Raw genomic sequence first — 72,089 nt, forward strand, 5'->3', positions numbered from 1 at the left:
TGGAAGGGGGGATAGGAAAGTCACCTGGTTGGGGATACGTCATTGATTGATTTCTTATACTTCATACTATGCAGCATTGCTATGTATCAGACACTCTGCTAAGTCTTAAGGATACAGAAATAAATTATTTCATTGTGTCACAAATCAGAAAGATGTGGAAGAAAAATCCTTACAATATAGTGAAAAGATACTGTGAGAGCTCTGAAAATCATACACCTAATTTGATAAGTAATGGAGCATTGCTAGGAAAGGACTCATGGGAAGTGGGAATGGCAAAGGCTTTAGGACCAAATAGTCTTTTGTTCTATTCCAACTGTGTCACTTTTTTGCTAGCTGTGTGACTTTTGTGCTATTAAATTTACCTCCCTGAGCCTAAGATAATACTTGCTAATCACGTGGTCATAAAACTTAGAAAGAGGTATCGTAAGCACGTTGCATAGAGGCTAGCACATAGTAGACACTCAAATAGTAGTTTTTATTTTTAACAAGTTGACATAGATGCAGCATTTGCGAACACTGTTGAGTGTTTAGATTGCCAGATGCACACAAAAGAGGAAGCAAGATTCTATGTATTTAATCGAAGACACATGAAAAAAAGCATAACTTCTATTACTTTTAACTTGCACTAATACAAAAATCATATGCAAATTGATATGATACTATTGATCATAAAATACATCCCAATATTAGAGATGTTAAAATATGAAAACCGTGCATCATTGAATCAATAAAAATTTACTTACATGTTTTGGTTTTATAGCTGGAATGCAAGATATAGGTGAAAGTGAAAATGAGAGAGGTTGGATAAGCAAGAAATAGTCATGAAGTATATTTTATATCAAATTAAGAAGCCAGGACATGATCCTATGGGCAAAATCAGAGTGCCCTGGAAGATTTTAAGTTCTGAAGAGGTAGAAAAAGGTTGGAGGTATGGTGGTATGGATTAGAGAAATGGCAGGCCACAAGTTAAGTAGGAAATATGTGGCATCCTTTAGACCAGAGATTATCACTTTGCGTACTACAATAACCTGTGAAGACTTTCGAGGAATGTGATAACTTTTGTTTTCAATCTTTTTTTTTCTTTTTTTACCATGATGAATCTAGTTAGAAATATAGTGGCTTTATAAATCTTTTTCTTTGACGTAAGCATTATTTAAAAATATGTCCCTTAATTTTCAAATATTCTATAGGTATTATTTATGATTTCTAGTTTAATTCTAGTGGAAAAAGAGAGTATATACTGCATGAACTCAATGCTTTGAAATGTGTTAAGACTCTGTTTATGGTCCACGTAGTGTATCTTGGTATACGTGTCATATACATTTCAAAAGAATGTTTTATTCTGCAGTTGTTTAACATGATGTTTTATATATGCCTATAGGATCAAGTTATTTAAAAGTGTTACTCAAATCTTCCATGTCCTTAATGATTTTTTATTTATTTCTGCTATTACTGAGAGATTTCCTTTTATCATTTTGAAATATCCCTCTACCTCTGCTTATACTCCTTGTCTAGAAGTCTACTTTGCCCGACATTATACAGCTACACTATCTTTCTTTTGCTTAGTATTTGCATCCTACTACTTCCAACCTATGTGTAACACTGCATAACTATGCCTTTTTAAAATCTATTCTGAAAATATTGTGTTCTAATTGGAGGGGTTAGTCCAATTATATTTAATGTAATTATTGGTATGCTTGTGTTTTAAGTCTAATATCTTGCCATTTTTCTATTTATTCCTTCTGTTATTTCTTTCCTGTCTTTTTTGAGTTAATGAAATATCTTTAGAATTCTACCTATTTTATTTATTGAATTTTTAGCTTTGTATAATTTTCTATAGTTTGATCTAGGAATTCTGGCATTGAATTAAGATTAGATTACTTGGCTGGGCACAGTGGCTCAAGCCTGTAATCCCAGCACTTTGGGAGGCTGAGATGGGTGGATCACAAGGTCAGGAGATCGAGACCATCCTGGCCTAACACGGGTGGAACCCCGTCTCTAATAAAAGATACAAAAAACAGCCGGTGCGAGGTGGCGGCGCCTGTGTCCCAGCTACTCCAGAGGCTGAGGCAGGAGAATGGCGGTAAACCTTCAGGAGGTCGGACTTGCAGGAGCTGAGATCCGGGCCACGCACCCAGCCTGGTGATCAGAGTGAGAGCTCTGTCTCAAAAAAAAAAAAAAAAAGTTTGGATTATTTGGGTGATAATTAAGAAACATACACCACCTTCCATTCTTTGTATTATTGTTGTCATAGTTGACTTCTAAATTTTCTATAAAACCTGTAGTACATTGTTGTTTTTGTCTTTAAATAATTCCTTTGGAGAATTTAAGAAAAAAATGAAAATAACTTTCATATTAATCACATCTTTACCACAGTACTCCTCTTTATTCCTTCTCATGGATCCTGATTTTTATTTGTTATCATTTTCCTTTAGTATGAAGAACTTAGTGGTTCCTGTAGTGCAAGACTGCTAATAACACATTTTACTGACTTTCACTTATGTGAGATGTCGCCATTTCACCTTCCTTTTTAAAACATATGTTTGCTGGATATAGACTGTATTTTTAATTTTTAGCAATGTGATATCACTCCATTCTCTTCTTGTCACCATTATTTTGAATTCATAGTCAGCTGTCATTCTTATTATTTTTAGCCTATGTGTAATGTATCATTTACCACACAGTTCTTTGTAGTTTTTTAATTAGTTGCTTTTCAGACATTTTTTTAAATTAGTGATTTACTACAGTTTGACTATGATGTACTTAGGTGGAATATTCTTTGCATTTATCCTTTGTGGGATTTGCAGACCTTATCTGTGGTTTACCAATTTTGATAATTAAACATTTTGAGTCAATCTTCCTCAAATATTAATTCCTCATTCTTTCTTTTTAGTAAGTTACATGCATATTAGCCCACTTGATTTTGTTTCACAGATCATATCTCCGTTCATATTTTGCAATCTGTTTTCCGTATTTCAGCTAGTATTATTTTTGCTACTCTGTCTTCAATATCAGTTTTATTAAAATTTGCTCTTAATCATACTTATTTAATTTTTGAATTTTTATTGTCATATATTTTAATTCTTGAATTACAGTTTGCTGTTATTTGCAATTTTCATACCTCTTCTTACATTCTTCATCTTTTCTCCTACTATACCACATTTCCCTATATATTATTTAGCATATTTATCATAGTTGTTATAAATCCTGCCTTGATAGTACCTAATTTCAAGCTCTCTCTACCCTGTACTTAGAAGCTGCTAAAATCTGTGTTCAGCTCTTTCAATATTTTATTGGTTGTTTTTCTCTGGGCCTTTTGAAGTATTGACCACATGATTCATTTTAGGATTCAGCCAAGAATTTAAGGGAAATTTGTATACAGATTTTGAGGCTCCCCCATGTTTCCTTCCTTTTTAAGGTTTCCTCTTCAATTCTCAGACAATATGATATCCTCTAATTCTAATGTCTGACTTCCCAGCCTAGTAATATGGTTACTTTATGCTTGAACTCTATACCCACATGCTGTGCAGACTGGGCCAATCATCAGGGAAAAAGTTTTAAAAACACAGATTTTGCTCGCTGTGATTTCCTTCTTTCACAGATTGAATTATCTCCCAGTGTCTGCCTGTTTTGGGGTCCGTATCAGTATTTTCAAGCACTGGGTTCTCCCTCACCCCACAATTTATAATTATTATCAGCTGAAAGGTTAGTCGAGTTCAAGCCACTTCATTACATGGTACAGGAAGTCACCTTTAGTGAAGGTTCTAAAATGTATAGTCGCCAGAGTCATCTCCCAAACCAGCTGAATCTCTGAGGGTGAGGCTGAGTTTTCTATGCTTTCGAAGGAGCTGCTGAAGTGATTTTGATGTCGTTCATCTGATGGTCCCAGAATTCCAGTTCAAACTTTGGAGATTTCAACACAGGATATCAGGCAACTCCTGAGCCAATCTTAACTAAATCCAGTTTAATGAAATAGACAAGGTCAAGATTACTCTGATCAAGTTCTCAGATGAGAATAGGGAGCCTCAAAGAGAGGCCAGTTAGTGCTGGAGCATGAACTATAATCAAATTACAGCCAACAGCTCTTTTTCTTATCTGAGTAACCAGGGTGAGGGACTTCAACTAGTAGCTTATGGCAACTCTGCACATTTATCTTGAAAGACGCTTGGCCAGGTTAGCAGGACATAGCACTCTATATCAGCCAGAAGTAATTATGGCTCTTAGAATATATTTTGATTGAAAGTGCAAATTTGAATTTCTCAAATCTACCTTTTCTACAAGTCATCTTGTACTTCATCATGGACTAAAAGGACTATTATGTTAAATTGGAAATTTAGACTCAAGGTACAAGTCCCAGTGCAGAAGTTTAGAATTCACTAGGTTGGAGTTTTATTTTTGTGGACATTAACAATTATTTTAAAAATATATTATTAAATCATCTTGAAACCTTATAAATGAAAAAAAAGAACTTATTTTGACTCCCTGCTGTGGCAATTTTTATGATCCCTTTCTATTTTTAATCCCTCTGCTTTTAAGTTTTATACAACTATAACCATAACTGACACATCATTTTAGAATAATGTGGGGCAATGTTTCTTTCTAATTTTCTAATGAAACTGCAGGGTTTTTTTATTTTATAATAATTGAATTAATTTAAAGTGTTCCGGATAGTTGGACTTGGAGATTGTTTCTCGTATTTTAATATTAAAAATACCCTGCTATAGGCGGGGCGCGGTGGCTCAAGCCTGTAATCCCAGCACTTTGGGAGGCCGAGATGGGCGGATCACGAGGTCAGGAGATCGAGACCATCCTGGCTAACACGGTGAAACCCGGTCTCTACTAAAAATACAAAAAATTAATCGAGCATGGTGGCAGGTGCCTGTAGTCCCAGCTACTCAGGAGGCTGAGGCAGAAGAATGGCATGAACCCGGGAGGCGGAGCTTACAGTAAGCCGAATCANAAAAAAAAAAAAAAAAAAAAGCCTGCTATAAATAGCTTTGTACTTTTTCTCTTCCCATATTTAGCATTATTTCTTTGAAATAGGCTTCCAAAAATGATATGAGTGAATAAAACTGTTTGGGCACGTTTGGCTGTGCATCTAGTTTGCCCTTCAAGAGGTTGCACTTATTACTATCAATTATTCCAATACATCTCATTCCTCTTTGCCTTTCACCCGTATCTCCTGCCAGTTCTACTCTCCAGCTTCTCACCCTCATTAGTAAACTCCTTCTTCTGCTATCTAGATGGATTTCTCCTGTTATTCATTCAACCCCAAACATCAGCTCTACAGCCCTGCAGAATTCCCAGGAATGTTTGACATCACTGCCTTCCATTTTGATAAGGTTCTATAACATTCTATGCATATCACCATGGTAACACTTACTACATTTTAAAATTTCACGTGCTCTTCCCCACCCCTGTGTTCATCAATAGTGTTGTTAAGACCCTGAATGCCTCCAGTGAGTGTCACATGGAAGGTATTTGACAAATATGTTTTAATGAAACTTTATGCCTCTAGAAATAATGAACAAACCCTGTTTCTGCACTCGGGCTGCAAATTATTTCTAACATTTATTCATCTTGCTTGTGGATTATATTTAAGCATAATAAAAACTAAGACAAGCACAAATCTGGGCTAGCTATAGTGAAAAATGAGAAATGTCATAAAATAAAATAATAATCTTAACCAGGGAGGGTGTGTGTGTGTATGTGTATGTGTGTGTTTTAAGCATTTAAGAAGGTAAGGTAAGTCACGCCTAAGGGACTGTTATCCTATTTAAACTAGTAAAGGTTTAGTGGATGATCTTCAGATAAATACCTAACGGCTGCCTCTCCCCCAGGACAGTCGATACTTCTGAAAGGCTATTAAGTTGCTGAAATGAGAAAGTAAAGATCCCTGTTTGGCTGACTCTACTTGCCATGTAATCTAACCCATTCACTGTCTTTTCAAAATTCACTTTGATTTCTACAGAGAATTAACTGTCACAAAATGGCACATATTAAGTGGAGATACAGCAAGAAATAGAGAAGGAATACAAAAGTGGCTTTTCCCTTTTTTTCTCCATTTAAAGACAATTCATATTTTGCTCAAAACTTGGAGAAAAAGAAGATAGGAAGTTTCAAAATTGCTAAAGCCATGACTCACACAATCTATTGATTCTTAAATGAGAAGAGAGGAATTTTACTTCCCCGGAGCAGGAAGAATCCAAAAATATTTGAGGAGAATGAGAATCACTAAAAGCTTAGAGCAAAGCTACAGAAAATATAGTCAAAGAAATTATATTGTTGAAAGTTGCCAACAAGAGATAGCATATAATTGGTTCAGTCACATACAACAATATCAAATAAAGGAAAAACACTATGTAGCATGTAAGGAGCCTTTTCAATTATACTTATTCTAAAAGGTATATATTAACTTTGGCATTTGACAAAAATTAATCAGCTGTGGATCTAGTTGGGGACTGTTTAAATATTCACTGAAGAAGGATGAGGAGAGATGTAGGTGAAGGAGCCAGCGTGGGCAGGGCCAGCCAGTGGAGCCTGTGGCTGGGCTTGGTAGGGAGAACTGGAGTGATCTCATTCTGAGACTGAAGGAGACACTGGGAAACTAGAGTGGGATCTCAGATTGGGTGAGGTGTAAAATCCAATCTGGAGACCGGAGAAGTCTGAACAGTTTGGCATTAAAGGAGGGTTCAAAAGCTCTCAAATCCAAAGTGGTCTTTGAAGCTGGAACTGGGTGGCAAGAGAGAGTTGCAGAGAGCAGCAGTCAGGAATAGATGGGAGTGGCCGTGGGCAATTCCCTGAAATAGATTTTGTTTTCAAGCTGTTTTCTATGTACCAGCCACAGCTTGAAGCACGGCTTTTAGAGCCAGGAGTAGGATGCATAAAGCCTCAGTAAATGTTACCAAATTGTCCTCCAGAATGATTTCACCAATCTATGTTCCCACCAACAGAGAATGCATGTACTTCCTCACTACCTTCTTTGCCAGGATAAAATTAAATCCTTTAATTCTTTTCTTAGTTTACCAAATTGGTAAAGGAAAGAAAAGATATTTTACATTTAATTTGCATTTTAAAATTACCAATAAACACATGTGTTTATATATCGTTTATTGATATGTTTTTATTATTTAAATATAAGTGATTGTAAAGTATAATTAAATATACTATATAAGTACTCACATATATACCATATATATGTATACATTTTTTTTTTTTGAGACGGAGTCACCCTCCCCCCCCCCCCCCCCCCCCGCCCCCCCTAACTCCCTTGTCAGCGCCAGGCTGGAGCAGGCAAAGGGGGGTGGGGGGGGGTGGCATGATCTTGGGCTCACTGCAGCCTCCACCTCATGGATCAGCATTCTGCCCGGCCTCTCCCACAAGTGGGGCTGGGATTGCAGGTGTTGAGCCACCTCACCTGGCCCTATAATATACAATGTGTTTATATAAATTATTTGATGATGTCTTATGGACTTTATTTATATGGCTGGGCTTTAGTATTTTTATAATGATATATACAAAAACTAATATGTTAAGAGTAGACGGTACTCTCATGTGAAATTTTCTTCCTGATCTCTATATGGATTTTAATTCTGATTTTGTAATATATAAAGCATATATATAAATTATATATATAAGATCATAATAAAAAATTATAATATATAAATGAATGTGATCAATCTCTCAGATGTTTTCCCATATCTTAAATTTACAATAATTTTGCCCAAGCGCTGAAGTCATTTAAGAGCTCACATTTATTCTCTGATTGTTAAATGCTTTAATTTTACAATCAAGTATTTGAATTTCTGTGTTTTATTTTGGCATAAGGCAGGGATCTTTAGTGGTCGAATTATGGATCTATTTTAGCTGGTTTAAGGTGAGAGGGATTTATTAAATAGTTTAAGTTAATTTACTGAATTACCAGGAGGGTAAGGGCACAAAACTTGGATGCCACACAGCCAAGAGCAAGAAATCTTCAAACACCCCATGTGAGTATTTTAGGGGAAACCCACTACTGCTGCATGCTAGGGACTGGAGAGAAGAACTCCCACTTTAGCAGCCCCAGAACAGTTAAATATCTCTACCAAGAGACCCAGTTTCCTGGGGCACTCTTATCACTTCATGGTGCCCATTTCTGCCTTCCAATGAGCAGAGAATGTGTAGTGAACTGGGATCTCTTAGATACGCATCTAGATGTGTATCTCCTAAGCAAAATCCGTGTCTGAAAAATGTAATAAAGCTAACACTATGCAATGCTTATTGCATGCCATGCATTGCTCTAAGGACTTTTACAGATATTATCTAATTTAAGTTTTACAATATCCTTTGAAATGGTATTGTTATTATCCCATTTTGCATACAAGGAAGCCGAGACACAGAGTTAAGTGATTACCCAATATCACAAAGCTATTGGATGGCAGACCTAGAATTTTTACCCAGGCCGTCCGACTCCTCAATCTGTGCTCTCATGCATTGTGTTGTACAGCTTGTGGTTTTAAGCTTCCCAGCTTCTAGGTACAAGAAGCCAAGTTGGAAAGAGGTGGGAGTGGGTGTTGAATCAGTCTATTTGTACAGTCCTGCACAGGCACTAATCTAATTTTCCCAAAGAGCTGCTCAATTTTCTAGCGCCATTTATTGAATAATCCTATTTTCTTTATTGATTTATAATACACTAATGTTCTTATGCATTGAATATTTGTTGACTGAATAATATTTTAGAGTATATATTTGGACTATCTAATCTAGTCTATTGTCAATTCTGGCATTTTGTGGGCTATTTTCTGTTGTTATTTGAGATGCATTCTCTGGATCTAACCACTATGTCCACTCTTATCTGTCCCCTGTCTGCTAATGCCTAGGGACTACATCCACAGACTGCTTTGCTCTCTGGCTTCCGGCTGGATTTGACCAGTGAGATACATCACAGGAGACAGGGGAAGGAGGTAAGTTATGTTGGAGCATTTCTTGCCTTGGTTTCCTTCTGGCTGTGGGGCAGTTTGTCCCTCTAGAAGGGCTCAGCACCTGCCAGGTGTCTGTCTTCCACTGCTCTTCCATCTGGATTTATGACTGCCCCTGTCTCCTCACCACCTTTCAGGTCTAAGGTTGGCCTGGAGTATTGCATAATTCCTTAGTCGTTTCTCTAAAATCTGCCTACACTTTTGTCAACAGTTCCTTTATCCAGCTCTCCTCAAGTCACCCGGTTTGTGTGTGCCATCTGTTCAAGTAAGTCAGTAATAGTACATTGTTTTAATCATTGTCATTTTAAAATGTGTTTTAACATCTGGTAGGAAAAATACTCAAGATTTCCACAACCTCCAAACTTGCTTTGCTATTTATTTGTTCTTAGGTTAGAACTACACTGAAGTCTAAAATATAATGCATCACATTTAAAAAATTATAATATAATTAAACCTGAAATTAGTTAAAATGTTTTATTTTCCCAGCTGAGGACCTGAAATGCCTTTCCATTTACTCATATTTTCTTCACATTCTGCTACGAAAGTTGACAATCCTCTTAAACAGATCTTCATGTTCCCTGTTATTCCTGGGTCTTGTAGAGGTTCACCAGTGTTTTGTCTATTGCTATTTTATTTTTCTCTGCTATAATTTCTATCTAGTCATATCTGGTACCTACATAAGCAGTTCATTTTTATATTTTAAAAGTCCAGCCATGTTACTAACTTGTGTATTCGTTCAAACAGGTTGCTGATTCTCTTTTATATCCTGGATCATCGACTCTCTTTGATGTACTAAATAGGCAAACATGTCATCTTCTGCCAATGATAATTTTAGTTCTCCTTTGTAATCTCTGAAATTTTTATGTCGCTTTCATGTATTACTGAATGGTCTAAAGTTTCTTGAAAGGTTGTGATAATGGGCTTTTAGGACTTTGACTTGCACTTGATTTTAATTGGAATGTCTCTAATTATTCAACATTAGTATGCGGTTGGTTCTTGATTTTAGATATTCTTTATAATGTTTAAGAAGTGCCTTTATAATTTCCAGTTCACTACGCATTGCCATTATATGTGTTTTCATTTCTTCATTTTCCATTAATCTGGAATGGGTAATAATTTCATTAAATGACTTCTCACACTTTTTGAGATTATTAGAAATGTTCCTTCTCTAATACATGAACATGTATTAAAATAATACAACTAATTTTATAACAGCCTTTTATTTCACGAATAAAACCTACATAGTCATAGTATACTAATCTTTAAATACAGTTCTGGATCTTCATTTCTTGGCATTTCATAAAGTTTTTCCCATTTATTTTCAAAATTACAAATGAGACATTTGTTCCTTCTGTGCTATCATTGTCACATTTTGGTGAAATAAATTTCTGAACATTTCTGCCTTTTCTAGGCTTTGAAACAACTTTAATAACATGAGAATTATTCCATAACACCATAAAATATTTAACGTTGCCTGTTCCTGGGGTCATTCCATATTATAAGTTTTCTACTATGTTTTAAATTACATGTTTTATTCAGGTTTTTCATTCTTCTTGAAACATGTTTGATTGTTTATGTTTTCATTTAAAAAATTAGTTTTGTTTTGAGATAGTCAAATGTATTAGTATAGAGCTTCCATGACTTATTCTCAATTCAAAACAAAATTTAAAATTGTATTTTGAATTTTTCAATGCTACTCTTTTTTGTATAAATGCATTAGCTTAAAATCCCTGTTTGCCCTTTCTTCCTGCAATTTGATTTTATTGTTATTCCTACACATTAAAATTTCATAAGGTTCATCCTTAATTAACTTAATTCATTTTGATGTTTTCAATAATGAAATTATTCATTATTATTCATTTCCCTGTGTATATAGCTTTGGTGCCATTCTCTAGCTTCTCTTACAGTTTATTTTTACTAGGCTTATAATAAACATATTGCAGCTTTAACTTCCACATAAACATAGAAATTGTTTAGATAGCGCTTTTAAATAATTTCTAATTAGTATATCTTTGCTTTCATTATTAAAAGTGTTTTTCAACTATTGTTATTAATACCTAGTGTTACACTATTGGTATAAGAGATAATAATCTGTATGATTTCTTCTTGGTAAAGTTTAATAGGAATTCATTTATAACTTACTAACATACCCTAAATTGTTTTAACTGTTATCACCTATAAATCTTAAAGACAGGCCTTAACATCTTGTCATCTTGTGGGGGAGAAGGGTGCGGATTAAGACACATATCATTTTCAAGCATATTCATTTTCTATGTCTGCAAGGGAGGCAAATACTCAATCCAAGAGTGATTATTTTATACTGCCAATCCCATCCTTCTCCATCCCTCACACTCACTCTATAAGTACCCACGTGCTGTGGTTGGCTAGAGATGAGTGGTGAAATTTTACATTATCAGGCAATGACAGATGACTTTGTTTACAAACTTTGTCTCTTGTCCTCCCCATTCCTAGGAGAATTAGTAGGATAGATTTTCTGCTGCCATTCTCTCCAGGTATACTAGGTGCTCTTTAGATGTTGATTAGATCAAATTGAACAATGGATGAGAAAAGGTCGTGTTAACAGTTTAGTACTGCACTAATATGGGAAGGCATTATTTAAAACTAAATTTAGTAACAATAATATCTAACTTTGTAAAAATTCTAATATATTTTCCAAATGCTTTTAAGCCTTTTAATAAGAACAATTATTACTTCTTACAATTGTATATATTTGGTGGGGTTTCCAAAGTACGTATTCATCTATTATTTCATGCAGCCATTTTAAATTTTGGTGGTCTGTAAGAATTTGCATCACTTGACAAATGAAATATTAGGCATCAGATAGATAAAATATTAAGAAGTAAATTCTGTGCTTAACATCACAAAGATAACAGAAACAGTAAAAGAAGATGAGCTCAATAATAATTTAAATAATCCAAATAATTTCAATAATGAAATTATTCACTATTATTCATTTCCCTGTGTGTATAGCTTTGGTCCCATTCTCTACCTTCTCTTACAGTTTTTAGCTTTTGTAATCATCCATTTGAAAGAGCCCAGGTCCCACCTACATTCCCAGGACAGTCTGGGCTGCTTGGATTATGCATCCCAGGCCCAGTCTAGCCCTAGTTGTTCCACATTTTACTTTCTACAGGTCTCCCACATTTCACTGTACGTAATGTTACTTCCTATCTCCTCAGCTGGCACATGAGCTTCATGGATGATCTCTGTTCTCCCTAGGTATCTAGAGTAGGGTTTCCTGAGAGAAGGAACCCTGGGGATGGATAGAATGATTCACAGAAACAGACATGGCAAGGAATGAGTGGGTTGATGGGAAGCCCGGTCACCTAGGTGTAGACCCTTTGAAACAATGCACAACCATTCCTTAGACAATGTAGGTCAAGGGTTGAAATGGAGGGCGTTTCAACCATTTCTGTCCAGAAAGCAACCCCCAAATTAGTGGCATCTAAACATAAGCCTTTATTTTTCACTTGTGAGTCAGATGTGAGTGGTCCTGCTGATCCAGCTGGGTTTGCTTCTCATCTATGGGTCAGCTGGGGTGATAGGAATTGGGCTTGCCTGAACAGCTGGTTTTCAAGCTGTGGGTCCAGCTGGTGTAGATCTTCAGATCTGCTCTAAGTGTCTAATTTTTGGGTGCAGGATGAGGTGATGTAGTTACTTGGTGGAGAGCAGATGAAGATCTCATGGCAGTGATGGAGGGGCAGCAGGGCAAGGCCCATTGCACACGCGTATTTACATCACATCTACCAACAGCCCGTTCGTGAAAACAAATCACATGGCCAAGCCTATAGTCAGAGGGAAATACACTGTCTTTTGTGGAGCAAACTACAAATTTACACAGCAAAAGGCATGGATACAGGAAAGAGTGAAGGGTTCAATAATTCACTCTACCAACAGAGGAATTTCAAGGCTTAGACCAAAAAAAAAAAAACAGACTCTAAGGACATGTACATCACACAGATATATAACATGTAAAATAATAAACTTAACTATAATGAAATGAAGCAAATGAAAACTTGTAAAGAGGTGCCTGAGGAGGTGAGAATAGGTCATTATTATTTTTATAAAAAGTGTTTGAGCTGAATTTGAATTCAATGAGGACATTCTATCCTCACATGCTATGTTCTAGCAATCTTGAAATACTTGCAACATTGCTGTTGTATGGTGCTCTTTGACTTTTTATGCCTTCAAACACACTGTTATCTCTTAAAGTATTCTGTCATCATTCAGTCCCTGCGTATCCATTTAATTGGCTAATTAACTTTACCTTCCAGATTGCCTCCTACAGGAAGTCCTCCCTGGCTTTTTAAATCACTCTAGGTACCCCCATTCTCTATACACCTCTAGCATCCTGCAAATATCCTAGGATCTTATTTGCTAGTTATCTGTGTACATAATCAAGGCCATGGTTTTCTTAATGGCAGGGACCAGGTCTTAATTTTCTCTCTATTCCTATGGATTACAGCAGTAGTGCACAGTACACAAACAATTATTGGCTGAATGAGTAAATATCTGAAAGGCTTTCAGCATGAACTGATGGAGTCAAAAGAGGCTAAAGGAAAATGTAGAAGGAGAAATTTACAAGTTATTTTTTGGTATAGGTTTTTTTTAAGTCTGTTTTATTACTGAATAAAATATTATGACTGAATACAAAGTCAGAGCTGTTTTATATTAAACAACAGGGCTCTAGTTCTAGTCTGGTGTAAACTGATTACTGCCATGTTTGGGAGTTAATTCATTTTTCTGAGTCCTACTTTTTTCATGTATTTTATGAGAGGGCTGTACCAGCTAATCTCTAAATTCTAAAACTCCACCTCTTAACATTTTTACTTCTAAACTTATTTACTTTGCTTATAGTTGAAGAGATTACAACACAGGGCAAGTAGGTATAGAAGTAGCTGAGGAGGGTTTACAAGAGAAAATAAAAGTTTGAACTAAAATGGCCGTATTCCAAGTGAGAAAAATATCTAATACTGTTGCATAGAATGAGAACAAACTTGGATTCCCTATTGGACTACTACTAAACTACTCAGTCAACTGCAATATATTATAATTTTCCTAATTAGATAAGAAATTATTTGCCTTAGTAGTCTCTTTTGTGATTTTTACCTCTTCTAATATCTATTTTAATCCAAATGCCCACTGTCTGTATTTGCATATTAACTAAGATGTATAGACAAATTATTACCTGCTGAATGTAAACCCAGGTACACAGAAGGTCACTGAGGGAAAGGCACAGCCAACCATGACAAGACAGAATGATTAATGCCACTGAGGAAGAGTGAATGGGCACTGTGGTCTCAGAAGCTTGCTTGTGTTGTTCAAGGAACCAGAGAAGGTTTTCTTGAGCTGAAATTTCAAAGGGAGTGGGAACTAGAAGGTGAATCTCTAAGCTACCTGGGCTGTTGTTCATATCTAACTACCCTCCCAGTTATAAAATGTCACAGCTGCCTAAAATGGGTTATTTGACTATGTGGGAAATCACTAATATAGCAATCTCGATAGACTTGGAAAGCTTTCTTAAACCATATTTCAATGAAAACTAGGAGCTGATGGCCAGGTGCGGTGGCTCACCCCTGTAATCCCAGCACTTTGGGAGGCCGAGGCGGGCAGATCATGAGGTTACCAGATCGAGACTATCCTGGTTAACACGGTGAAACCCCATCTGTACTAAAAAAAATACAAAAAATTAGCCAGGCTTGGTGGTGGGCACCTGTAGTCCCACCTACTCAGGAGTTTGAGGCAGGAGAATGGCGTGAACCCAGGAGGTGGAGCTTGCAGTGAGCCAAGATTGCACCACTGTACTCCAGCCCAGGTGACAGAGTGAGACTCCATCTCAAAAAATAAATAAATAAACAAATAAATAAATAAATAGAAAGAAAGAAAACTAGGAGCTGATGAGATATTCTACTTGGGAATAGGTTCACCCCATCTGGTTCTGAATCCATTGAAAAACATATACAGTACAGGAGCCAGGATGAAGATATCAGCTTGATCTCAGGTAAAACTGGACTAGAGAAGTTGATTTGGACTAGAGGCCAAGATAGGTTTTTTAGCATATCCCCTCTGCCAACTCCTTCCCCACTCCATCATTACAGTTGATTTTACTTGCTTAGTCACATACAGAGCTTTAGGAGAATCTAGGGCACCCCATCCCATGGCAGAGCTTGTCCTGGTCATTTATCACATGGAAGAGAAGTTGGAGACACACATATCTTGCCAGCAAGAGAGAGTGGAGGAGGAGGGGCCATGCATCTCCAAGGAACTGTCCCCAAATTCTATTAATCAGGTGGATCTCTTCTCCTCCCAGGCAGAGAGAGTCAAGTGGAGAAAATGGTAGTGATTTTCTCCCCTAGGTTTCCAAAAATGGTGGATGCTTTCACATGAGCCAGCTGGGCATACAGGAGAGAAAGAGCATGAACATGATTTCCTATCATCCATCTCCTCATTCCCACCCAAAGTAAAGACTGCCCTAACAATTTCTGGATGGTCCCCTACAAAGGCATAGATTTCATAAAAGAGACTTTCAGAATATAATGAGTTGAATTGGGGAGATGTTGATGTTGGGAAAAGAGAGCACAAAATCCTTTGTGAAGGTCCCTCACAAAAATTGTCCCAGTTGGGTGTAACATCCTCTGTAACCCTAGCTCTAACCTATACCTGCCTACCTACCAAATATTGAGGAAATGTTTCAAAATCTCAAAGGTAGAGATCAAACATGAAGGAACATTAAAAAATCACAAAATATTTATTCTGTGACAAAGTAAATGCACATTTCCATGAAGATTAAATCTAGAACCAAAGTAAACTATCAGTACAACCTCATGAGGAGTTCTAACTTTCTCCTATTGGCTAATCCCTTTTACTCAACCTACTGGAGTGACATGTAAAAGAGACTTAAGCTAAGGCCTAGGTTTCCCATGTCCGGATTTTGTATGTGTTATGCCCCTTTGACCCTGTCTTTTTAGAGTAAAATATATTCACTGGTAGGGTAGTGACGTAGAAAGATCACAAAAGAGTTATCAGGAATCCTAGGTTGTAATCTCACTTGTGTAATTTAATACCTGTGTGACCTTGGGCAAGACATTCAATTTCCATTGGCATTTAAGTGCTATCATCTGTAAAATGAGGTACTTGAAAATGTCAAAAATTCCTTTCTAATTTTAATTTTATGTGTTACATTTAAGTCTATCAGAAGTCAATAAAATGTAAAAATTTCATTATTTGTTTTGTGTAGTGAGCTCTGTTAAGGGACTTATGTAATGTCATTTAATCTTCCCAACAACGCTATGGGGTAAGAATAATTATCCCCATTTTACAGATGAGTAAACTTGAGCTCTGAAGGGTTAACTCATTTGCTCAGGGTAAGAGGGAAATCTGGGATTAAAACCTATAGCTTATTCCAAAACTCACTTCATTTACCATGTATTCCTCTAAAAATAGCATTTGCAAACTGTCAATTTTTCAAGACCATTCCCTGTACCTGTATTCCTGTGGTTCTGGTGATCATCTGTTTTTAGCCCCATTTTGCAGATGAGCAAACTGTGGTTTACAGAAGCTGAGTTGCCCAAAGTCATAAAGGTCATTCGAATCAGTGCTGAAACTTCTGTCAGGTGGCCCTAGGGCTGAGCACTAGAAGACTGCTTATTTTCTCTGAGGCAGACCACACTAGGCCACTTCTCCGGGAGCCAGTTGTTCTTCAAAGAAACCCCAACCACTGGGGCAGGCATTCGGCAGCTACTCTGACTCAGGCAGACAATTCCATTCATTTCCTGGGATGGAGCGTTCTGAAATAACTCTTTTTCTTTAACACAGTCCTATCTTCATGAGGCAGTATTTGTTGCCTCTTTGATTAAATCCATTAGCTATTCAGCCACAGCTGCCCTTCAAAAAGCAGCATGCCTCTAAAAGCCACACATTCAGCAGCTAAATGATTCTGAGCCAAACCAGGGAGATCTAACCCATGCAGCAAACAGTGAGGAATGTGAGCACAACACACAACATCAGAGTTGGAATGGGCCTTTGAAATCATGAAAAGTACAAACCCCTCATTTTACAGATGGGGAAACTGAACTCAGAATCAAGAAGAGACAGCTCCAGCTCAAATCCAGGAAATGATGGAGCCAGGGTCAGAAATTAGTGGGGTTTTGTTTTGTTTTGTTTTGTTTTGTTTTGTTTTTTTGGAGACTAAGTCTCACTCTGTCACCAGGCTGGAGTGCAGTGGCACGATCTCAGCTCATTGCAACCTCAGCCTCCTGGGTTCAAACAATTCTCCCTCCTCAACCTCCCGAATAGCTGGGATTACAGGCACATGCCACCATGACTGGCTAATTTTTTCTCTTTTAGTACAGACGGGGTTTCACAGTGTTGCCCAGGCTGGTCTCGAATTCCTGAGCTCAGGCAATCCACCTACCTCGGCCTCCCAAAATGCTAGGATTACAGGCATGAGCCACCACACCTGGACAGTTTTTTTTTTTTTTTTTTTTTTTTCTATTCAAATAGGGGAGTCTGAACAACACAAGACAGAATTCCATTACAATGTGGAATGGAAGCTGGAAGAAACAATCAGCACTACTCCTCACTCCCATATAGGGATATGCCAGTCAGCTCTTTCAGGTACCTTATCTAATTTCATTTCATCATCATATCATAAAGTTATTTTTGTTTTTACTGAAGCAAAAAAAATGCCCAAATCAGTGTGGCTTGCAACAATAAAGATGCATTTCTTGTTCATATACATGTTCAATGTGGGTTGGCTGTGCCTCTGCTCCACAGTATTTTCAATCTAGGACTCTGGCTGACGGAGCAGCTCTATCTGGACCATCGCTGGTCATTGTGGGTTGAATTGCGTCTTCCTAAAAAGATGATAAAGTACCGTCCCTCAGTACCTGTGAATGTGATCTTATTGGGAAATAGAATATTTACTGTTGATCAGGTGTAGATGATGTCATTAGGGTGGACCCTTAACTGAATTTGACCATCGCCCAAATAAGAGGAGAAATTCAGACATAGAGACAGATATGGCACAGGGAGGACACCTTGTGAAGACGAAGGCAGAAATTGGGATGATGCTTCTGCAAGCCAGGGAATGCCAAAGATTGTCAGCAAACCACCAGAAGTTATGGAAGAATCATGGAACAGATTCTCTCTCACAGCCTTAAGAAAAAAGAAAAAAAAAAAAACTTGCAAATACCTTGAATTTTGATTTGTAGCCCCCCCAGAAGTATGAAACAATAAATTTCTGTAGTTTAAGCCACCCAGTGTGTGGTGCTTTGTTAGGCAACCTCAGCAAACTGATACACTGGCTTTGTTGCAGAGAGTTGCAAGTGAGAAAGAGATGTTGCAGCAGATGCAACAGAGAGATACGCATCAGGTGCTGCCTTCCAAAGCTTCTGCTCACACTCCACTGGACAAAGCACATCACACAGCTAAGCCTGAAGGCAGTGCTGATGAAAAGGATTTTCTTCACACAAGGAGTACCCGTGCCCCTGCTCCAGGGAAGAGCAGGGAACATTTTTAACAATAAAACAATCTACCATAGCAGCACTATCATCACTATAGGCAGATGGGCATTGAGGGCCATTGAACTCAGGGCCCAAAGACAACAACTGAGTGGTACAAGCTGAGTAATTGGTGGAGCCAGTATATGATCCCTGCTTTTCTGCCCCAAATCCAAGGCTATTCCTACTGCATCCCCAAGGAATTCTAAAGGTAACCAGCTTGCCAATACTGATCCCTGTCCTGGAAGTGCTAATGCAACTCCCCTTCCCAATATCAGCCACTTGGTTAAGAATCATAAAATTAGCTTCCAAAAATAAATAAAATAATTAAACTTGTATCATAATCAAAGGTCAGTCTTTATGTTCTTTCTTAGCATAAAGCCTCTCATTAGAATACTGCCTGAGCTTTTTTTCCTGGGTAAACACATGTGTGAAATCAGGGCATTACTTTGATTGTTGTGGTATTATATACATATTTGTATAGGTTTGCCTGGCAAAATGAACCTTTGAGGGTATTAATCATGAGCCTCTTAACTAGCTCAACCCAGCCTTCTGCTCACAATGTTTTGAGAGCCAGTAGCTAATTAGGCCAGTTAGGTCAGGTCAAGCCTACTGTAGTGCATGTGACTGGGCCTGCATCATAAACTAGGCCAGCTCCACATCTGGGAGGGCAGAACTGGAAGGCTCCTTGCCCTTAGGGTAGCCAAATTTCCCAGTATGCCCAGGACTAAGGGATTTCCCAGAACATGAGGTTTTCAGAGCTAAAACTGGAATCACCTCCAGGAAACCAGGATGGTTGGTCACCCCAGGCCTCCATCTTCTTCAGTAAATCCAAGTCTAGAATTTTCAGATAGGAAACCTGAGACCAGAGACGGTAGAATTTGGAGTCAGAAATAGAAGAGAACATCCACATCACATAACCTTAATGTTAGGGGGACCAATCATTCTGGTTTTCCCTGTGAGAGGGCTCCCACACAGTGGGACTTTCAGTTTTAGAGCTGGAACAGTCCTGGGGAAACTGGGAGGAGTTGGTCATCTCATCTAATAATGTCTTATTTTACAAATAGAGAAACTGAGACCCAGAGAAAAGTGAGTCGTCCAAGGTCACATTGGAAATAAATGGCAAACTGGGAACAGAAGGCGGTTTCTTAACTCCCACTCCAGTGCTATTTCTGCAGTATAATACATATTTCTATCTATCAGTAAGTGCCTATTTATTCACATTATTCAAGCAGCTTTCAAATTTATTTTGAACTCTTTGAAAAGACTAGAAAATGGACTTTAGAATGTGAAACCAAGATGGTCCTTTCTTTAAGAGCAGCTTGCTGAGGCCGAGGAGTGCAGCCTGGCTACAGACCTCAGGGGCTTTCTTCTCTAGGATTTTCAACCCAGGTGATCTCTTCTACACAGAGCTTTTGTGTTATCTGTCACACACACACAAAGATAAGCTCCTCTCTTCTCTCCTAATTGATATCACATGTGCTCTTCTACTGCACAACTTTTCCAAGCAGACAGCATGCCAACACCTCTAATTCTGCATAGTGGATTCAGTACCAGTGGACATGTCATTCTTATCTTACCAGAATGCCACATAGTTGCTATGTCTGGGCATCTGCCTCAAATCCAAGACCCCAGTCCCAGTCTCAGAGTTAGCAAGGGCTTAATTTGAATCATACCTCTCCCACATACTGGCCACTTAACTTTGATGAAATCACCTAATCTCCATGGTCTTCAGTTTTATTATCTACAATATTGCTCTCAGGATTCTTAAAAATCATCGTACAGTGTCTGATGCATTACTGGGCCTAGTAGTTATATAATAAATGCAGATTAGTTTATCAATGATGTATTGTGATAACTCATTAACAGATTACAGAGTCATGCATATCTGGGATTGAATTTTACATCTATTACTTATTAACATTATGACCAGGAGTAATATACTTATAATTTCTGGCACTCAGATTGTCTTTGCTGTAAAGATCATGGATCATAGTCCTCTACCTGCAAGGTCACTGTATTTGTTTTTCTACAAAACGTGTATTCAATAATGTAGCTATTGTTAAAAATTGTCTTTGACAAGCGCTCCTCCACAAGAAATTCCCACGGAAAAAGTGCACACAGAAAACACTAAGTGCCGAATAAACACCATTACTTTTAAATTCCCACCACCCTAAATTCCCAATGCAGGACCATGGACAGCTCCTTTTGATTTTATAAGTTTTTTGGGTTTTGGTTTTGTTTTGTTTTTTTTCGTTCTTTCTAAGAACTGGAGCAGAGCATTCTTCTGAGATCTCCCATCTACCTTTTTATTTAAATACAAATTTATCTAAATATTTACCCTGTTTTTTTTTCTCTCACTCGCTATATTCATGGCTATGTATCAGTTCAGATGGATTCAGCTGCATTTAAAATAAGAAAACCTTATGAAACATTGATTGTAAAAGATAGAAATTTATAAAATATGTTAAGACACAGGTGTTTCGTGATGGGTAAGGCTGCCTGATATTCCCAGAGAGACTGAATCCTTTCCTCTTTCTAGTCTGCCATCTTTAGCACATGGCTTTCATGTTCAAGTATACCTCATGGTAAGAAGATAGCTGCTGAAGCTCCAGCTATTATATTTAGGTTTGAAGCAAGAAGGATGGAAAGATGCTAAGGCCCAAATCCCCATTTCATTGTCACCAGATATATAACATTACCGTTCTGTAGCTACAAAAAAGCCAGGAAATGTAACTTTTTATTTCTAGGTCTTAGTTTCTCAACTTATAAAATTGAATATTTGGCTGTGTGATTTCGATGTCCTCTTCCACTTTATAATATGTGAACTAAAAAGAATGCATTTCCTGACTTTCTTTGCACCTGAGAGATATCCACATGTGAGTAGCAACAGAAGAGTGGGACTTTTTTGAGAGCTCTTTAAAGGGATTTGGTTCAATTGGAAGACTTTTTAGTTGGGTACATTGCTGCTCTGTATATCAGGGTTCTGCTGCTAAGAAAAAAGAGAGTAGGTTTTAGATAAGCAACTCGTGGTTTCTGCCATATAATATCACATTGTTAATTCATAAATCAGTTACATTCCACAGGTAAATCTGCAACCATTCCCTACTTTTGTTGCCTCTAAAATACCACAGTAGCTTCCTGCTATTACCATAGTTGATCACTGCACTCTGATTCTGTGGTATGAAACCTCCATAGGATGGTTAAATTTTGATTAGTTGAATTCTCCTGTAATCTGACTCTGTTGAATCAGTTGGTGAAGTCTCATTCCCTAGGTTATCTACTCTTATACAGATAGGGAGCTATATGAGTTTATAGTTCACATAATAAATAAATGTTTTTATTTTTTCAGTAAGTATCATACAATGCCGACTTTGATGCATTCCACAAATGGAAAGCGCCTAAACTTAATTTCCACTTGCCTCAAACTTTCACATTCCCAATAGAAGCATGATTCCCCAACATGCTCTGAACTTGGTCTTGTCTGACTGCTTTATTAAATTGTCTACTCTATTGACTATTAACCTACTTATACTTAAAACATTCTAATTTCACCACTGTGTATACGATGTTCTTGTCTGAAAAATAATTCATTTTAAAAGTATAATGATTTAAATAAACTATAAAATAAAATAGACTCTACTAACAACTACATATATTTTCAAAAACAGTAGAAGAATATTGCCACACCTGCAAATAATATTGCCTAATAACCATGAGATGATTTTTGTGAGGCTGGCTATATAGCTATTATACTCCTATTATCCTACAAATTTTACACATTAAAAATCATGAGACCCATGGAGCCAAGAAACTTCTCCAAAGACAGTGATTCACCCCACCCCCTATTTTTGTAGAACATCTGAAAATTTGGAACTTATTCAGTTTGGGCCTTTTTCTGTATTTGTTGTTGTTATAATGTGAATCAAGTACTTATGACAGTCCCTGTTTATGAAAAATGACTCATAGTTTTCAGCAAAAGTGCCAAGCTCAACTGTGTACAGCAGACTATTGGGAAGAGAAGTTAAATTTATCCTCTAAGTGAGGAAATGCAGAAAGGGAAAAAAAATTAAAACTGTTCTCCAACATCCTGCATCAATGTCTTGGGTGGTCTGTGCTTAGTCATAAAAGCAGGCAGAGAAAAGAACAATAAATGCAAAAGACTTTTAAAGATGTAATGTGCAATATGCTCTGGAAATAAATTAAAGATACTTAAGTTATTTACAAAGAAAATGAAATGACCACTTTGTTACAGGATACAGGACATAAAATGCAGCAGTGAACCATTCAGTGGATTTACAACAGGGATTGTGTCCTGAATTTTAGCAAGCTGCTTTTCAATGACCCTGGAAACACGTTTCATTAGCTCAATCAACAGCAAAGTTGATTCTTTTATTGAGAGTTCTTTACAGATTATAAATAAAGATTTATTAAGAATGAATACAGTTTTTATTTACTGAGAACCTGCTGTGTACCCTTCCCATCCATGCTGTGTGATGGAGACAGCACCATGGAAAGGCAGGATGAGTGATAAAGTTTCAGGGATCCCAGAAGTCTCTTCGCTCTCCCCCAACCCTTCTTCAAAATGTCTCTTTTGATGTTAATCTCTTGTGAATTCAAGCCTACATTTAGAGGAGCAATTATTTAAATCAAGGCTGTATCCCACAGTGAAGCATAGATCCTCTATGGGCAAATTCAGTCTGAATCTCTATCAGTCTTTTACCTCTTTGTGTGAATGGAGTTATCGAATAAACAGCAGAGAAGAGAGAACATGGGGCATGGTGCCATTTATTGCAGAAGCTGTAGTTAGGCTCCCTGGAGGCCCAATCTGCCCCTGCAGATCTACATCTCTTAGCACTTGTCATCAGTGTTCAGGAGGAATAATTCTTCCCTGGATAGCCACCAACATAGTGTATCTGCAGGGGTCCCAAGGGGGGCTATGTGCTCTGAAAACTCCTCCAGCACTTGCCCACCACATGTACTGCACGTCACTTCAAGCTCCCTGGGAATGACAGTCTGGAGGCTGCTTCTTTTAAAGTGCAGAACTATTAAGGTCCATTTTTTGACAAATCACTTTTCAATTTTAAAAGCATATTCTTGTCCATTATATTTGAGCCACACGACAACCCTACAGGGAATGTATTATTGATTTCATTTTATACAGAGAAAATGGAGGGTAAGAGAGTGTCTCTGTGTGGCTCCAAGTCACCTGGTTAGTTTGGTTTGGATTTTTCTAACCTCCACTATCATGTCGATAAAAAGATCCACCTGGAACATCACACACTGGGGCCCGTCAGGGGGCGGGCGGCAAGGGGGAGGGAGAGCAGTAAGACAAATACCTAATGCATGTGGGGCTTAAAACCTAAATGACAGGTTGATGGGTGCAGCAAACCACCATGGCACATGTATACCTATGTAACCAACCTGCCCTTTCTGCACATGTATCCCAGAACTTAAAACATAAAATAGTAAAATAAAATAAAACAAAATAAATCCACCTTATATTTTTATAATAACATTTCAGTTCACAAAACTTTTTCACACATAATCTCACAAACTCCATCTGATTGAGCACCATTGTTTTCTGCTACTTCTCTCCAAATATTTCCAAAGACTGAACTTGTTTCTTGGACTGATTGAGTTCCCCACAAATTAGCGTAGAGAGAAGGCAAATGCATAAGGCAGGAGTCTATTTTCGTAAAACACACAAAAATAGCCATATTCCCAGGGGCAAGAGAAGTGGCTGGGGAGTCAGGACCCTGTGACAGGATCCCAGGTTCATTACTTGTCATCACTGTGGGTGAGTCAGACTCTCTGAACTCCTTTTCCAAAGCTGTAACATAGAGGTCAGATAAAGTGACATATGTGAAGATGTTTTGTAAATGGTTACACACACATCAGGGGTTATAATAATCAAAAACAGGGTCCCCACCTTGGAGGGATTTGAAGATTCAGACTTTATTCATCTTCACAAGACCCTGCTTAAAATAGGCTAAGTAAATTATTTTAATGATCAAATGCACAAATTATGTATACATCAAACAATGAGAGAGGCCTGAACTGTGGCTAAGAACAACGTTTGGACAGGAAGAAGGAGAAGTCCATTGATTAATTTCTCCCATTGATAACTGGCCTCACAATTTGGGAAGCAGCTCTCTACACATTTTCTCATTTCACCTCCATCCATTTTGGGGGTCACAGAGCCTGTGCTCAGTGGGATTACCAAGTAACTTGTCCACTATTAGTGACTAGAGGGGCTGGGGTTTGAGCCTGAGTTAGTGTAATTTCAAACTTTTGGCTTATTCTCTGCAGTTCACTGAGCACATTGAATGAGGAATTCCAGACCCTTGGTCCTAAGTAGCTACTGGTATGGTTTCTCCCCTACATCCTACTTATAGCAGGATTTGGAGTCAAGATTAAACTTTCTCTAGGCTCACTGTTAACATTTCCTGATTTTGTACCTTCAGCTTGCCTAAAATCCCCTGACGCCTTTGTTGCAAATGGCCTCATCTACTATACTTCCCTATGAGGTCATCCATGGATGACCATGTTCACTCCCATTTATCCATCGAAGACTTGTGAGTCACTCTCTGCCCCACCACCTCCATTTCTACCTTCATTCATGATGATTTCAAAGTCCAGGTGAATGATAAAACCAACAAACGGGTCTCTCAATTTCTTACCCCTAAAACTCCACTTCTACTGCATTTACCACTCACTCCTATTGTCATTCCCTTAGCCATTTTCATTGTTGATAACATACTTCTTCAAAAATTTCTCTTTTAAGTGACCCAATCTCCATCCATGTATCTTTCATCCGTATTTCTTTTAGTCACATGACTCCACAAGTTGTATCATCCCTGCAAAGGTCAAAGCCCTATCACCTTTTCACTATGATAAGTGACCTCACTTCTGGATTTGATTTCTGGTTCATCATTATAACCCTCAACTCTCTTGTACCTCTCTCTCTATCCTTGCAACATGCCAACCCTGGTTAAACCCAACTCTCACTCTACTTTATACCCACATTTAAGGAGCTAAATAAAACTAGATTTAAAAACAGATATACTTTTATGGCTATGGATCTCAATTTTAATTTATGATCACAAGTTTCAAGTGTGCTTTCAACGTTTCTCCCAAATGCAAACACATTTTCATTCACTCTCTCTTTCTATAGGGTCACTATTTCAGACTTTGTCTTACTTTCTCAAATCTTAAAACATTCTAGTTACTTCTTCCCTCTCAGCTGCTGACATTCACTGATTATTTCACTAACAAACAGAACTACCACAAGAAATGCCTACCTTCTCCAACCACCCAAACTATAAACTTACCCAATAGCTATACCTAACTATGATTTCACAGAGTTTTAACAACTGATAAGCATGGGTGGTGATCTGTCTGAATAGGTGGCAGCTTTAAACATACTAGAACTATCATATATGTACATAGCCTGGAAATATCAGTCCAGTCTATATGCATAGACACTCCTTTCACTTCTGTGATAATGAACAACTATACTCCTCTACTAGTCAGGGTTCTCTAGGGGGACTGGGCTAATATGATAGATAGATAGATAGATAGATAGATAGATAGATAGATAGATAGATAGACAAATAGATAGACAGATAGATAGATGAAAGGAGTATTGACTCACACGATCACAAGGTGAAGTCCCACAATAGGCCATTTGCAAGCTGAGCAGCAAAGAAGCCAGTCCAAGTCCCAAAGCCTCAAAAGTGAGGAAGCCAATGGTGCAGCCTTCAGTTTGTGGCTGAAGGCCTGAGAGCCACTGGCAAATCACTGGTGTAAGTCTAAGAGTCCAAAAGCTGAAGAACTTGGAGTCTGATGTTACAGAGCAGGAAACATCCAGCATGGGAGAAAGATGGAGGCTAGAAGACTTAGTCAGTCTAGTCTTTCCATGTTCTTCTGCCTGTTTTATTCTAGCCATGCTGGCAGCTGATTAGATGGTGCCCACCCAGATTGAGGGTGGTTCTGCCTCTCCCAGTCCACCGACTCAAATGTTAATCTCCTTTGGCAACACCCTCACAAACACACCATGGAACAATACGTTGCATCCTTCAGTCCAATCAAGTTGGCACTCAATATTAACCATCACAACTCCTGACTTGGGTCAATCCTTCTTTCAGGCACTAGATCACATCCATTCCCATCCACTCAGGATATTACTATGTAATTCTCATTTTTTCTTCTATATCGTGTTTTCTCCTCTCTCTTGATTTATCCTCATCTAGATATAAGCATACTGTAAGGTCTTCTACCATCCAAAAAACATCTTTGATTTTGTCTGCCTCCTGATTGTTCTGCTCCCCTATGCAGCCGTTGTCTGTTATGACTATCTTTGGCATTATTTTTCTCCATGCCCTCTTGAAAGCATCCCTATCAGGCTTTCAAATCCATCACTCCACCGAGACAGCTGTTGTCAATATCGTCCTTATTACTAAATTGAATGGTCAATTCTCAGTTTTTATCTCACTCAAAATCTTAGCAGCTTTTCACACAATTGATCACTTCCTCCTTTTTGAAACATTTCTTTATTGACTTTCTGGAGAAAATATTTTTCTACTGTCCTTTCTACTTAGTTGACCCACATTTTGCTGAATCTCCTTATCCTACTCTCTAAATGATAGGGTATTCCAGGCTCTATTCCCCTATTCTTCTATTTCCAATCTGCTGACACTCTTAGGTGACCTCATCTAGAATCGTGGCTTTCAATACCATTTCTTCAATATGATGGCAACTTCCAATTTTATATCTTCAATCAGGTTTCTCCTCTAAACTTGAGATTCTTATGTCAAACTGCCTCCTCCATTTGCTTATCTAATTGCCATCCTAAAACCATTCGTTCAGCAAAATGAAATCATGTAATAGCCTCTGCAAACCTTCTGTTGCCCAAATGTTCATGCATTGTTCAGCCCAACTGTCCTTTATTCTCTCACTCTCCACATCTAAGCCATCAACAAACCCCAGGGGAACTACCTTTGAAATACAGCCCAATTCTATAACTTCTTGCTCTTCTATAACTGTATAATAACCATATTGCTAGGCCAAGTCATTATCATCATTCTTCTGGAATGATGACATTCTTATCTTTTACCTAGAATCCCGCAATAGACTTATAATTGGTCCCCCTGTTCCAGTGTTGTCCCCAACAGTCTATTATCAACCTAGCAAGCAGGTTATTTTATATTATTGTTAAAGCATAAATCTTACACAGTTTCTTTTCTGCTCAGAACCCTCAAAGTTTTTGCATTACACTTGGTATAAAATCCAAAGTCCTTGCTTCTGTGTCTTGGTCACTATCTATCTAGCTCAGCTCTAGGACCTAGGTCAGATCCTACCTTCAAGAAGCAGGCAATCTGCTGCTTATTTTGACCTTACAGTACTTTGGGAGCCTTCTCAGCTTCAAGCCATGGTCACTATTAGTCATTTTTTTTCTCTGTACTTCAGTATATAACATATACAACCTTGCTTTCCCAGACTGGGGTGCGAATATAATTGCATCTCTAGTATTTCTCCCATTAGCCTCTGAATCACTTCCTTGAGAAAAATCCATTGTCTTCCACTTGAGGTATTTATATTCTTCTCACTGGCTTTTCTTATGCCACCCTACCTATTAACTTCCCAAGAACTCTAAAGTTTACTCAGCCTAAACAGTGAAGAGAGTGAAACAGCAATTTCTTCCCCATCACTGGATGCCATACTCACTCAAACTTGTTTTTCCTCTTCCCCAAGGACCAACTTTCTCTACCAGCAGAGGGGGGAGCAATTGTTTATTAAACCTTTTAAAAATAAACAACGGCCAGGCGCTGTGGCTCACGCCTGTAATCTCAGCATTTTGGGAGGCCAAGTCAGGAGGATCACCTGAGGTCAGGAGTTTGAAACTAGCTTAGCCAATATGGTGAAATCCCATCTCTACTAAAATTACAAAAACTAGCTGGGCATGGTGGCTCACTCCTGTAATCCCAGCTACTTGGGAGGCTGAAGCAGGAGAATTGCTTGAACCCAGGAGACGGAGGTTGCAATGATCTGAGATTGTGCCACTGCACTCCAGCCTGGGTGACAGAGCAAGACTCCGTCTCAAAATAAGTAAGTAAATAAATAAATAAATAAACAAAAATTACAAGCTTTTCTTACTCCTTCTGCCAAAGCAAGGTTAGATTCTTTATCATAACGAAGACTATCACTAAAAAAAAAAAAAAAAAAAAAAAAAAAAACAGTTTCTCCAAATATCACTTTATTGTTACACATATCACAGATATTCTATGTTTGTCTACAGGATTATATCTTCAGTTAGACTGAAAGATCCTTGAGGGAAGGACTGTTTGTTATCACAGAACACCATACAGGGAAAGGTTTAGAATGCACATAGTAAGTGTTGAAATCAACAGAACTGAGTAGTCATTTTGTACAAATAGATTGATAAGTAGCTTTATCTGAATAAGTCCCAACAAGTGCTGACAGACATAGCTCTGATTTATCATAAGAAGTGTAACTGATTTATTGACCACAGAGTTCTATGTTCTTTTGACTGGTCTCTTGCTACCCCTATAAAATTTATTAAATAGAGTTAATCTTTCCCTTCTACAAAAATGAAATTGGGCAGATTCCATGCCTTTTTCTGGCATACTCACAAATGACATAATTTCTCACTTTAAATAACAAACCCAGCTTTATTCAAAAGTTAGAATGGACTAAATTTAAGATATTGATCTAAGGTTGGATTTTTCTTCATCTTCCTCCAGGCTAAGACCTGTAGCTGCTGCTGCCTCCCTCTAAGGAAGGTGAAGTGTTGGGACCGGCTCTTTCTCCACTCATCTCCATCACTACTAGCTAACTACTCTTCGAGCCTTGACAGTTTAATCTGGTAGAAGAAAAGATAGGTAGTAAAAACTTCTTACCTGACAGGTGACTTCCTTCCTTCTGGTCTGTCTGATAAAGGTAAGTGTTTCTCTTGAGGTCATTTTGATAGCAAATCTCATGGTAGCGATCTTTCTCCAAACAATTATTTGGCCTTGGATAATGGATACATCTCTTGCCATTTGTAATTTCATTCTCAGCTCCTGACTCTGGCATTCACCTCTAATGGGAAACACTCTGGCTGTCTAGAGTGGCTTACTTGACAGGAACCAAAATGACAAACACTGGGTTTCTTTCTCATGTCATCATATTTGATCCATAGAAAAACATTCACACATCTATCGCTCGGACACCCTGAAGAACAATTCAATTAGCAGTCAGCGTCCATCATCCTACTGCCAAGGGCCACTTTAGCTGTTTCAGGGATCTGTCCTCTGGTTTCGTTGAGTCCAAAGCTTGCATTGCTTGCCACAGAATAGCCAATAAGTTGAAAGACAAGATGTTGGGACAAGGAAAGTGACTTGTTTCAGAGAACTAGAAAGCTGGGAAGATGGTGGACTAAGGTCCCAAAGAACCATCTTAAAAAAGAATGAATCAAACCTGCATGTTGTGCACATGTACCCTAGAACTTAAGGTATAATAAAAAACAATAAAATAAAAAATAAAAGCATGAATCTCAAGCTTCTTTTATTTTGGGGAAGGGGAACATAAAGGAGGTTGAGGTCAGGAGGCGAGAGGTGATCACAGACATCCGGTGTCTGCAGGTGTCTGAAGGGGTTGCAAAATTTCTTTGTCCTTGGTCAGGACACAATGCTCCCGTCAATTTTTAACATAACATTGTTACTTGTGTGTGTGCCCTCCTTATTTCCTCAAGGGTTTCCAGAAAGGACTATTACCATCCTTGAGTTAAAGGTAAACTATCAACTAAATTCCTCCCATAGTTAGCTTGGCCTACATGCAGGAATGAGCAAAGGTAGTTAGGTGATGGGGGGTAGAAGAAAGATGGAGTCAGCTATGTTCACTTTTTTAACTGTTAATCTCTAAAATGTAGGGAATTCTTTCAAGCTCTCCGTGTTGTCCCATGGGCACACATCCCCCTCCCCCCAACACACACACACACACACACACACACACACACACACACAGTGCTTGATGTGCAGAAGATCTCTTCCCTTCCCTATCTTTTTGGTGTGGAGAAGGTAGAGACTCACAGCATAGCAACTTCTCTTTCTCAAGAAAATGCCTCATATTTTTTACTCTTTCATTCCATAAGTTCAGGTATTTCTTCCTAGTTTTCTTTTTTTTATTATTATTGGTATGCCAAGTAACATATGACTAGATATCAAACATTGTCAAACACTGTGTAGTGTTGTTGGTTGGACTAGATATCAAACATTGTCAAACACTGTGGAGTGTTGTTGGTTGGGTGCTGGATTTTGTGGCAGTTACATTCCTTGGGATTAGCTTGATCCTTTTAAAGCTTATTTGTGTGTCTCTTAGGGAGCATCTAGAGTAGCCTTCAGTTTAAAACTAAGTAACTGAGGCTGTACTAAATACTAAGATTATGCCTTTCTAAGCACTTTACACACTTATGTGTGTTTTATCAGGTCTTTTTATTTAGTTTGTGGAAATGCAAACTATTCCTAGTCCTCTATGAGTTGCTAGAATTGTTCAACTTCATGGTGTTTTACCCCACACATGTGCACCTCAATATTCAGACAGAGATTCTAGGGGATGTCCTGCAGGCCTTCTCAGCTCCCTTCTCTCCAGTGGTTGTCTCCAAAATGCTAACTGCCTAGGATGCCAACCTCGATCTTCTCAATTCAGGGGAACTCTGGGCCCTGTTTGGGCTTTTCTTTCCCCTGCCAGGGCCTGGAAACTGCCTCCAGGCAGAGAGGTAGGGTGACTGCAAAGCTCACATGACTGATTTCCATTCTCTTAGAGATCGTACACACAGTTTTGCACAGCCTGGTTATCCAATATCTTGAAGCAAATGTTCCATAGATTTTGACCAGTCTCGTAGTTATTTGCAGTGTCAAAGCAATTCCCAGGGTGTTTATTCCTTCATGGGCAGGAGTGGGAGCCATTCTAACTCCTATTTATATGTCTGATTTAACCAATGAACCTGAATCCAAGAGCTAGTTCTCAACCATTTATTTGGTCAACTCTGTCTATGGTGGTTTGGCTTTGGAACTTTTTTATTTTATCGTACTGTTTGTAGGGAAATTTTAATTTCAACCTCCTCTTATAAGAGCTTTGAAGCCAGTAATATATAAAAATTGACTTAATTCACCTAATAGACCTGGAATTAAATTTTGTGTTTACTATATGCATGTTGTTTACTATATAAGCATGTTGTTTACTATATAATCATATTGTTTACTATATGCCTGTTCGGTACATCACAGCTCTGTTTCCAGATTTCTCACAAGGAAATATGGATAACAATTCCTGCCCCACTCATCTCTTAGACACACATCAAAGGAAGGAACAAGTAACAGAGTGCTTTGGAGTTGGAAGGGAATATAATCATCTCTATATCCTAGCAGGTATTTGTAACTACCCAGTGAGTAACATTTATTATTTGATATGCACCATATAACTACCTTAGAAATTAGTAATATTATCTTCACTTTTGTTTTATTAGTCCTGATACAGCCATTGAGGATTTGAAAGGTGAAGTAACTTGCTCTATTTTACAGAGCTACCAAGGAGTAGACTGGGATATGAATCCTGGATCATGCTGCCTGGTTTAAAAACTTATCTTCCTTGGACATAAAATGCTTTCTTTCCTTTTCCTTCAAAAGATGTCATTTTTAGTATTTTACGGGTCAGCTGGCATGCCTGCCACTGGATGTGGACTATGTATCTGTAAGAATACCTACAAATACATTGTAGTTTCTTCTGCGTTTCACCTTTAACATGGCTGTTATCAGAATTTTATCTGCATCTCCCAGAAATACTAGTTTACAAATCAGAGCTGTGCCAAACCACAATTCTTATTAAGTTGCCTAGTAGGGAATCTTGAAACATTTTTAGTAGAAATCAGATCACTGCTTATCTTAAGATGCAAGACCCCTGCAAATCTTTTCTTTCTATAAAAACTATCCACCATCTAGTCAACTGATGTCCTGTATTTGCAAATTCTTTCTATGCTAAAGTAGTAAGGTTAGTGAGAAAAGTTGAAAATCGGGTAAAATAAGAGTACATTTAAAACAAGACCCAGGGTTGGCTTTTAATTTTGTTGTCAAATATTAAAACAAAAGAGCCACTGTTATCAGGAAGAGAGATCAATCATTCTGTAGGAATCGAAGAAGTAGAAAAGGACTTTTGGTAGAATTGAGGGGAGATACATTTCCACTCCATAAAAAGAAGAACTTAGAATGTTACAGTCGAACAAAACCAGAATGAGATACCCAAGGAAGCCATAGGCTCTTTATGTGGCATTGCATGATCACTGTGTTGGGGACAAGGAAGAGACCTTCACCTGGGACCATGGAAACCCCAAGCAGCCCATGAATGGGATTTCAGAGGCCTGTGAATTTCTTAAAATTCTGTGTATGAATGCAAACGCCCATTTGTTAGGGAAGGTTTAAAGCTTTCCTTAGATTGTCAAATATCTCCAAGACTAAAACCAGATGAAAAGTCTATTAAACACAGAGATATCTCATTATATTTGAATTCTCAGAGGAGATTTCTATTTTTAAAGGTAAGTTAGATGTTTTTATTTCTGAAGCCCGCTCATACCTCTAATATACTCTTTTCTAATTAAATACAGAGAGGAACTAAGCAAATACATCTTTGAAAAATATAAGCTATAGCTCAGGATCAATGTCACATATGATAATAAAATAAAAAAATTTATGCCCTGGCCACTTCCTAGATCCATTTACATTACATCAAGGTATTTTTTTCCCAGATAGAAGAACAATATTAAAGACTGCTTCTTGTCATTGTCTAAAACATTCACCCTATCACTAAAGAATCCAGTTTTTGAGACACCAAAGGAACAATACCCTAGAATCGAACAATACCCTACTATAAAAGAGTCCAAATTAATATTTCCCTTGTGAAAGAGTAGAGAATTAGATATGCAACAATCAAAGTATGTAAGAAATGTAAGCATCAAATTAAAAAATATCTGAGAATGAAAAAATAGACTTCAATCGAAAATCCCAAGCCCAAAGCACACAAAATTCTTTCACTATTAGAGTACAGTGGAGCTCTCATCAAACTAGATCTTTAAATATTTCCCCACTCCATCATCAAACATCTATCTCATCCTGAGGCAGTTTTCTCCTCTGACTTTAATGTGAGTGCAAGGGCACCCACTGGCCCTACCTGCAGAATAAAGACCTTTTAGTCCATTCACAAAATTTACATGACAAAAAAGAAAGTAGATTTCCAGAGCTTTCAGCTTGTGCAATAGAAGGTTTAAAAAATATGCCCTGTACATTTCAACTTCTCACTTAATAAAAAAAAAAGTCCATTTATATTAAAAAAAAAAAAAAAAAAAAATACAAAAACCTTCCCTTCTATTCACCCAGGAGGAGGATGACTCACCTTCCTAATCTCTTAAGATTTTTTTTTAACTTTCTTGAGCCTCCGTCATAACAAGAATTTTCTGCCACAACCTGTCTTAAGTGCCTTGATTTTGCCCTAATTATCTAGGAGTGTATGGCAAGAAAGAATCAACATACACAAGGGAAATACTGAATAACAACAAATATTGTTTAACTCAGTCATTGAACAAGGTACATACATAATTTTTTAACTAAATTCTATGTGAGATCTCGAATTTGAGATGTCAAGGTCAGGATTTGGAATTTGAGATCAAATGTTGCTGGATATTGCCTGGCTACAACTCAAAAACTGTTGGTGGAATCAGATAGAAATAAAGAAAAATAAATTTGGAAGATAAAGGGAGTTTATTGCTTACATAATTTATTTAAATCATTTAATGACAGTAAGCAATCTTTTTATGAGATTCACATTGCTGTGGGAAATCACCCAACAATAGTTCATTGGTACGTTGGTCATGTAGGGGAAACTAAAATAAAGTAATGGATTTAAGCAGGCTGCAGTTTTATTTTATTGTATAAATTAGGACAGCATATGCCTTGCTTTGTTCAGATCTCATATCTTTAAATGATTTGCAAGAAGAGAGGCACAAGTATGTTGAGGAATCAAGACTCCAAAAAGGCAGGAATTAAAATAAAACACCCAGGAGAACACCAAGAACAAGGTTTTCTACCAGCTGTTACTTCCAGGATGGAATGCTATATGTTAAGAGAAAGTAAAGTTTTAGTCAACACAAGCCAACTTGAGGATGTCTATGTAAGATGACTCAAGTTCCAGGAAAGAGAACGAATCTCTTTCTTAAAATTGAACCAATCTGTTGATGACCCACTGGATTTCTAAGAGCTTGTCTAATATTCCAAATTCTCCATTAATTGTATCCGGACACTACATTCTCAATTACCAAGGTAAGTTTTCAAAGGAAATAAAACTGGCTTAACTCCACATTTGTTTTTAATTTGAAAGATGCCCAAAAGAATTTTATAAACAAACAAGAATTAGCTTTCTTGGAGGAAATAACTAGTTTGACTCTTATCATTAGTATCATCATTATCATTTATTACTCTTATGTTATTGCATTGTGTGTTTACTACCAGTATAATGTGACAAGTGATGATCACAAGTTTAAATATCTGTGGCAGATTTCTTTTAATGTAAAACTGACTGAAAACTTGTAGAAATTTTTAAAAAATGCATTTCAACCATCAAGTGGAATATAAAAAATAAATTCACAGGTAAGAGAACACATTAAAACTTTTCAAAAGAGTGGCAGCTTAAGAGATTTGAAGATTTACAATTCCGTTCATAAAACATGCATGAGTTTCTTCTTCATGTGGCCAAAGGAAAAAGTGTACTGTATCTATTTTATTAGTAGATGCATGAACAGGGATAGAGTAGCTTCCTCCAGGATTATCTGCAGATGCAGCTTTCTAAGGATCAAAGGAAGTGTTCAATTAGGTCGAGGTTGCTGAAGGCCAAGATTTTCTGGACTCCTCACCTTTTCTGCAGGAGAAATCTCTATTCATCTTTTACAACATAACTCAGGTGTAACCTCCTCTGGAAGGTGACTTTGCTGTCCTTCTCCACATCCTCCCCAAACTCTGCCACACTTTTCTGTGTTATATTTGTATTTTGTGCATATACTTTGTCACTGGTCTAATCAAACAGCATTACAATCTCGTCTTCATAGGTCTTGCTCCTCGATTAAATTTCCTTCATTTATTTTATAAACATTTATTAGACACCTGCAGTTTCAGGCTTGCACTGTGGAGTCCTTGAGAACAGACACAATGTTTTATTCATGTCATTCTCTTCAAAACTTGCCACAGTGCCTGGCTCCTGGTAGGTGTTTCGTAAATATTTGCTAAGCTGAATTCCTATGCCATCTCTGTTTGCTGTTATGTATGATGGCTTCTATTGGATCTGTAGTGAGATAATTTAAGAGTAGAAATACGTTTAGTGCCTAAAATTCCTCAAATATAAATCACTAACCAAGAAAGGGGGAATTCTGAACATAGTATTTTTCTTATTCGAATAAATTCAGCCACTTTTCTGCAGGTATGTTACTAAAACATGTTCAGTGTGTCATAGGTTAGCAACCTTCCAACATGTTCAGGTTTTCACCTATATTTGTGAAGAAAGACGTTTTAAATCTGAACAGTTAATTTCACTTTATTCATTCAATCTGAGTTTCCAGAAAGAGAGGGAGGACACTGAAAAAGAAGGGAAAGATTTGGAAGTAGCATATCCACTGTGGTTTTTTTTAATTGATATTTGGGTCCTAACAGGCTAAGGTAAGCCAATGCTTTGAGGAGCATTCCTGCAAGCAATTTTTATCTCAAGGGTCATTTTCCTAACTTAGGCTACACAAATAAAGAGTTTACGTCTATAAAAGTAATATAGAAGTTCTATAGAGGTAATAGCCTTATTGCTGTCTTCACTGATCAGTGTGTGTGTGTGTGTGTGTGTGTGTATACACATCTACTTTGGATATGTTTAGAAATGGTCCACATTATTTTCCATCTCTTTAAATGAGAACATACATTTGATAATTATGTTTACGATAGTAACTTGAAAGAATTTTGTGTGTTTTAAAATTTCTTTTAATAATTCATATAGTTTATAATTTTAACGGAAATCTAATTCTGTTCAAAATGTGAAACTTCTTTATCACTTTCAAGTTCAGAATCTGGAATTTGAGGCCTCATGCTGCTAGACATTTCCTGGCTACACTTAGAAAAAGAGTTGATGGAATCAGATAAAAATAAAGAAAGTAAGACTCAGTCATTATATAACACCAGAAAGTCAATGAGAACTAATAACCAAGTCACGAACCAATCATCAATTTGTTGTATGACCTTGAGTAAATTCTCTTTTCAGTTTCTTCATTTTTGCTCTCTGAGCTGATTGGGCTATTCTAGAGCACTAATTCCATTAAAACCAATGTCACAGGCAGGCCATGAGGTCCTCTGTCCTTGATTGACCTTATTATCTACCAAAAAAAAAAAAACCCTCAGATTTAAAGAATCAGTCAAGATTCTATTTTTTTTCCTAATGCGATTACTTTTAGTCTCAACACAAAGTAGAGATTTCCGTGTTGAAATCAAGAGATGTGAAAGTTCACAAAGAGCTACCAGTGCATGAAGGTGTGAGGGTGGGGCAGGCAAGGACAGAGCTTGGAAGGACACCAGCAACAGCCAGGTTGGCCTCACAGGGGTCCAGTTCTCGGACCCCTAAAGCCATGAAGTCAATGACTCAAACTCAGCCTCTGGGCTCTGGAAACTAGAGAATGCCCCAGGAGCTTGAGGTCAGTGATGGACTCCCATGAATGCACACAGTCTGGCAATGACAGAGATTGAATGTTGAATATACTCATGCTTTGGCTATTTGTTTATTTTCTATTAGCCAGCTTGGTCTGCACATAGCTAGGCCTTGAAAGACAGATCTCTGAGCCAAGACAAAGGGTCAATGAGGATTAGAAAGACTGAAGGCATTTGGATGTAGCCTTGCAGGATAGAAAATAATTTTGGTATAGGGAGAAAAGAAAAACAACCTTCTAGGCAAAGCCAAATGCATAGTAGTTACAAAGAGACGGCAGGCTAGGAGGCAAGTCAGAAAAAGGATACAAATCTAGGTCACTGTACATCAGAGTTCATGAATGGGGGCAGTAGAAAATGTGGCCTAGAAGTCATATTAGGAGGAAACTCGAACTTCTGGCAATGTAGCCTCTGCTCGCATTGGGAGCAGTAAGGGGCCACAGCATGTTTGTGAACAGTCCAGTGTACTAGTTTCCCAGGGCCAGTGTAAGACCCCACCATAAAGGTAGTGGTTTAAACAGTACAAATCTATGATCTCACAGTTATGAAGCTCAGAAGTCTCATGAAATCAATGTCAGCAGGATTGCATTCTCTCTGGAGGTTCTAGGGGAGAATCCACTTCCTTGCCTTTCCCTTTGGAAACTGCATGTGTCCTCTGGCTTATGGCCCTCTTCCATTCTTCAAATCCAGCAGTCACATCAATCTGACCTCTGCCTCCTTTTTCACATCTTCTTCTCTGACTGACCCTCTTGCCTTCCTCTTTCTCTTATAAGGACTCTTGTGATTATATTGAATAATAAAATCCCACGATAATCTCTCCATTTCAAAACCCTTAATTCTGTCTGCAAAGTCTTTTTTGCTATATTTATGGTAACATTTCTGGGTTCCAGAAATTAGCATGTGAACATATTTTGTGGTGGTGAAGGGGTCACTATGTTTCCAACCAAATCCAATTACAGACAATGAAACCGAGCTGAAATAAAGTTAATAGCAAACATTTATTGAATGCATATTCTATGCAAGGCATTATTTAAGGTACTTCACATATGTTAACTCAGTTAATCCTCAGAGCAACCTTTTGATGTATCTAAGACACAGAGAAGTTAAACAATTTAGCCAAGACCTCATAGCTGCGAAGGACCAGGGCAGTGGCATAAACCCTGGCCATTTAGTGCCAGAAACCACAATTGTAAACACTCCATGTGGTCACTTTTGAAGCAATGTAGAAGAGAACTGATGAACTGTTTGAAGAAGGATCTTTGCTCCAATAGTCTTTCTTTTCCTGTCATATGCTTAAACCTATGCCTTTATTAGTATTGATAAATTTTTCCCACAGACTAGACAGCATAATAATAACCTAGAGTTAGCAACCCTTCAGTAGTGTTTGCCCATATTAGTGTCCTCAGCAAAACACAATGCTGCTACAGAACAATAAGATAATGACTGTCTCACAATCAGTTGGAGTCTGAAGCTCTGGTCTAATTACTATTTAGATACTCAAGTTTGATGCAGCTTAACGTATCTACTTGGAAGGGAAATTGTTCTTAATTGCCTTCTATTTTGGTCCCCCCAATTTTAAGAATCGGAAGAAGGGTTTTGATAGGTTTTCTTCTGAAAACCTAATTTTCTTACATTTAGGGATGGTTTTGATATAAATTGACTTCCTTCAGTTGATAATGTTTGTTAAATACAGTAGATTCTAGAAGAAAATGAAAAGGCAGAGAAAGTAGCCCAGAAGAAAATTTGCAATGAGCTGCTGATAAGATACACAGGGTGTTTCTGAATCTTTAGAGTTGGAAGAATTAAATTACTGCTCTGGGTATGTATTTTTTAAGGCAAATATGTATTTGCCTAATCCAATTTCAGCATAATTCATATCCCTGTAACACTCCGAGGACACTGGCATATGGTTACATGAGATATAAATTGGGAGTATGATTAAAAATCACTGGCGTTTCAATTTAAATTATATTTCACAAAATAGACTCCAGGGAAAAATTTCACAAGAAAGACCACAACCCACTGCATGATGAGAGTGGAGAAAATTCTTCTACAAATCTGCATGCATGTGTGTACACACACAGACACACACACTGCAGACCTGACCGGGCACCTTATTCCCCAGGTGAAGTCCTACAACTGGCTTTTTCTCAGTAGCCAGCCAAGTCTACTTGGTTTCACTTGAAGCCGAAGACCAAAGGTTCTCAGAAGCCATCGTGATTATATATGTTGAACAAAATAACAGCCCATTCTTCTAAAATTTTGGAATCAGAAGGAGAATCTAATCCCAACTATTACTGTTTGACTTTGGGCAACTTAGTTAATCTTTCTTCAAAATGACCTTGAAGAAAAGTGAGAAAAGTAAATTTGGTGACACATAGTAGAAGCAAAAACATAATGGATTTTAAGTCAGCAAAACTCTGCTTAGTACTTAGGCCAGGTACCTTGTTGTATTCATCTTTATGTCCCTAGAGCTTGGCAGGATTTCTGGCATATACCAAATGCTCAACATATTTTCAGAATTGAAAATAAAGATTTAGGCTTTTCATGTTTCTACTCCTAACGCATCTTTAACCCTTCATGGAGATATTACTCCTGAGTGATATAAAAGGGGAAAGGTGAAAAGTAATCATTAAAGATTTTAAGAGCAAAAATAAATTCTTCCCTCCTTAATCTTGACAGATGGGAATTTCAAGTTCCTCATTTTGTTTTAAGGCATTAACAAGGAGTTCATAAATCTCAATTACTTCTGTGGAGTTAAAAGCAGCCGCATATCTTCTAAGCATGATTCCAATCTCCGAACAGCTCTAGTACCTTTATTAAAACACTGGAGGAAGAGAAAGGCCAAGTAATATTTCAACCTTGAGCTGACATTACAAAAGTGAAAATTTCCTTTTCATTCAAATTGAAGGAGGTGCATAGATCAGGCCGGGTCACCTGCAGGATGCTGTGTCGCACATTAAATTGCACATTACCAGCAGCTTGAGAATTGGCCTCAATGATTTTCTAGCATTGGCCAATCTCCATGCATAATTAATGAAGAAATCAATTAATATTTATGTCCCTAACAAAACGTACTGCCTTTTTTTTCCTGCTAACTACACACACACATTTTTTTCCCTCAGATTTACAAATTAAAAATTTAGGAAATTGTTTCTCTCCATTACTCCCTGCTGTGATTTGATGTGTATGTTTTTAAAACTTCATCTCCAATACAACAGTGTTGAGTGATAGGGCCTAACAGGAAGTGATCAGGACATGAGGGCTCTGCCCTTATGAACGGGTTAATGCCATTATCTTGAGGGTGGATTAGTTATTGCTGGAGTGGGCTTATTATAAAAGCAAGCTCAGCCCCTCTTGCTCTCTTGTCCTTATGGTTTCCACCATGGGATGATGCAGCACTAAGGCCCTCACCAGATGTGGGCCCCTCAACCTTGGACTTCCCAGCCTCCAGAATTGTAAGAAATACATTTGTTTTCTTTATAAATTACCCAGTCTGTGATATTCTACCATAGCAACACAAAATGAACTAAGACATTCCCTAAAATTCAATCAGCCCTTAGTTCTGGTTGATTCTACCTCTCCAATGTCCATCAAGTTTGTCCATTCTATAATTAGTCGGCCCTGAAACTACTTTTCCAGACTCATTACATATTTTACTAATCCCTCCTTCTTCCATGCACTCTGGCTGTACCTCAGGTTGTTTTCTTTACCTGGGTATTTTCCCTCCCAAATTCAATCCCCAGTCTCTCTTATTTAATGTTATCCATGCATCAAGATTCAATTCAAACCTAAAGTTCTCTACTTCTAAATAGAATTAAACCTTCTATTCTCTGCTGTCCTTCATCTCTTAGGTTACATTGTACTATAGTTATTTGTATCCAAGAGGCAATATGATGTAGTGGAAAGAGCAGGCACTCTAAAGTCAGAGAGTCATAGATTCATAAGCTCAGCTCTGTCACCCCTTAGCTGTGGAAGTTTAAGTAAGTTACTAAACCGCTCTTAAATTCCACTGTTTTCTTATCTATAAGAATTGCATGACAATGCTCACCTCATAGGATTATTGCGAGGATCAAAATAAATTAAATATGCTAAATGTATTAAAGTGGTACATAGCAGGTAATCATAAACTTATTATTATTACTGGTATTACTACCATTGTGTTTTTATTACCTCCCACAAGGATATTAGTTCTCTGAGGATAAGAATTATAACTTGATCACACTTCTATGCCTTATAGCACCAGGCCCACTGACTTTCAAATCTTAGTGCTCAACAAATATTAATTAAATTAATTTTGAGTTTTCTTCTGAGACCCCTGCTATCTAACATATGTTGTGTGGCACTTATAAGGAAGATATTAATCTCCATAGTTAAGATGATAATCATAGTAATTCACAAGATTGCTTTGGGGATTAAACAGAACAATCTTTATAAATTATAATGTGCTACACAAATGTTGGAAATTCTTTAGGGGAGAAAATACTACATAAAGGATATCTTAAGAAGTGGATTTGTTTAAAGGTAAGGTGAAAAGAAATATTTGAGGAGCAGGTAAAATTGAGCACCTGAGCGGAGGTCTCTGTAAGTGCCACATACCAAGGGGCAGCAAGGAGACCAGTCTAATGCACATAGAGATGGTATGAAGACCAGCAAGTAGTTTGGTATCTTGCTGGGCAGGGAGCAATGGTGGTGGCTCCTTTTCCTGCAGGGTGACAGATGAGAAATCTCTGGTGAATCCAGTACAAAGAGTCAATGCACACAGAAGGTTGGCACATTCCATTCTGGGTCTGGGAGCCCACAGGAGTTCTGTTTGAATGTCAGATAAGATATGAAAGAGCATATTCAAACTGTGAGGCAGATGTAGTGGATACCTTGAAAACAAACTCATTAATTAAAACTGATTAATTATTAAAATGGTTTTTAACCATGATGCTAGGCCCTAGTGTTACAGAAATGAGTGAATATACATTTCCTATCTTCACAATCTAGGGGAGGAAACAAATGTTTAAATTATCAAGCTCAATAAAGTTTTCTGAATATTATTATAAAATTCTGTGTGGGGTTGAGTAGGGGCATGGTGGACCAAGTATTTGATGTTAAAAGAAAAACTTGAGACAAATTACATTTAGCAGAGTTTATTTGAGCAAAGACTCATGAAATGAGTACCAGTAAGAACTAGGGGAGGTTCAGAGAGTGTCACCCATCAATGTGGGCAGGCAGTATTTGTACAGAAAAAGGATGTGGGATAGAGAAACAGCTTAATTGGTTACAGCTTGTCATTTGCCTTATATGGAGATGGTCTGATCGGTTGGCAGCTTTAATTGGCTGAAGCTCAACTCCTATGATTGACTGAGATTCAGCTGTTTGTTATAAGAATATACTCTTAGGTTGCATTTTGTTTACATGTTAAGTAAGGTTTCAGTTTTCTGTGTAGGAATTCAAACTATGGAGGGAGCTTTAGGTCAAATTTAAGTTAAATTTAACATCAGTAATACTTGGTAATAGCAACAGAGGTTTCATAAATATTATAATCCCTAATTTTGGGGTAAAACATGGGGAAAAGGTGTAACAGGAAAATAAGCAGCAGGAATGAAGGATGGTATGTTGTGTTAATTGCAACAGTTTGATTTAGCTAAGTGAGGCAGAAGCAGTGAGAGGTGCAGCTGAAATGACTGACAGGGATGAGATCATGGAGAAAACCTTTTATAACAAGAAATGTAGACAGGGTTTCCACCAGCAGGTGATGGGAAGCTGCTGAAGGATTTTAATCAAAAGAATAACATGAGCCGATTTGTGTATTAAAAAGATTGCAATGGAATGGAGGCAGTAAATGCTCAATGCTATTTTGTTAATTAATGGAAGAATGGATATTAGTTTTTTTCTTTTTAAGCCCTTCAAGCATCCCACACAGTGGCAGGTATTCTACAAGTTAAAGGAGATGTGTATATACAAAATATTTCCTCAGAGGCCACTAAGTGCTGGATTAGTTGAGCAAAGCTCCATAAGGAAAGAAATATTTGAGTTGGGCTGTGAATAAATATCAAGATGGCGATCTGAGGAGGAAGTACAATTGAGCACCTGAGTGGAGGTCTCTCTAAGTGTCACGTATTACACTTATCATCGAATAGGAGAGAAGGGAAATATGGATGCTCAACCTCTCCAAATCTGATTCCTCATCTGTAAAGTGCAGACGATTATAAAGTCTACCTTACGTAACTGTTAGGAGTAAATGATTAAATGTGTATTAAAAAAAAGCATAATTCCTAGCACAAAATATGTTTTTAATCAGTGGTATTTATTCAAATGGAAGGAGATGAGTAGATTTGAGATGTACTGGAAATGTAGTTTTGAGTCAAATTGATTAATATTGTCTAGGACTAACCATGAGCTAGTCTTGGTACAGTCTTTTTCGTGTATTACAGTATGTCATATAACCCCTGTAACAGATTTATGGGTTAGGTACTATTATGGTTTCTATTTTATACCTGAGAAAATTGTGTTTTAGAGATAAGTAATTAATTCAAGATCAGACAGATAGAAGAGGCAAAGCCAAGACTGAAACAATCTAATTCCAAAGTTTATTGTCTCAACCACTATATTATACCAGCTCTGATATTTACTTGCTGTAGTACCGTGGGCTGTAGTACCGTGGGCTGTAGTACCGTGGGCTGTAGTACCGTGGGCAACCATTAGCCATTATGGGCCAGTTGCTTCATTCACTTCCTCTACCCCCTGAGCATACCACCAGACAATATTTCTCCATTACAACTGAGATTGGCCATATGATGGAGTTATGGCCAAAGGCATATGAGCAGAAGTAATGTATGCTGTAACTGCCAGAAATAGTTGAGTCAGAGTGAGTGGGTGTTAGCTACTATTGACAACATTTTTAAAGGCACTACAGTAAATGAACTCAAGTAAGAACTGATTAGTTTAGAAGCAGAAATAAAAGAGGATGGAGAAAATTCAAAAATACAAAGCTCACAGAGTTAGAATGCCAACTGTTTTGGTTCTAAGATACTATATTTAATTAATTATAAGACATACACTTTTCACATTTTAATATCTTTGACTATGGAATGCTCCTTAAAATTTCTATCATCTCACAGTTGCTGTTGACTACGTGATGAGTGTGACACAGTTGTCATTGCCTGCACATGTGTAAATGTGCTACTTATTCCTGTGCTTTATTGAATAACAGCATCTCTTAAATATTTCAATCAGTAAACCATTAATGGCAATTTGAGGAAGAAATACGAATAAAGGTTGTTATGTGAATGCCTTCTCCTGACAGGTGGATAGAGCTTCTAAAATTTAAAAGAAAATGAAAAGTGTCAGCATTAAAACATACACAGCAATTATTACCAGCTTGGAAGAGAATCTTGGGGACAATAATGGAGTACTTAAAAATAAAAGTACTGTCAATACTTTTGATGACATAGAAGATGATATTGCATGAAACAACACAGGTATCCACAAATATTACTCAGAAATTGATTTTTAAAATTTAATGATGAATGCATAGAATTTTTGAAATGATTTCGCCAATTTCCTTACTTTCATTTGCCTCATTTTTTATTTATAAAATGATACATTATATAAAAATATATGTCTCAACTTCCTTTCTGATAAAGCTGAATAAAGTCCTATCAAACAATCTTCCAGGGAATAACAAGTATTAACTTCATAAAAAGTACAAAACACACTGTAGGATTAAGAAAAGACACTGGAAAACAATCAAAAGCAGGTATTTTCTAGAGAGGGGTTGACAACTTGGAAGAACACAATAAGATGAATTTATTAGTTTTATAGTTTTAACCTGAGAGAAGACCTCAACCAGTTCACTCTATACAGAAAACCTGCATTTTTTTCTAGACTAGAGAGACTCAGAGGACAGAATGTACATAAACCACAGCAGCTGTAAAGTGAAGGGAAACTTCCAGAAAGATGAGAGGCAAAGCCCTAACTTCTATGCATATACTCTGCTCCAAACCTCTGGCTGAACTCTAAGTTTTGCATACATAGGGAAAACTTCAGGCACTCAAGCTAAGGACAAATGAACTGAACTAAGGTTTGAGCTACCAATGGAATGCCAACAGAAAGACAGTTTGAGCCCAATCAAGTAAATTGTCAGCTAAAACCACCAGAAAAGAACAGTTTTAGGAATACTACAACAGAATCTAAAGTTTTCATCACATAAAATTCCAATGTCCTAGATATCATAAAACATTCTTTACAAAAAAAGAGGAAAATAAGATCTTTGAATCAGATAGATGAGAGTTTAAGTCTTAGGACTAGCCATGGGATCTTGGACAAGTTTCTTAATTTTCCTAAACTTATAATTTCTTATCTAAAGTCTTGTTAATTAAAAAAAAAAACCAAACTGAAGTCAACTTCATTTTATGAAGTCTCGTGAGAATCACAGGCAATAATGCATAGAGTACCTGCCACATAATAGCCTTAATCTGATATTAATAAAGCACTTGGTCAACTCTGAGGGGTAGGTTGGAGCTCATCTTCCAAAGATATGAATTAGTGATGTTTACATAAGCTAATTAAATTAACAGAGAGAAATTCAATGACACATATTGGAAACTGGCTTGACGTTATAAGATTTTGACACCATTGATTCCATCTAGAGTCGGATTACCTAGAGAAATATGCCTTCTTTAGTTCTTAGGAGATCTAGACTAATCTGGTTATCTCCCTCATCCTCAGTGAAATAGTCATTGGAAATTATTCTGTATTTATTAAATGATCTGTTTAGAAAAGAAGTTTGGAAAAAGAGGGAGACTTCCTTGGGAATGAAAATGTGTGTTTGTTAACATTCAAAATATAAAAGATTATAAAATTAATACATTTTAGTAAATATATAGTTTCCCACCTAGCTTATTGCCTAGTGCTATACTATCATTGATGACCAGTGCATAGTTTCTATTCAGATTGATCAGACTTTCAGAGCAGTTGAACGAAGCAGCTTTCCAGTGATTCTTCAACAGGACAACACAATACATTAGAAATAGTTGGAATTTGGAATTAGATTAATAGTTGTATACCAGTTTATTTATTTACTAGCTGTGTAGCTCAGAAAAATGTTTTAACCTCTTTGAGTCGTGGGTAAAATAAGGTTATAGAAACTTCCCTACAGTTCTTTGTATGTATGTATTATGTGTGTAAGGGCAAAGTGAAATAATGACTATAAAGATGATTAATAGGTGCTTACAATTTCCATTGATGAAACACCAAGAGGCAAGATTCTCAAGTTCAGATGTACTATGGGTGGAAAAAAAGTGAAAATGTTTGGAGACTTTTCTAAATCCTTCTCATCTTTGCTTCATACTAATTCCCCAGATAAGAATCAGGGTGACTTTAATAGCACATTACTCACCTCATCTCTTCCTGTATTCCTTATCGTTCCTTAGAGTTCACCCAGCTTCACAGAAAAGTCTAAAGGCAATGCTATGGGTTGAATGGTGTGAACCCTAGACTTTTCATCCCTTTGCCAAATGCCAGCTCCAGAACTACCATGCTCTCCCTGGTTATCACCTTCCCAATAGACCACCCTTCTAAGCACTTGATAGTTGCACATGGTTTCTATTTGTCCTAAGTGTTGACTTCTAAATGACTTTCCTTTTCCTTTTTTTTTTTTTTTTTTTTTTTTTTTTGTCTCTTATAAAATCAAAAGGAACAAATATTTGAAACCCAGTAGCAGGACAGTGTTTCTGATATGCACTGAATGGCCTTGTCATTTTCTTGACTGTTTTTAGGCTGGCTAAGATTTAAACCTAAAGTGTCTCCTTTAAAACATCTCCACTTCTTTAAAACATTAATCGTCAATTAGAACACATTCAGCAAGACCACTGACACTTTTCACACCATGAATTGAATTCTCCTTGTAATAGAAAACTAAACCAATATCTTATTGTCATATCAAATTCAGTTATTTTTGCTCAAGTTCAATTTAGAACAAAGGTCAACTGAAAAACAAAACAAAACAAAAGTCAGATAACAACCAGAAGATAATTTTAAGTTGAGAAGGCATGTTGCGTTAACTTGCTAGTAACTGGCCATGCCATCCAGGACTTAATCTTTTTTCAAAGTTTTCTGTCATACATTTTTTAATGAAAAGGTCCTCCAGGTTAAAGAAAAGGGTACTTGCTGCATGCTAGGGGACAATGATGGTGAATTCTGGATGATCAATTGGGTCCATCTAGATTCAATCATTTCTTGTTAAAAATCACCTCAATAGGTTCTTTATTGAAATTGTATAAACAAGACTTCTGTATTCATCTCCCAGGGCTACCATAACAAATTATCACAAACTGAGTGGCCAGCAGAAATGTGTTGTTTCACAATTCTGGAGGCCAGAAGTCTGAAATCGTGGTGTGGGTAGGGCTGCTGCCTTCTGGGACTTCTGGGGGAGAATCTGTTTCATGGCTCTCTCCAGCTTCTGGTGGCCATGGGTCATCCTTCCTGTTGCTTGGCTTGTTGGCACATTATTCTGATGTTGGCCTCCACCTTCATGTGGGATTCTACCTGTGTGTCTTCTCTGTTCCCTGTGTCTTCTTCTTGTCTGATAGTGGATTCAGAGCCTGCCCTACTCTAGTTTGATATTATCTTAAATTATATCGGCAAAGACCCTATTTCTAAATAAAGTCACATTCTGAGATTCTGGGTGAACCTAAATTATGGGAACATGACTCAATCCAGTACAGCTTTTCTGGGGAAAAATGAAAACATGTGACTGGGATATATGCACAAAGTAATTCTATCCACTTTGATTCTGCTATCTAGGGAAAATAAAAAAGGTGGCAATGGGGGGTGGGGGGAGCTCGCGTTGGTAACCAGAAAGTACTCACTGCGGTGGCTGTAGATTTCTTTAACTCTATGTGTTGACCGGAAGGCCACGCTTCTAAGCAACTATGAAAGTTTTCCAGGCCTGTAACCTCTCTCTCCACCTGCTCTTACTTTTCCTGTGGCAACAAGAAGAGAGAAAGGCTGATGTCAGGTTCTTTCTCAATGGGTACATTAAACTGCTGGGACTCAATAAGAGTCCTCAACTGTGTAGTTCCACCAGCATTATCTCCAGGGGAACCGAAACAATGAATGACAGTGCTTTGCATAGTCCTAGTACAGAGAAAGAACTGGATTTATTTTTATCAAATCTAAATATGAGACATTTCTTTCAAGAAGAACCTTATATTGTGAAAAAAAAGAGAGTTGAGTAAATTGGCTGATGATCTGGTAAGAAATGACTCTATTTACAAATTCAGTTGAATGAGAATTTCCCACACCACTTTCTTGGAACAAACCCTGTGTGTTGCAGGATTGATAACCCATGCTAAGGGTTTAAATGGAATTTGTCTGGTCCACATATAAAATATGCTGATTCTGAGCAACTTCTTGTGCCTAATTCCATATTCTTCTAATTTACTTGCCTCTTTACAGTTTTAAAGATATTAGAGATCACAAGTGTACCAGTGAACAAATGGTAATAATGATATCTACCATTATTTCTTGAACACCTCCTGTATTCTAGGCACTGTAATTTACATTCAACATATATTGCTAAATTCAACCTCTGAGGCAAGAGTTATCATCTCAATTTTGTAAATGAGGAAATTTAGGCTTTTAAACACCGTGGTTTTTTTTCCATGATGCTACACTGCCTCATCATTCCTGACACAGATAGGGGTGAGATGTCTTATAAGCTCTACTCAAAATACTGGCCCCTATCTCATCAGGACCACAAAGTTAATAGTTTCTAATGTAACATTCATATCATTTGTCAGATTTTTGTTATTCTCTTGAACAAAATCAAAGTGAATTACTTAATCTCTCTAAAGCCTCAGTTTCCTCACCTGTCAGGTAGGAAAATAATGCTCATCCTCCAGGGTGGTCATATAGAAGGTTGTACTAAGAAGAGCTCAATAAATTGAGATTATTATTATGTTCACTGTGCTTTGGCCACTGGTCCACCATTCAGAGAGGCTACTTTCACATCTCTTTCCCAAAATATCATGTCACAGTCATCACCTGTCCCTGAGAGCAGGGTGTGCAGGTGGTTAGGTGATAGGAGATGGAGCTGGGAGAGAAGGGGCTTAGGGCCACAGATAATCTTCAATAATTTCAACAAGTTATTGAAATCACCTTGTAAGCGTGTAAATTATTCTGTCCTTCTACTTAAATTTCCAGATGGTGCTGCGTTAGGATAACTTGGAACTCAGAGCTTCTGCTGCTGGACAGGAGAGACGCAGCTGGGGGCAGACAGCAGGACCCCAGTCATATATATTCAAGGCACTTCCAAGATCTAGCCTAGTGACTTCTTTATTAATTATACAAATAAAGTACTTCATTGAGAATAAATATATTGCAACAGTAATCTTCAGCAGGAAAATTTTGTTCACTGATTTCTCAGTTTAAATATATAGCATTTGAATCCCCCTGCTCTCACAGACTGTTAGATTTGGAAAAGACTTTAGAGATAATTTCATTTAAAAATAAATATTCACTTTATGGATAGGATAATTAGAGCTCATGGTTAAATGGTTTGCCAAAGGTCACAGAGTTAATTTAGACAGAGTTAAACCTAGAAACTCAGTTGTATTTATTTATTTTTAAATATGAAGATACCCTCAAGACAGGGTTTCTCAACCACGGTGCTATTGGCATTTTGGGGCTGGATGATAATTTGTTGCAGGGGGATGTCATGTGCACTGTGGGATGTTTAACAGCCTCTCCCTGCTCAAGAGATGCCGGGAACAACCTCCAGCCCCTCAGCATCACAATCCGAAATGTCTCGACATGTTGCCCTTGAGTAAAATCACTCCAGCTGAGGAGGACTACCTTAAGACTTATTCTGGAAATAAATGAAATAATGAACATGCTTCATAATGAACTGTTGCTTAACAAACAATGAAGTGTTGGACATTTACCAGTAATTGTTATTAGGTCCAAGGATTCCGTTATTGAGTTTTGCTTTCACTCTCTCATGTAGGAAGTACTTGGGTGAGGGTGAGATAAACCCCCAGTGTGGAAAAAGGAACAAGAGAGTTCATAGAGCTCATGTGGCCTTTGGAAATAAACCATGGGATCAGCTCAGAATGGATGAGATCAGATATCTACTACGCCTATTATACCCTCGCCTATTCATCTTCAGTCCATTAATTCTCAAGCAGTCCTTCTTCAAAGTTTTTCTGAGGTCTTCACCCTGGGTCTGGGGTTGGTTGCCTTTCTCCATATTCCCAAGCTTCCTATACGTTTCTTAACTGCTGCACTCACCGCATTGAGTTACAATGATTTGTTTACGTGCCCGTCTCTCCCCGTAGACATGGATCTTAGAGGAAGTGACTGTGTTTTATTTGTCTTTATATACTTACCAACTCATGCAATACATGACCTAGAAGATGATCAATATTTGATGAATAGGTAAATGAGTGATGAAATGATTTTTAAAAATAAAATGTGTAAGAGTTCTCCTTTCTCCACATCCATGCCAACATTTTTTGTTATAGCCACTCTAATTGGTGTAAGATAATGTCTCATCGTGGTTTTGATTTGCATTTTCCTGGTAATTAGTGATGTTGATAATTTTTTTCCATATACATGTTGGCCACCTGTATGTCTTCCTTTAAAAACCTTTATTCAGATCTTTTCCCCATTTTAAATTAGATGATTTGTTTTGCTATTGAATTATCTGAGTTCTTTATATATTCCAGATTTTCACCCCTTGTCAGATGAGTAGTTTGCAAATATTTTCTCCCATTTTGTAGATTGTCTTTTCTCTGATTTTTCCTTTCCTGTGCAGAAGCTTTTTAGTTTGATGTAATCCCACTTGTCTATTTTTGCTTTTGTTGCCTGTGCTTTTGGAGACTTGTCCAAAAATTTCTTGTCCAGACCAATGTCATAAAGCATTTATCCTATGTTTTATCTATTAGTTTTAAATCTTTGGGTCTTACACTTAAGTCCCTAATCCATTTTGAGTTGATTTTTTTGTGAATGATAAATTGTGCATATAGTATGTTAGTGGTAATGTAAATTGGTACAACTGTTATGAAAAATAATATGGAGGTTTCTCAAAAAACTACAACCCAGCAATCCTACTACGAGGTATATACCCAAAGAAAATACAATCAGTGGCCAGGCGTGGTGGCTTACGTCTGTAATCCCAGTACTTTGGGAGGCCGAGGCAGGAGGATCACAAGGTCAGGAGATCGAGACCATCCTGGCTAACATGGTGAAACCCCATTTCTACTAAAAATAAAAAATAAAATAGCCGGGTGTGGCGGTAGGCACCTGTAGTCCCAGCTACTCAGGAGGCTGAGTCAGGAGAATGGCATGAACCCAGAAGGCAGAACTTGCAGTGAGCCGAGATCATGCCACTGCACTCCAGCCTTAGCGACAGAGTGAGACTCTGTCTCGAAAGAAAGAAAGAAGGAAGGAAGGAAGGAAGGAAGGAAGGAAGGAAGGAAGGAAAGGAAGGAGAGAGAAAGAAAGAAAGAAAGAAAGAAAGAAAGAAAGAAAGAAAGAAAGAAAGAAAGAGACAAAGAAAGAAAGAAAGAAAATACAATCAGTATATTCAAAGAGATATCTGTAGTCCCATAATTATTGCAGCACTATTCAAAATAGCCAAGATTCGGAATCAACCTAAGTGTCCATTAACAGATGAACAGATAAAGAAAATGTGATATATATGCACAAAGGAAACCATTTGTCCATAAAAAATACTGGAATCATGTTTTTTGTCATAACATAGATGATCCTGGAGGACAATTGTTTCATTGTTGTTGTTGTTGTTGTTGAGACGGAGTTTTGCACTGTCGCCTGGGCTGGAGTGCAATGGCGCGATCGCTGAAGGATATTCTTAAGTGAAATAAGCCAGCCAAGAAAAACAAACACTGCATGATCTCACGCATACATTGGATCTAAAGAAGTTCATCTCATAGAAGTAGAGAATAGAATAGTGGTTACCAGAGGCTGGAGAAGGTAGGGAACTGGAGGGATAGGAAAATATTGGTCAGTGGGCCCAAGGTAGAGTTAGATAGGAGGAATAAGTTCTGTTGTTCTATTGCACTGTTGGGTGACTATGGATAACAATACTGTATTGTATATTTCAAAATAGCTAGAAAGTTAGGATTTTGAATGTTCTTACTACAAAGAATGAAAAATGTATGAAGTGATAGACATGATAGATACCCTAATTTGATTTTTCCGCAATGTATTACAACATCACACTATACCCCATACATATGTACAATTATTATGCGTCAATTAAAAACAAAATAAAATAAATGGATAAGCTTTAGAGATATAAAGTCCATTTACTTTAGATTATGAGAAGAGCAAAGAGTTCCCAGGTCGGGCAAAGCTTTTCCTCTGAATTTAGCTGGACAAAGAAGAAAGTCAGTAGGTAGCTGTCAACAGTATCAATTCAAACAGTGTTCTGAAACATCTCTGAATTTAAAAATAAATGTGTGTATGTGTGTATTATAAGATGAAATTAATCTACAATATTCTATTTTATGGAGGAGTATGTGGTTAGAGGGAATACTAGTTAAGCAAGGCTCAAGTAATAATAGATGTTCTCTAAACTCCCTTCTTAGGAAGCTAGATCCATTTCCTTGCTAAGTATTATTTAGCCAAGACAGATATGCAAGGTTTGACCAGAGAGGAACCCCCTGGAACAACAGAGGCTGAGCACAGCCACGGGCTTCTACTTTTATTGCCTCCCTAACCCACCTCATGCCCATGCAGAGCTCAACTTCTCTCAAAAAGTGGTGAGCAAATATTTAAAGAATATCATTCTGGCTGGACTCAGTGTCTCATGCCTGTAATCCCAGCACTTTGGGAGGCCAAGGCAGGTGGATCACTTGAGGGCAGGAATTCGATATCTGCCTGGCCAACATGGTGAAACTCCATCTCATATATATATACACACACATACACACACATATATGTGACATATATAATATATATGATATGTATATATCATATATGTATATATAGTTATATATGTTATATATATTATATATCATATATATACACACACACATATACAAAAATTAGTTGGGCATGGTGGCACATGCCAATAATCCCAGCTACTCAGGAGGCTGAGATCATGCCACTGTGCTCCAGGCTGGATAACAGAGTGAGACTCTATCTCAAAAAATAAATAAATAAATAAATAAATACTTGAAGCAAGACCAAATCATTGGCTTGGCCCCAGTTTTAATGTAATTGTCTGTATTATCACAATTAAAGAAAGATCCTGGGATTGTACTGGGAAGAACATAAACAGAAGAAGGTCAGGAAAGGAAGAGTTAGTGAGGGAGACTTTGAAGTAGACATCCAAGGGTTCTGTGAGCCAATGGTGGCCTGTTGAACCCTTAAAAGCATTTATCATCTTGACAGTGGGCATGGAGACTAAGGCTGATGCATGAAGCCATACTCAGTTTATGAAACTACCAGTCTTTATCTGACTCCAAGCTTCCCAGCAACCTTGACTTCCTGTGTACTTTGTCTATGGGGAGTATATTGTTTAGACCAAAAAGAAGAGTAGGCCTGGCTGACAATTTTCTTTCTCTTAGTAAATGCACAACATTGTTCCTGGTTTACATAAGTGAGTTTACTCAGTAGGAATTGGCCTTCCCAAATATGATCAACTCTGGAACATTGGTAAGTTTGAGTTTCTGGACCTGTGGGACTAGAAGGGCTAGATCTGAGACTTCTGTGGTTTCAGCAAAGTCAATACCAAGCAGTGAGGCCTTGCCATGGCCAGTCTTACTCTACCATCACATCGTCCTTGCCAATGCCTTTATCTCCACTTTCTCCATGGAACACTAAAATATCCATCCTTGGGATTCAGTCCAACTGTTTCATAACAAACTGCAATTATAAACTCCTACATGATGTCACAATAGCATCAGTTCAATCATGATTTTCTTGCCAAGTAAGCTCCCCTGAATATAACTATGATTGTTTTTCTACAGAAACCACTCCATCTGGGATGCATGGGCTCCGAGAGAGCAGTGCATCTCCAAATCTGACAGACAGCCAAGACAATTCACTTGAAATTTTGTTATCATTCTTTTTGTTTTCTCTTCTTTAAAGTGCCAGTCCTCCCCAAGATTCTAGGAAAGGTTCTGATTTTGTCATTTTAAATCTGCTCTTTCTCTACAAATAAGATCTATTCATTTGCAATTGACAAGTCTTGGAAAATACAAAAGAAAAACTTAGACTGACTAATGCATTTTTAATATTTATGGGCGCAAAGGATATGTGTGTGTTTGGTCTACTGCCTAGTGCTTGTTGGAACTCGGAATGTGAAATAATAGTCACTTGAAAAACCTATAACTTGTAAGGAACAGAATAAACACTTTCCCAGAATACTCTGCAAAATGATTAGCTCCATATTACCCCGTGCAGGGTAGATTTGGAAGTGCTGCATAAAGCTGAAATACCTGAGTTCTAAATAGTGAGATGATCAACGCTGTCGAGTAAATGTTGAGATCCAGAAACATCTGGTGAGTTTTTGCTTCCTCACCTGCCATTTCTCTGCTGTCGTCTTCTTCCAAATAGTGCTCAAATTGTTTTCTTCTAAGCTCAGGGGAAAGAAAGCTTCTGAGCGGTTCAGCAAATACCCCAGTGTTGCTGACAAAACCAAATAACTAATAGTACTATCTCTTCATTGACAACTGCTGCCTCAGTTATCAGGGTCTGTCAGCTCGCTCCTCTCAGGTGTGCACGCACTTCTGAAACCTGTGCCTCCACCCCTGCCATTCGCTGGTCACCTCTAATGGGCAGCAGAGCATCTTTGTTACTGTGCATCAGCATGGAGTTGTCAAGGAAAACGGCCATCCCTAGGAAAAGGAAAGACAATAAAACTTCATTTGCAGGATTTTCACAAAGGCGCAGCCACATTTCAAAGCCAAACTACCCGAAGTAAAGGCAGAGCACAGCTGCACCTTCCCAGTGATGGAGCCCAGGAAGTGTCAGGCACATCTGTTAGCTCCTGTTTGGTTTCAGTAGTAAACCTGCCAGAGTTCCCCATCAGCAGTTGTTCAGCTCTGCTGAAGCTGTCATCTCACCAGGTAATTGAGCTACCTATGATGCTCCACACTACACTTTATTGGGGGAACATAACATCGTGGCAGAGAGTGTTTAAATATTTTCCCCATGGAAGTCACATAGTAACTATTACGGCTGAATTCTTAGATTTCTGTTTTGTGATGATTGCAATTTTTACTGCATTTCTTAGTTTATAAATGACTCTCCTATACATAATCTTTACATCTTAGTCACCAACCAGCAAAAGGTGACTATTGTTATATAAGTGCAGAAATAAAGGCTCACTGAGGATAAGTAAAATTTGCCTCTGATTACTCGAAAAAAGAGAGAGCCAAGACTCCTATCCTGGACCTCCAATTTCAAATCTTGCTCTCTTCCTATCTTGGAACTTATAAAGTGTAAGCAATCAGAAGGCACAGCTCAGCAGCTGTGGTTCCCAGGTTCTAACTTGTTAGGCCTTGTATTCTCCTGCAAAAATTATCCTGAAAATATCTAATTTGGACCTGAGATATTTTTGAGGATTACCGAATCTGCACATTATACAATGTATACACGCACACACATGCCCCCTTAACATATATATGTATGTGCGTATTAAACTACTGAGCTTTTAACATTTTTTTTTCAAGCAAAACCATAATAGACAAGTTGGACATCTGTATAGCACTTGGGAATGAAGATGAGAGATGTGTGGCTCCAAGAACTAGGAGATATAGATGATACCAGATCCAGCGTAGCTGCTCCTGTACCAGATCTTACTCAATGATTTCGGCACATCCAAAGAAAGAACATGCCATTTTAAATGAATGGTGAACACACAGAAGGGAAAACTGCCATTACTCTAGTGGGAGGAGAAACTAGAGGACCATTCCTTGCAGGGAGGTGGGTGCCAAAATGCTTCACCCAGCAAACAATAGTTGCAGCAGGCCTGGTCCTGTGTCTGAATAAGCAGAGATAAATGAGGCATGGAGGTGTTTTCCCGGAGCTCACAGAAAATAAAGCAAGCAGCTAACAGACCAGTATGGTGTAGTGTGATAAGTGTAATGCGAGGGGCACTCAGAGAGCCATGGGAAGCCAGCAGATGGACATTAGTTCAATCAGAGCATTCCAAGGGTTTAAGAAAGAACCTTGGAGGAGAAAATTCTGGGAAAGGAATACAGTAAGTGTGTCACTAGCACAGTATAAGGAATAAAGAGCATCGATCAGATTTCTGTGTTTGGAGTGAAGGGTGCATGGGAGGAAGTGATAAGAGATGGATTTAGAAAGATAATCTGACGCTGGTCATGAGGTTTTTCTACTGGTCACCAGGCCATGGGGGAAGGGGTGGGGATGGACACAAGTTAAGCCTCTTAAGCTTAAATTTAAGGGGTATCATCAATTGCCTTTTAGGAATATTCTTAGCAGAACACTTAGGATGACTAGAATTGGGTGAGATTGGGAGGCTATTTGCAGCAGGTCTGAAGTGATGTGCTGCAGGTTTGAAGTCAGGAGGCTGCACTAACAATGGAGGAAAGCAGCTGTGAGTGAGTGACATTGTGGGGTAGCCACCCAGCCTGGAGGCTCTGCTGTGTGCTTTCTGCACTCAGACTACATCCTCAGAAGCCAAACTGGACCCACTGTTCTGCCTGACTATCTTCCACCCTGGGCCACAGTAAGCGATGCCAGGAATGGACACCTGACTAAAGCTGAAACAGTCAGAAGCCTTCTGTAAGACTTCAGCCTTGAGCTGGGGGAAAGAAACTCCTTTACCTATTAAGACTTACAGCAGGCAGCAGACATTTCTCCCAATGAGAGGTGACCTCATAGTAGGCGAGAATAAAAGTGACACACTGAACAAAATAAGGGTCCAGAGATGGAAAACAAACTTTTTGGATTCAGACTCTACAAATCCCAGATACGATAAAACCACATCAGCCTTGGACATGCCATCGAGGCCGATTATCCTCTCCTTTTCTGCTTGTTTCTTTCATTTGGGATTTAGTCATTTGCAACTCTCTGAAGTTCTTAAATTAAATACTGGGAATGAGACGAAGTGGGACAGAACTGGGAGACCTGAAAAAATGGAATTATGGGACACAGAAACAAGAAATGTGGCGGGTGCATCAAGCTTAATATACAGTATATCAGGGTTTGGCAGTTTCTATCTATAAAGGACAAGTAGTAAGTATTTTAGGCTTGGAAAGCCATTTGGTCTCACTTCAACTACTCACCTCTGCTGCTGTAACATGAAAGTAGTCAAGCATATGTAAATAAATGACAATGGCTGTGTTTCAATAAAACTTTATTTACAAAGACAGGTGGCTGGTCAGATTTAGCCTGTAGGCCATAACTTTCCAACCCCTAACCCGCACAGTTTACTTTCTTTTGCATTAATTCCAAGCTTATCAAGAACTCTCTTTTTGCCAACTATAGCTCTCATATTACCTTAATATTGAGATAAAGAGGTATTATGGATTAAAGGGACAGTCACCTTCTTACTTGGAAAAGGGCATCTCTGATTATCTGTTTAAAAATTGCCATCTGCTTTGTATACCAGTTTTTCAGTACATGAGTAAATATTTGGCCCCAAGTGTTAGCTATCTGTGGATATGCCAAGAAAGTGCAGGTTCTGACCCCAGAAGCCTAGGTACCAGAACCCAGGTGATGTCAACTTCATTGAGGCAATGCGCCCAGAGAGGCTGCCTGCCTTCTCCACCTCATGTCCCCTTTGCCACACAGAGGGCCACCTCCTCTCATGCAAACTTTATCAGAGATTGCATTGTAATAGAAACAATGTTCTTAGTGACTTTGTAAGAAGCAGCAGCATTAAGAAGCATCCTGATATCCTATTTCCAAGAAGTTGAATTTACCCCCTGCCTACTCTTTCTTACACTTTCTGTTGCATCTTAATGGTTTTGACCTTCTGTTCCCCCTGTTTCAAACTGTTAAAAAGTACCAGATGCTAGACTGTTGACTTTGAGCATATCTCTTAGCTTCTCTGAATGCCATAGGTCCTCCAAGAGTCACTTGGAGAATTAAATTAGATAACAAATATGAGAATGCCCATCACTGCAGTGTCTGGCCTGTAGTGCTCAGTGCACACACCATGGTCCTGGAGGCCAGCAGGTGAAATATGCAGCCTCCATGGTCCTTGAGCAGAAGGCCCCATAGAGAGATGCTCAAGGATTATTCATTCAATAGGTTGTTTATTCTGCACATGTGGTCTGGGACCCACTGGGACAGGATTGATCTGACACCCTGCATGACTCTGAAGAAGAGAATCTAGGGAAACCCAGGCATGAGTGCTTTTGTAAATAAATGTAGCAACAGATGGGTGGAGTTAGATATTTTGTCAACATAGAAATCACTTTCCCAAAGTGAGTTTCCCCATCTAAGGATAGCACTCTTAATTTCTACGATTAAAAATACCTGCCATATGTTAAAGTCTCTTTTGTAGCAGCTTTTAAGTGAAACAACACATTCTCCAGAATTGTTTGGTATGTAGAGGCAACTAGAATTCAACAAGTCAGGAGACCTTGATTGTGGTTCACCCTGCCCTGGCTCTCAGCAAGGGGCTCTAACAGAGCACTCTCCACTCCAGACCTCATTTTATTGTGTACAAGTACACAAGTAGATGATTTTTAACACCCTCTGTGTAGTCAATGTCTGACTAAAATATACTGCATTGCATAAAGATGAGACTGAAGAAGAGAGTAACTTTCAGAGAAAAATCCTGTGCATGTCACTGTTGCAGTGGAGTATGAGAGTATGTATGTGGGAGTTAGGGAGGATGTGTGTGTTTGGGGCAGGCAGGGTTCAGAAGGATATGCAGTTTGGGTGCAGCTTCCTAGGATCACCCAGACAGTGACTTAGCACCATGTTCTCCAACTTTGGAGTTAGAGAGGGCAGTGAACTCCCAATGAATATAGCTCAGATGCCTTGTCAGTGACCATGCGATGCCATGACCTTCAGAGCCAGGCAGATCTGGATTCAGATCACAGCTTAGCCACTTATTTCCTTTGTGAACTTTAGAAATTTATCTAATCTCTCTGAGTCTCCGCAAACTCAATTTAAACATGGGCATCACATACTGCATACTTTCCAAGGTTTGTGTGATGATAATGAGTTTTGAATGATGGCCCATGTCACATGACAGGCCCTCAACAAATGCTAATGATGACAAATGCAGTGCTGTGTCCGCCCCTTCTCCCCCTCTGCTGCCTGCTCTGTAGTCTGGGTGCTCGCTGCCTCTTACGTGGGTTGTAGCGCTAACCTCCTAGTTGGTCCCCCAATGCCAAGCTCCCTCCTACCCCAACCGCTTCTATAACAATCTCCCAAAGTGTGTTTTTATCCTTAAAACTTTTCACTAGCTTTCCACTGCTTAAAAAATAAAGCCAAAACCTAATAATATGGCAAAATCCTTTTAAAATATTTTAGCCCTCATGCCGCCTTCATACTAACCCTATTTTAGCCTTCCTAGGCTGCCCATATTTTCCCACAGAAGCCAAGCTCTCTCACTTCCCAGCCTTTGTTCAAAGTTCTCACCCCTGCAATGTCATCGCTGTCCTTTATCACTCACAGAAAGCCCATTTTTTCAATAAATAGCTTCAGGTAATTTCTTCAAGAAATATTTTCTCAAGCTGAATTGTCACTGCATTCATCCATTCACCATTCAGTGGCACTACACATTCATTGACTATCTGCTACGTCAGAAACCATAATTGTTCATAGGAATATAGAAATTGATCTCCCATCTCAGCTTTTGAGAGTGCCAAGTCTGATGCCAGACAGGAGGATGTGGTCAGTCCATCAAATGCCACATGGTAAACACCACCATGGAAACATATACAAGTTATCTTGGTGGGGTCCAGAGGAGGGAGAGAAAACTCTGCCTGGGATGGCAATGAACACTGTCACTCTTTTTCTGTAACTTGGCTCTGTGTCCCCACCCAAATCTCACCTTGAATTGTAATCCCCATAATCCCCACATGTCCAGGGTGGGACCAGGTGGAGGTGACTGAATTATGGGGGCTGTTTCCCCTATGTTGTTCTCATGATAATGAGTCAGTCTCACGAGATCTGATGGTTTTATAAGCGTCTATCATTTCCCTTGCTCGCACTCATTGTCTCTCCTGCCACCCTGTGAAGAGGTGCCCTCCGCCATGATTGTTAAGTTTCCTGAGGACTCCATAACCATGCAGAATGGTGAGTCAATTATTTTCCTCATAAATGACTCAATCTTGGGTATTTCTTCATAGCAGTGTGAGAATGGACTAATACAGAATCTTGTAAACTGTCTTTTAGCACTGACTTGGTTACTGTGACTGTTTATATGGCTGATTCCCTCATAGATATTGGAACTTCTGGGGTGTGTCCCTCTGAACCCTGGCCCCCCAACGTAAGGTCTGAGTGTGCTTAAGTGTGAGATGGTGCAGAATATTCTGTCCTCGGCAGTCAAGGAGTCCCCTGGGGACTTAAATGGTAGCAGGACTGGCACTTGGCTTTAGCTAACCTCCAGATCAAGATAAAAGCTATCAGGGAACCCCACCCCCGATATTCAACATGGGTTCTTTTCTATTTCCCTAAGCATTGGCTGGTCTGAGAAATAAAGGGAAAACATACAAGAGAGAGAAATTTTAAAGCTGGGTGTCCAGGGGGAGACATCACATGTCGGCAGGTTCCATGATACTCCCTGAGCCATAAAACCAGCAAGTTTTTATTAGCAATTTTCAAAAGGGGAGAGAGTGTATGAATAGGATGTGGGTCACAGAGATCACATGCTTCACAAGGTAATAAAGTATCACAAAGCAAGTGGAGGCAGGGCGAGATCACAGGACCACAGGATGGGGTGAAATTAAAATTGCTAATGAAGTTTTGGGCACACATTGTCACTGATAACATCTTATCAGGAGACAGGGTTTGAGAGCAGACAACCTGTCTGACCAAAATTTATTAGGTGGGAATGTCCTCATCCTAATAAGCCTGGGAGTGCTACGGAGACCAGGGCTTATTTCATCCCTTCAGCTGCGACTGTAAAAGACGGCCACATCCAAGGTGGCTGTTCATAGACCTACCCTCAGGGGTGCATTCTCTTTCTCAGGGATGTTCCTTGCTGAGAAAAAGAATTCAGCAATATTTATCCTATTTGCTTTTGAAAGAAGAGAAATATAGCTCTGTTCCATCCAGCTCACTGGCAGTCAGAGTTTCAGGTTACCTCCCTCGTTCCCCGAACATTGCTGTTATCCTGTTCTTTTTTCAAGGTGTTCAGATTTCATATTGTTCAAGCACACATGCTCTACAAACAATCTGTGCAGTTAACGCAATCATCACAGGGTCCTGAGGTGACATACATCCTCCTCAGTTTACGAAGATGACGGGATTAAGAGATTAAAGTAAAAACAGGCATAGGAAATCACAAGGGTATTGACTGGGGAAGTGATAAGTGTTCATGAAATCTTCACAATTTATNTGAGAAAAAGAATTCAGCAATATTTATCCTATTTGCTTTTGAAAGAAGAGAAATATAGCTCTGTTCCATCCAGCTCACTGGCAGTCAGAGTTTCAGGTTACCTCCCTCGTTCCCCGAACATTGCTGTTATCCTGTTCTTTTTTCAAGGTGTTCAGATTTCATATTGTTCAAGCACACATGCTCTACAAACAATCTGTGCAGTTAACGCAATCATCACAGGGTCCTGAGGTGACATACATCCTCCTCAGTTTACGAAGATGACGGGATTAAGAGATTAAAGTAAAACAGGCATAGGAAATCACAAGGGTATTGACTGGGGAAGTGATAAGTGTTCATGAAATCTTCACAATTTATCTTCAGAGATTGCAGTAAAGACAGGCGTAAGACATTATAAAAGTATTAATCTGGGGAACTAATAAATGTCCATGAAATCTTCACAATTTATGTTCTTCTGCCGCGGCTTCAGCCGGTCCCTCCATTTGGGGTCCCTGACTTCCCACAACAAAAAGCTGTCACACTTAACTTAGCAACAATATTTAGCAAAATGGACCAATGCCAATAACAGAAACACCCTTTTCTGTTTCAAATGGCAAATCTCTTTTTTTCATCATTAAGGAAGGAAATTGACCTAAATTCCAGCTTAGTTGATTTCACGCCACACTTGGCAAGGGCACTGATAAAGCCATCTATCTGTGCAGGTCTGGTTGGGTGCCCACAGGTTTCTGACAAGTACCCAGAATGACATCTTATACAAATATCTTAGCCAGAGCCAAAGTTTCAGGAGACTCACTCCTCAAACTAGCAATACTTCCCTGAAATTTATCTGAGACTGATTAAAAACAATGACAAGCAAACTATGAAACATTTTCAGCCACTGTTATTATATACACTATAATGTGTACAATGGTTCACAATTTACAATTTACAATTTCCACATGCCTCTTTTTATTTGAACCTCACAAATTTTAAAAATGTCATCCCCATTTTATAGGAAGTGACACATAGGTCAAGTGATGGGTGCAAGGCCACACAGCTGCACAGTTCAGGCACTTTCTGCAACCTGGACATACTCCTTGTGCAAAAGTGAATATCAGAATACAGAGATCCTCAATTTCTTGCAACATCCAATGTCACCCAAAGCCACAGCTTCCTAGTTTTTCACTATATCTCCAGGTACGAGTTCATTTCCAGCCCTGTCCCTACAGCCATCAAGGAGAACTGGAGGTGTTGATATCCCAGGGAAATGAGAGATGACTTTAAGATATAGAAGGCCTCACATGAAGGGAAAAACAGACTGACTTATTGTGCCCTCAGAGGCTAAAACTAGAACCTAGGAACCAGTAACAGGCAGACAAGGCCAAGCTCCACCCAGAGAATTCTCTTCTCCTATGTTTACAGCCAATGACTTTGAGAAGTAGCCAGCTCAAACTTCTGAGATGCCCAAGCATCCTGTACCTAGGATTCAAGCATCAGCTGGGCCTGGACTATGAACTCTTTTTAAATCCATTTGTCTACTGGGCTTCTGTGGTCCTTTTGTTACAACCTATTGCCTGTGGAATGTAACTGCCTCTGCCTTCCTGGGCCTATCAGTCAGAGGAGGTGTCATCAAAAAAGTGTTTTCCTTATCTTGATATCTTGGTGACTTGGTGATATATAGGTGGACAGCAAGGCCATCCTCCCATGTTCATGTTCTCTCTCTTTCTGCCTCTCTCTCTATATAGATATATATCTCTCTCCCTCCCTCCCCCACCACACATGAACACACACACACACACCCCTCCTGTATCTCCCCCCAGGTAATCAAGTGTTGGATTATACAGGTACCAACAAGCCTCATCACCCACGTGTTATAAAACAGCTCACAAACTCAGTGTCATTCCTAAAAGAACATCAGCCTCCGGTTCACAAATAATTCTCCTGCTTTTAAAAACTCCTATGTGGCCACGTGCGGTGACTCATGCCTGTAATCCCAGCACTTTCGGAGGCCAAGTTTGGGTGAATCACTTGAGGTCAGGAGTTCAAGACCAGCCTGGCCAACATGGTGAAACCCTGTCTCTACTAAAAACAATTTAAAAATTAACTTTGGAATGGTAGCGGTACCTGTAATCCCAGCTACTCTGGAAACTGAGGCAGGAGAATCGCTTGAACCCAGGAGGCAGAGACTTCAGTGAGCCGAGATTGCGCCACTGCACTCTAGTGTGGGTGACAGAGCCAGCCTCTACTTCAGAAATAAACAAATTAAAACTTATATGTATATCTGCTGTTGATTCACCTTAGCTCCAAAAAGTTAAAGAAACTAATAACTAACAGAAATTACTGAGTTTGCAGGATGGCAGATAGGAAAAGCCAACTTGCTGAAACACTGAAACTCCGTCTGCTTATGAGATAAAAGAGCTGGGGGCAATCCGATAGAACCAAGATGGCTGATTGAAGTTTGTGCAGAAACAGTTTGCTGATGTCATAGCAAGAGAAAGAAAAATATCTACAATAGAAAGAGGAAAAAAATGCAAATTCCACATGTGATGAATTTACACATGTGGCCCATGAGTTAACATGAAGAAATAACTGTATATGCCGAAAGACATTCCAGACCTCCCCTTTCCTTCCACCAATCACCTGCTAATCCCAGTAAACACCCCCTAAACCTTTTCTAATAAAATTACAGCCTTAAAGCTAGCACCGGCAGACAGATTTGAGGTTGACACTCCTGTCTCCCTGTAAGTCAATTTTTAATATAAAGCTTTTCTTCTCTCAAAATCTCCATGTCATAGTATTGGCTGCTAGTCCATTGGGCAGCAAGCCCTCTTTGCTTGATAACATCAATGCAACCTGCGTTTTATCAATTCTGTACCTTTTATCACATACATTAAATGATAATCTATTGCATGTCTATGCCAAACAAAGAAATTTATATTAACAGTGGAACACTATTCGTCCCTTTACTAAATGCCTGCTGTACATCAGGCCCTATGCCAGGAACTTTACATAAATTATACCAATTCTCATCCTGCAAAGTGTTGGGTGCCCCGTGCATTTGCCAGATGCTCACAGAGATTATGTTCCCTGATAACAATAGAGCTGGAATTCAACCTTAAGTCTGTCTGACTCTAAAGATGGCCTTATTCCCAATGCAATACGCTGCTACAAACATTCCTAAATGTGCAGCCAGAAGTTAAGTTTGGATTCCAAGTTTTAGATATAAAGGCCACTTTTATTTTCAGAGTTGCTATTAAGAAAAAAATTAGGGTAGGGGAGGAAATATGGCCAGAGAATGAGGTCCCACCACCAGGTTATATGGCTATTTATTACAATGCTGATTTTTTTTCTCTCTTTCCATTATTTACTTGTTCAGGGAGCTAGAAACAGGAAAGCAGCCCTAGCGATTCAGCAGTTATTTAAATAGAACAGTGTGGGGATTGTGCACTCAGTCCACCATAATTGGAAACTGTTCCTACCGTGCACCAATATTTCAAAAGCAATACAACCCAATTCTCTGACCCATGAATCAGAGTTTTCCCTTCTACCAGCATGAAAGATTGGGGCCAGGGAGAACTGGGAGGAAGATTTCTCTTAGGCACAGATTTTGCAGAAGAAAGCTGACAAAGAAGAATCTCATTAACTGAATTTTAATTAAATATTAGATTAAATTAAAGGTATGGCATTAGCTGTGCTCACGTGCTACAAAACATACTCTCTATTCTGAAAACTGAGTCATATACCTCTCCGGCCAGTTATAATGGTCCCTGTAATTCAGTGTCTTGAAATAAACTCACTTTGCTACAATTATTTATATCCAAGAAAGATTAGTTGCTGGCAAAGTCATTGCCTTTCAAATTCATGTTAATTCTTCGCTGCTTCAAACATAATAATTTCAATTCTGGTATCCCTGGCTGTCAATCTCATCTTTGGGGAAAATGAAATTACGGGTTTTGAAGCTGAGCAAACCTGACCTTACTATATTGCACTGGATGGAATATTTTATTTTTCTAACCTCAGTTAGCATGTCTTAAATCTAGTCATACATTGAATGGGCATTGAGAGATTAAAGGAGGTGATGTATTTAAAAGGGCCAGCAGCATCTGATACCCAGTGGCTACTCAGTAAATACTATTTCTGCTCTTTCTTTATTCTCTAATTGAAGATGCAATTGAACATTTTTGTGTCATACTCTTGTGTCTCTCAAACATATATAAATGCAAACAAAGTTTCATGTTATGTGTACCTGTATTCCAGGTACTTTACATTTATTATCTTGTTTATACTACATTGTGAAGTTGTCAACATTATCTCCATTTTACAGACGAAGAAACTAAGGCTTACTAAGGACGGGTAGCTTGTCTGAAGTCAAACAGCTAGTAAACAGCAGAGCCAAGAATCAAACCCAGGTCTGTCTGTCTCAAAGCCTATGCTTACTTATTCTTCTAAAAAAAATCTTCACTCCAGCACAGCAGTTCTCAAATAGTGGCAATTTCATACCCCAGGAGATATTCAACAGTCTGGAGATATGTTTTATTTCTACAACTGAGAGGAGAGGGGCATGTGATGTTACTGGCACCTAGTGCTTGGCCAGGGATGCTGCTAAACATGCTACAAGGCACACAGCAGCCCCCCACAACAAAAATCTATTCAGTCCAAAATGTCAATAGTGCTGCTATTGAAAATCCCTCCTCTGGCATTTATCAAAATTGGTCTTGTTTTAATATAAGTGAATGTGATATCCTCATACTTCTGAATTTAGTTCATTCTTTATTGATGAGCAGGCACCAGCAGATTGTATTTTTCTAATCCTCTGCAAGACAGAGATTTTCCCACAGTGTGCTACATGTTCATACTGTCAGTTTCACTCATTTCCACAGCACAATGTCTATTGTCTCATGGTTTCCATGGTAAAAGGTCTATCTGCTGTTTCCTTAGATTATTTTTTGCTTGTTCATGCCATTTTGAAAACACTTTTAAAAATGAAACTGGCAAGGTCAAATTTAATATATTCTTCCCTCTTTTCTTTTATTTGTTTTTTCTTGCATAAAAACATATAGCATGCCTCAGAATTTAAATGATTCACAATATCTATAAAGAGTGTACCAGTTCTAAGGAATGCTGGAAATAATTACTTATTTTAAAAAGGTTATATCTTACAAGATATAAGGTACTTTGGGCTCTAGTTCCCTCCCCAGCTTCATTTGACGGACAAGGATATGGAGACCAAATAAATTGTGATCTACCCAGAAATAAACAGGTAATTAACACAGGGCTAGACCAAGAGCACAAGTATGCTGTCTCTTGGGCTGGTGTTTTCTTCATCAGGCACTCGGGATTTTATGTTGCAAAATCCAATCAATATACACACACTGGGGTGTACAGACTTATGGGCATACCCACATGCACACACACACAAACATTTAACTGCATTTTGCCTTTTTGTATTTTTAGAAGACTTCAAATAGTGATGGTTGCCAATCTGGTAACTGAAAACCTAAAGTTATGATATAACTGATATCTGCTCTACAGAGGGGCTAAGAGGGAATAGGGGCTTTGAACCACTTAGAGTCCAAGAGAAGAGATTGAGATATGCAGACTAATTACTCCAGACATCTGAAGCCCCAAGTTGGGCTTCTGGCATTGAATAAGCCTGATATAGCATGCAAAGAGTGGCATGGGGCTACTTGCCATCTCTTATCCCTAAGCACATCCCCACATTTCCTCCAAGGTTTCTTCCATGAAACGTAAATAGGACAAACATATTGCCAAAGGTTCAAAAGACATCAATGGCCTCCCATTTCCTAGGTCAAAGCTAACATTTTCAGCGTGGGTATAAGCTGGTCTTATATCTCTAGCCTTCCCTAGATATACACCTGCCCCTCATCTTTATGTCTAAGAGTTTCCCAGAAGGTTGACTCTCGTAGATGCTGGGACAAGTTCCTCTTGACCTTCCATTCTGGCCCCTGGGTGAGTCTCAATTCTTCTTCCTCGGCAGCCAATAATGTCTACTAGCAGCACTGGCCTCTCTGGTACCCTCACCTGGAACAGAGGGAGGGATCATTCTCCTTAATTTCCTCCAGCAGAACTTAGATCCATGTTTCCTTTTTTTTTTTTTTTTTTGAGACGGAGTCTCACTCTGTCGCCCAGGCTGGACTGCAGTGGCCGGATGTCAGCTCACTGCAAGCTCCGCCTCCCGGGTTTACGCCATTCTCCTGCCTCAGCCTCCCGAGTAGCTGGGACTACAGGCGCCCGCCACCTCGCCCGGCTAGATTTTGTATTTTTTAGTAGAGACGGGGTTTCACCGTGTTAGCCAGGATGGTCTCAATCTCCTGACCTCGTGATCCGCCCGTCTCGGCCTCCCAAAGTGCTGGGAGATCCATGTTTTCTTAAGAAGATATCACTGAAGATGAAGGATCTAAATAAACAAAGAAGATAATTTAGCAGCTTTTAGAAGTGGTCACTCTTAGGTTCCAAAACAGAAACAGAGCCACAGAATCAGGCTCTACTCTCACCTAACTTCTTGTCAGGAGCCAACTATCCCTCTACTCAACACGCTTTCTCAGCATCTCCACATCTGTGAGTTTAGACCTAACTCTCTTTCTCCACAGGTAGAAGAGGAAATCTCCCCTCCCTACTTCTAAGAACCATTTCATTTCCTGCTCCAGGATGATCAAAAGTGAGATGATCCATTCCTACTAAGTAAGTCCTAGCCAGACAGATGTAATCTGACCACTGCCCCTAACTTAAATAGGAAAATGGCACTTGCAAATGTTAAAGTTTCAAAAGTTTGGATTGTCCATTCACAGCACCATGTTGCATCAGTCATACTCAGTCCAGTTCCTTGTAGCTGCCTTTCCTTCAGCCTGAGAGATGTGTGGCCTGACTTTCACCATGCTCTGGGGGAAAACAGGCTGTCTATTCCAAAGTCCTTATTTCACATAAAGAAAATGAAGCTCAGAAAGGGCTTGTCTAAGGCACCCAGCAAGTCAACAGCAAAGCCCAGACTAGAACTCAGGTTGTCTAAATCCCAGTCAAGCATTCTCTTTCTTTTCATATGTTCCTGAAAATCTCAGTAATGGAAAACTTTAATTTTATATGACTATAAATACACATATTAGTAGTCAGCAACTGAACGGATAGGAAAACCCCAGGAAGCACTGAACATATGGAAACTAAATCTGGGTCACAATATTCCTTGGGGACCCATCATTTCTTGTTCTCAAACATAATAACTTAAATGGGAAAGTAAATTTTAATGGCAAGGGTACAATACACACTGTAATTGATTTAGAAGATGTATTTAGAAGTTGTTAATAATGCATGTAAGATGCTGAATATTATTTTTCTCATTATGCATATTTAAGAACATATAGTTTTTAATAGCACAAGATATTACACTGTTTTCAGCTCATATAAATGACACTACTCACCAGTTACATGAAGCCCAAGGGAAGACATATTTTCTCTGTCTGAAATGATCATGAGAGCAACATTCTAAAATTAAAAAATAAAGTCCATTCTGAAAGACTCAAGAATTAGTCTTAATTCAAGGTGAATCTATCATTCCTTGTAACAAGAACCTGTATATAGTCCATTTATGTTACACAAAGTTAATTTTTCCATGTGACCTCCATAGTTAGTTTCCTGCCTTGCCTTTTTAGTAGTTTTACTAGCAATAATCAAATTGGAAATTTCTGTCCTTTATTCCTTTCAAGGTAAGGAAGCCTTTAACAGTTTTAGATACCATTCAGCTGCAGGTTTAAAAAAGAAACAAAAAAGAAGAATTAACAGCTACAGGAGTGCTAATTAGGTTAATTATAAAACTTGATTGAGTGGTGTTAGGTCAATAAATTTGGAGCAAATACTACTCTGTCCTGGAAGAAACCACTCCAAATACTATTTATGTAGGCTCTTCAGCCAAGGATGCTCACTGCTTTGAATCTAGTGATCAGAAAATAGTTGTCTTAGTTCGCTTTGTGCTGCTATAACAGAATACCACAGAGTGAATCATTTACAAAGGAAAGAAATTTATTTCTCACAGTTCTGGAGGCCAGAAAGTTCAAGAGCTTGGTGCTGGTATCTAGTGAGGGCCTTCTTGCTATGTTATCCCATGGTAGAAGGGCAACTGAGCACAAAAGACAGAGAGAACACCATGGGAGTCCCTTTTATAATGACTCACTATCATGAAAACTAACCAACTCACATAATAACAATATTAATACATTCAAAAAGTCTTCACCTTTATGATCCAATCACCTCTTATTAAGCCCTACCTCCCAATACTGCCACATTGGGGATTAAGTTTCCAGTACATGAAAATTTGAGTGACACATTCAAATCATAGCAATGGTTATACAGAAATTTATATACAGAAAAACCTTCCCTGAAAAATAAGCCCCTCATTGTCAATCAGTTGAGGGAAATACAGAGGAGAGCAAAAAGCCAGACACAGAAGTCAAACACTTGGCTTGAAATTCTCAAACCACCATTTACCAGCTGAGTGACCTGAGACAAATTACAAATCTTTCCTGAACCTCAGTTTTTATATTCATGAATGAGAGGCAATAGGACTGTATTCTATAGCTGTTGGAAAGACTAGAACCAATATATTCCCTTTTCCCCATTGTTTGACATATAGTATCCACTGACACATCTTAGCTCAATTCTGAGGAGAAAAACAACTACCCTGTGAGCAAATGGAGTTTTCAGGAAGGCTGTTTACAACACCTCATGTCTTTTGGTATCATACTCCCCCAAAAAGGTTTGTTTGCTTGTTTGTTTATTTTTATTTTTGTTTTGAGAAGGAGTCTCACTCTGTTGCCCAGGCTGGAGTGCAGTGGCCGGATCTCAGCTCACTGCAAGCTCTGCCTCCCGGGTTCACGCCATTCTCCTGCCTCAGCCTCCTGAGTAGCTAGGACTACAGGCGCCTGCCACCTCGCCCGGCTAGTTTTTTGTATTTTAGTAGAGACGGGGTTTCACCGTGTTAGCCAGGATGGTCTCGATCTCCTGACCTCGTGATCCGCCCGTCTCGGCCTCCCAAAGTGCTGGGATTACAGACTTAAGCCACCGTGCCCGGCAAAGGTTTATTTTTTTAATCGAGAAATTAGAATGGTGTTTATAAGAGAAACTCTAAATTATTTCTTTGATTCTTTATTTTTAAGAACCTTTGTTTAATTTTTTTAAATTCCTCTTCCCAGATGAAAACTTTCTGGTAGTGCTGAGGACCAAAATAACTTGTCATGTCCAAGATATCTGAAAATATGAAAGGTCAGTCATCATCTGCCCACAGATTATGATATACAAAACCAAGAGAGTGATCTGAAAAGAAATGCCATGTAAAGAAGTCACATTTAAGTAACTACGCAGACTATCCACACAGCTTGTCAATCTGAGTGTGTTAGATATCAAGCTTATGAAAAGTGGAGAGACCAGACTGGATATATAAGTGTTTGAACTAGGAGGCAGAAGTTGAGAAGAGAAGCTTCAGTACTTTATTTCAGATCGCTACAAATTGAGTGGCCAGGGAGCAGCATGCCAATCCTGACATAAAATAGGCCAAATAATTTGCTATAGGATTCTTTCAATGTTTAGTTTCTCAAATGGAATTAAAGTATTTTTAATGGTTCCAAATGGAGTAATATGTATTAATACCTGTTAGAAATATGTACATCTTTTCTTCCTTGTCTTGATGCATGCTCAGCTATGAACAAATCATTCAGCAACATGGCATATCACTTGGAAACAGGGCATCTTCACTTGGTTCAAGTCTATTTTATAGCTTTAATCCAAAGATTGCTTAACTCCAGCAAATTGCTCAATCAATATAGGGACCTCCATAGTCTGAGCACATCAGGTTGACTAAGAAGCAGGGTTCTAAACTTCAAGATGGGATGGAATATGGCAGCAAGTTTGTATCTCATTCTTTAGGTATATAGAGGGAAGAGTTGACTTGACTTCACTACAGTTACTGCTAGAGTTTGATTGATCTGACCCCTCCAAATCTTGTGTTGAAATTGGATCTCCATTGTGGGAGGCGGAGCCTATTGGGAGAATTTGGGTCATGGGGCCAGGTTCCTCATTAATAGATTCATCTCCTCCTTGAGACTGGGGTAGGTGAGTTCTCACTCTATTAGTTCCCAAGATAACTAGTTGTTAAAAGAGCCAGATACCTCCCCTTTCTCTCCTGCCATGTGATCCCTGTACATGCCAGCTCCCCTTCACCTTCTGCCATGAGTGGAAGTAGCCTATGACCCTTGCCAGATGCAGATGCCCAATCTTGAACTTTTCCAGACATCAGAATCATGAGCCAAACGAACTTCTTTAAAATTTTTTTTTAACC

General features: G+C 38.5%; 1 long non-coding RNA gene across 1 annotated transcript; it reads left to right on the forward strand.

Moving 5' to 3' along the window:
* The first annotated feature begins 5,391 nt into the window (after nucleotides 1-5,391).
* Nucleotides 5,392-49,559, forward strand: LOC108529237 (uncharacterized). The gene is made up of 5 exons (XR_001885447.1): nucleotides 5,392-5,477; nucleotides 8,859-8,942; nucleotides 29,245-29,440; nucleotides 31,768-31,908; nucleotides 49,453-49,559. It is a non-coding gene; the product is annotated as an uncharacterized LOC108529237 (long non-coding RNA).
* Nucleotides 49,560-72,089: the final 22,530 nt, after the last annotated feature.

This window comes from Rhinopithecus bieti, unplaced genomic scaffold, assembly GCF_001698545.2.
Source record: "Rhinopithecus bieti isolate Rb0 unplaced genomic scaffold, ASM169854v2 scaffold_4781, whole genome shotgun sequence".
Lineage (NCBI taxonomy): Eukaryota > Metazoa > Chordata > Mammalia > Primates > Cercopithecidae > Rhinopithecus > Rhinopithecus bieti.